General features: G+C 44.1%; 1 protein-coding gene across 1 annotated transcript; it reads left to right on the forward strand.

The window, feature by feature from the left end:
- Window positions 1-16,378: 16,378 nt before the first annotated feature.
- PPM1J (protein phosphatase, Mg2+/Mn2+ dependent 1J) lies at window positions 16,379-60,491 on the forward strand (the record flags this gene model as incomplete). The annotated part of the gene is made up of 10 exons (XM_081322181.1): window positions 16,379-16,731; window positions 28,727-28,850; window positions 29,652-29,972; window positions 35,512-35,624; window positions 38,685-38,769; window positions 42,478-42,596; window positions 43,984-44,047; window positions 54,313-54,420; window positions 56,209-56,360; window positions 58,657-60,491. 10 exons carry the CDS (start codon window positions 16,379-16,381, stop codon window positions 58,802-58,804), a joined length of 1,587 nt encoding a protein of 528 aa, XP_081178307.1. The 3' UTR covers window positions 58,805-60,491.
- Between the last annotated feature and the right edge of the window lie 8,260 nt (window positions 60,492-68,751).

The raw sequence follows: 68,751 nt of genomic DNA on the forward strand, positions 1-68,751 counted from the left end.
GCAGCCCCAGGAAAACAGCTTCAAACTAAGAAAACTGAAGAGGCTGGCCTTTAGGAATGCAGATTTGCTAATCCATTCAAGAAGACCTAGCCAATCTATTCATGAACAAAATGCCTCCAGCCACAGAAGGTGGGAGTTGATGGGTTAAGAATTTACAACCCCCCCCAACCCAATTTCTAAGGACAGGACATGACCTTTAGGACATAATAGGATTTACCCACCAGCATTAGAATAGCTCACTACATTGCACAACCCCCTGGAGCATCTCAATCAGAACCCTATAAAGATCCACCTATTCTCAACTCCATTTGACCAGCTGTCCCAAAACTGCATGCTGTTGCTGGTTCTGCTAATCAATAAACAAAAACCTTCTTTCCTAAGCAGCCTTCGTGGGGTTGTTGAACCAACGAGATGGTTCCGTCCTAGGCGCTTAATGGACCCTGAGAGGTTCCAGGCAGCGCTTGGGTGCAGGGGTCAGCAACCTGAAACAGTGAAAGAGCCACTCGGAACCGGTTCCCTCACAAAAGAAAAAACTGGAAGCCGCAAAAATTGTATGCACATGCGCGTACATGCACACATGCGCAGAACAGGGTTTGACTAAAGAGTGGAGCCAAGGCGAGATATGCACATACCCTGCATATTTGAATTGATTGGTTGAACTTTTTTAGTCCCACTTTTTTTTTTTTGGACTACACATAGCAGAAGACTGGGAGCCGCAGGAGACGGCTGAAAGAGCTGCATGCGGCTCCGGAGCTGCGGGTTGCAGACCTGTGCCCTAGTGGAAGCCTGAGAAAAGGCAGCCACGGAGGCACTCAACCGAGTTGTACCCATGCGGCCCCTGACCCGGTGCAGATCCCAGTGGGCTCCATGGTTTTCCGTGGAGCTCCGGGAGATGAAGCGTCGGAGACGGGGCCTAGAGAGCTGTTGGAGATCCAGCCGGTCTGAATCCGACCGATCGCAACTAAGGTCCTTTACAAGGTCTTATCTCGCAACGATGAGGATGGCAAGGTCTAATTACTTTGCTACCCTCATCGCGTCCGCAGATAACCGCCCAGCCGCTCTGTTTAGGGTGACCCACTCCCTCCTTAATCAGGAGGTGAGGGAAGAGCCCTTGCAGGGTCGTGCCGAGGAGTTTAGCCAACATCTGTTGGACAAAATCGCTCGGATCCGGACCGGTTTGCACTCCGACTGGGCAGAGTCTGACAATGAGGACATGGGCGGTCTTGTTGATGTTATCTGGGAGGAGTTCGATCCTGTGACTCTGGACGATGTGGACAGGATCATGGGGAAGCTGAGCTCCACCACGTGTTTATTAGACCCGTGCCCCTCCTGGCTGGTTTATGCGGCTCGGGATGGGACACGAGGCTGGCTCTAGGCAGTGATAACTGCTTCCTTGACTGAGGGTAGTTTTCCCGCCGCCTTGAAGGAGGCGGTGGTGAGACCTCTCCTCAAGAAGCCTGCCTTGGACCCAGCTGTATTAAACAACTTTCGTCCGGTCTCCAACCTTCGCTTTCATGTGAAGGTTGATGAGAGCGTGGTGGCGCATCAGCTCCCTTTGTTCCTGGAGGAAGCTGATTATCTGGACCCGTACCAATCGGGTTTCAGGCCTGGGCACAGCACGGAGATGGCATTGGTCGCTCTAGTGGGCTCAGGACAGGGGTTGTTCCTCTGTCCTAGTCCTATTAGACCTCTCAGCGGCTTTTGATACCGACCATGGTATCTTGCTGCGGCGTCTCAGGGGGTTGGGAGTGGGAGGCACGGTTCTTCAGTGGTTCTCCTCCTACCTTCTGGGATGTTCACAGTCGGTGTTGGCAGGGGGGCAGAGGTCGACCTTGAGGCCTCTCGTTTGTGGAGTTCCTCAGGGGTCGGTCCTCTCGCCTCTCCTGTTCAACATCTATATGAAGCCTCTGGGTAAGATCATTCGTGATTTTGGAGTTGGGTATCATCAGTATGCTGATGATACCCAGCTTTTAATTTTGACCCCAAACCACCCCAGTGATGCCCTCGATGTGATGTCCCGTTGCCTGGAGGCAGTCCGGGTCTGGATGGGGAGGAACAGGCTTCAGCTCAACCCTGACAAGACTGAGTGGCTGTGCGTGCCGGCATCTTGGGAAATTCAGATTATTCCACCTCTTACTATGGGGGGTGAGTTATTACCCCTCGTAGATAGGGCTCGCAACTTGGGTGTCCTCCTAGATTCACAGCTTTCCTTAGAAGATCATATAGTAACTGTGACTAGGGGGGCCTTCACCCAGGTTCGCCTGGTACACCAGTTGCGGCCCTATCTGGACCGGGATGCCTTGCGTACAGTCACTCATGTGCTCGTGACCTCTTGGTTAGACTACTGCAATGCCCTCTACATGGGGCTGCCCTTGAGGACCACTCGGAGCCTTCAACTGGTGCAGAATGCAGCCGCGCAAGTTGTGTTGGGGGTCTCCTGATACTCCCATGTTACACCTCTGCTCCGTGACCTGCATTGGCTTCCAGTTGCCCTCCGGGTGAGATTCAAGGTGCTGGTGATGACCTATAAAGCCCTACATGGCATGGGTCCGGATTACCTACGGGAGCACCTGCGGCTGGCGTCAACTTCCCTTCGTCCAGTGCGCTCCCACAGAGAGGGCCTCCTCAGGGTGCCACCAGTCAGAGAATGTTGACTGGTGACCCCCAGGGGGAGGGCGTTCTCTGTGGGCACGCCAGACCTTTGGAACCATTTACCGGTTGAGCTCCGGATGGCTCCCGAACTTCGCTCCTTCTGACGTGATCTAAAAACTTATTTATTCGAACAAGCTGGCCTGGTCTGATGGGTTTGGGGTTTTAATTATTGATTTTAACTAATTTATTGTATCGGGCACAATTGTTTAATTTGTTTTTAATTTTTGTATCTTGTACTTTTGATATTTATTGTCCTGTACACTGCCCTGAGTCCTTCGGAAGAAGGGCGGTATATAAATCAAATAAATATAAATATAAATATATATCTCCAAGAATTCTTCTAAGAGTTTCTGCTGACCTTAAAAATATTACATTAAATGACAATAATAATCCATTGTATTTAAAGAAATCAAATTTAGTGTTCATTCTGGCTTCACACATTTTTTTGGCACATCTCAAAGGTCACGCACAAGAAATCTATATCTGTTTCCAAGCTGCAGGGCACCATTACACATTGCACGTGCTGTAATACTTGTGTCAAAGACAGGTCTCTTTAAAGCGACATTTTTTCCCATTTGTGTCATATAATGAGCTTCAATTTATTTCATTTGTTTTAAATTTTTCTGAATAAAAATGTAGTGGAAACTGAAAATGGTAGCATTGAAACATGCTAAGATTAAGAAGATACTTGCTATGAGAAAGCTGAACCCTTAATGGGAAATCTCAGCAGTGAAATAAAACCAAGAAAGTAAGTTCCAGCAGTTAGTTACAGTGCTACCGTACTATATGGCTGATCATATCCTCTTTGTATATTTCTGCAGTATTTCTGGCCTTTCTGCCTTCTTTTTAAGAGAGAAAACTCCACATGCTACAGCCCCATAATAATTTTGGTTGTGTTGTGATTCAGGGCCAGCCTGTGGGTCCGGCAGCCGGCTCAGATGTCTCGGATGACTCAGATGAGGGGGAGGAGGAGGGTGTGGAAGATGAATTGGCTGATGATGGCTTGGAGGCTTCGCAGAGCCCCCAGCCGGGGCCCTCTTCTCAGCTGCGTGAGCCCGATAGTGCGGAGGATGATGACCCACAGCTGGCCCTGTTCAAGGACGCCCGACGCAGAAGGCAGTCGAGCAGGAACAAGCAAAGAAAGGCTGTGGGACTCCTCGGGAGGAGGCACAGGGAGACCACGCCCTGAACTCTAAATAAAAGGAGTGTTTGGGGAAGGGCTGGTTGCTGAAAGCAACCCTTCCGTTTGAGAATTCAAGTTCCAGTGTTTTGTTCTGTTGTTTGAGTAATAAATCTTGGCAGACGCTTTCCAGCCTTAGACGCTCTCCAGTCTCTACTGTTTGAACAGGGGTTTGCCTTATTGCAAGGCCGGTAGCAGGCTGGTTCAGAACAGTTTGATCTTTTCTGCATCTTTTTGATGCAGACGTGTACAAAAAGTGTACAAAACTTTTCAAGTATGCTCTCCCTATGGTATGACTATGTAGACATTTTTATTTTTAATATCTTCCCTAAAGATTCCTAGCATGGAATTCATCTGGCTGCAAAACACACCAGCAGTCTTCTCCTATTACCCTGACTAACCACCTTCCTTTGGACGTTTTGTAGATTTTCATGCCAAGAAAGGTGTCATCTCAGCTCATTCTGTTCTGGGAAAGTACAGCAAGGACATGAGCAGTGCAAAATGCTGAAGGGTCACAGCTTCCTGGGAAACAAAAAAAAATGTATCATCTTCCTTGCTTGCATATGATCTATACAACCTTTGCAGGGCATGTCACAAATGTCACAAATGTCAAGGGACTTGCCAAGATGGTGTGATCAAAGCTCCCCGTATTTTTTTATGTGCAGTGACTTTTAGACTATACTCAATAGACACACCTGACCATTCCTGAGGTTCACCCCAGGTGGCCAATAATCTGCTGTTGGAGGAGAGGATCAGAAGTGAGAAATTCTCCATTTGAGATGGCTTCTGTAATGATTATCTCCTTCCTTCCTTCCTTCCTTCCTTCCTTCCTTCCTTCCTTCCTTCCTTCCTTCCACAATGATAGAATATTGCTTCAGAGAGTGGATGGAGGGAGATGGCAGCAGGACAGTGGAGGGAAAGCAGCAAGAATTAGCCATGAAAATAAGACTATGCTCCGCCTCTGCATGGATTCTGATGCTGAAATGTTGCAGATGGGGCTGTCGGTTTTTCACCCAAGTCTTCATTGGGGGGACGTTTGCATGCCATATATCTTCCTCTTCTCCCTTTAAGACAATATAATTGGTTGAAGAAAAAATAGTTGCTATTATTCTAAGGTTTTATACATAGTCCAGGAGATTGTTTTTCATTATTGGCAGTTTGAAGATATGTGGACTCCAACTCCCAAAATTCATGCTGGCTGAGGAACTCTGGGTGTGGAAGTCTACACATTTTAAAGTTGCCAAGGCTGAAAACCACTGGACTAGAAGATGCAATGTTTTACCCTTTACCTTTGGCAGAAACTGTACTTTGAAGTCTTCCAATGAAATAAGTGAACATACAAGTGTGTGTGTGTGTGTGTGTGTGTGTGTGTGTGTGTTCTGTAGTCAATGGAGTGTTTTATTTTTATTTTTTTTGCATCATTTTACATTCATACTTTTGTATGTCTCCCTTCCTTGCTTCAACAATTAGAAAGATTCATGTGATGGGTATCTTTCTCTACCCTCTTCCTCAGAACTGGGGCTGTGCTAAGATCTGACATCAGCACAAAGTACACACAGAGGCTTGACTTTTTCAAAGTCGCAGTAGGGAACAGCCTGATCTCTTAAACATTTGGAATTAAGGCTTCTTAATTGCCCAGGATAGAATTTTCCAAAATTGGTAGGAATTCTCATGTCAGTTAACTGAACTGCTAAGGAAATCCTCATGTTAGCTAACTGACAAGAGATAAGATAACCTTTATTGTCATTTTTTACTGTTGGGACAACAACACACATCAAAAATGAAATTTAGTTGCCCGTTCTCAAAGTGAACACATACATGACACACACCTAAACATACTATATACAACATATATACTATATACAACATATGTATAGACATACACCCCTACATATAGATGTGAATATTATATACTGTCCATCTTGAATATATAACGGAAGGAGGAAGCTTGAGAGTTCACAAGGTTTATACTGTATTGAACAAAACTATGGCTGAATCTGGATGTTCTGCTTCGGATACCACGAAGCCTCCTCCCAGAAAGTAACAAGGAAAAGAGGCTGTGAAGAGGATGAGTAGTGTCCCAGACAATCTTACAGACCCTGCTCAAGCAATGCTTCTGTGCTATGTCCTGGATGGGAGGGAGGGAACTGCCAATGATTTTTTCAGCCATCCTCTCTACTCTCTGCACCGCCTTCCTGTCTGAAGCAGTGATGCTTCCAAACCAGACTGTGTGCTGTATGACAGGATGCTCTCAATCGTCCCCCTGTAGAAAGTGGTAAGGGCAGGAGAAGGAAGATGTGCTTTTCTCATGCGACACAGAAAAAGTAGGCGCTGCTGTGCCCGCTTCACCAGTGTCTTGCTGTTGAGTGACCAGGCCAGCCTACTTGTTAACTGCACACCCAGGAATTTGATGCTGGTAACCATCTCCACAGGTGAATCATTAATGCACAGAGAAGTGTGGTTGAGCCTGCCTTTTCTGAAATCGACAATGATCTCTTTGGTTTTTCTGGTATTTAAAACTAGGCTGTTCTCCTTACACCAGTTCACCAACCCCTCAACCTCCTTGCGGTAAGCACCCTCATTGTCATCATGAATAAGGTCCACTACTGTTGTATCAACTGCAAACTTCACAATATGGTTGGTGGCAAACCTAGCACAACAGTCATGGGTCAACAGGGTGAACAGCAGCAGACTTAGGACACAGCCCTGAGGAGAACCTATGCTCAAGAAAATGGTGTTAGAAGTATCTGTTCCAACTCGCACATATTGGGGCCTGTTGGTAAAAAAATCAAGAATCCAGTTGCACAAAGGAGTGTTTAAGCCTAAAAGGCCCATTTTGTCTACTAGATGCTGGGGAACAATTGTGTTAAATGCCGAACAGAAGTCAACAAACAACAAACACACATGAGTATTTCTTTCCTCTAAGTGCTTTAAGCTCAGATGGAGAACGGAAGAAACAGCATCCTCGGTAGATCGATTTGGTCAGTAAGCAAACTGAAGCAGGTCAAATGCTAAAGAAACTATAGGAATTTGCCATTCTGAATTCTACTGTTATTCCAGCTGACCAAGGATCCTTGTTTCTCCCAAGACCCAAATGTCCTGTGAGGAAGAACAGCAGAAACAACTGCTTGGGGACTGGGCCATCTGGCCTCAGTAGAGAAGCTCCTTTTCAGAACAGCTGGACACACTCATGAATGGCCTTTTCCTCTTTCCCTTCTACATTCTACTTTCCAGGTTTGGGGTCTGAAGGCAGAGACTGTTCCATTTATAAAGCATTCTGGCAGACTTTCTGGCTGAATAACAAATTCAGTGTTATTATATTTAAAAATGTTATTCCATGTGCTTTAACAGTAATACATATATTTACCCTCATCCTCCTTCTAAGGGCGATATTTTTTCCTCAAGGCATTCTATTGAAGAAATGTTAGGGTTTTTTTAAAAAAAAATCAAAGCATTTATTATACAATGAAGGTTTTGATCTTGAGCTGATTGATTAGTATTAAAATTTCTATTGCATAATTGTTATATATATATATATATATATATATATATATATATATATATATATATATATATATATATATATATATATATATATATATATATATATATATATATATATATATATATATATTCCTTGATAAGATTAAAAATACGAATCCCAGGCATGTTAAAATTAACAAACAAATGAACACTGGGATAGAATTAAAAACTAAAACAGTTTTTATTGCTGAAAAATCAAGCTTTCGTTGGCCAACTGCCAACGTCATCAGGATGGAGATGCTGGGGTGGGGAGATTCCGTTTATACTGTTGGTGTCTGCACTCTGCTCATGGAGCATGCTCAGATCTGTTTGTTGAGGTCTGCCGTATTTCTTTGAGTTGTCGCGCATCCGTTTTTGGGATGTATTTGTCTCTGGGTATCTGTTGTTAAAAGTGAATTGTTTATAGCTCCATGTGTTGTAGCCATAACCCTGGTCATTGTCCGTGTTCTCATGCCAGGGATCTTAAATGGTTGTTGCTCTTCTTCCTTGTGTTCGACATTGCAGAGTGGTTGTGTGCTGGTGCAACCTTGGATTTGATGCAATGAGATAATTTGTGAATTCTTGCGCTGTTTGTCTTCATGTCGCGCACGTCGTTGCTCTTCCCAATTTTTTAGTGCCTGGTATGCAGGGGGGAGGTCTATATGCCGGTTGATGGAGGAATGGTTTGAAAACCAGGCTTCCTTAAACAGGCGGCCGCCTTTAGTGTTGTCACTGGCAATAGCCTCAGTCCCTGCTAGATTAAAGGCATGGTTGTGTGTAGCCATGTGCGTCCACACCTGTGAACGTTGTTCTTGTCTTCTAATAGCAAGCTTGTGTTCATGCACCCTAGTCCTCAGTCGTTTTGCTGTCTCCCCAATGTAATTGCAATTGCAATTCTGGCATGATATCTTGTATACGACCGAGGCTTTTTCTTCATTGGGGAGTGGATCTTTAGGGCGCATGACGCAAGCTCGTAAGGTCCGATCAGGTCTGTGGGCAACACCGACTTTGTGAGGGGTTAGTATGCGCGCTGTGGCCTCGGATACACCGTGGATATAAGGCAGTGTTATCCGTGATGTTAAGGCGTTGTTACATTCATGGCGGGTAGGTTCACTTGGCCTGCTGTATTGTCTGATGAAGTTAGACGGGTACCCGTTGTTTTTGCAGACACGATAAAGGTGGCGTCTTTCTTCCCTTTTTGCCTTATTCGTGCTGCAATGCGTATCTATACGTCTAAAGAGGGTTCTGATACAGCTGGCCTTATGGGTTGTGGGGTGATTACTTTCGTAATGAAGTATCCTGTCCGTATGGGTGGATTTACGGTAGACCGATGTGTGTAACGAGCCATCAGGTTGACGCCTAACTAACACATCTAAGAAGGGCAAAGCCCCATTGGTCTCTTCTTCTGCGGTGAAGCGGATATCAGGATAGATGGAATTGAGCTTCCTCATCAGCCTGTCCTTGTCCTGCTTTTTGACAATCACAAAGGTGTCATCCACGTATCTCACCCAAAACTTGGGCCGACATGATTTGGTACACAATTTATCATCCAAGACGCTTTCTTACAAACAACTTGAACTGTTACAACGTGATGCAGGTTACAACCTAATGGATGCGCGCCCTGTGGACTTTGTGGCAGCCTTTGAATCAGCCATCCAACAAGTGAACATCAATGAAGTGACCAAGGACTCTATCAGGCACCGCATCACAAGCCTACTTATGACTCATAGACGCTGCCAAACATTATCAGTTACTGAAAGAGAAGCCCTAAAGCAATTACAAGAGGACACATCCATCGTCATCCTCCCAGCTGACAAAGGCAGAGCAACTGTTGTAATGGACCGACCTGACTACATCCACAAAGCCCTCACACTGCTCAATGACACTAGTGCTTACCGGACTGTCAAAAAAGACCCCATGACAACCCTCAAGAACCAAATTTCCAAGGTACTGGATAGATTAAAACGGCAAGGGAAAATTGGGGAGGAGGCTTTAAGAACTATGCGCCCCAAAGATGCGCCCACTGCCAGATTTTATGGACTCCCCAAGATCCATAAGGAAGGAGCTCCCCTAAGACCCATTGTGTCTTTTAGGGGAACTCCAACCTCAGGGCTGGCCAAATGGCTATGTGGCAGATTAAGATATCTAGTAATGAACAATGACACCACTGTGAACTCCTCTAGTGAATTTTTAGAGAAAATTAGATCCGTCAGCATAGAGGAGGGGGAGATCATGATTTCCTATGATGTCACCTCCCTATTCACCTCAATTCCACAAAACTTAGCACTTGCTGTAATTGGGGACTGCTTGCAACAGCAGGGAGTGGGGCAACATCAAGATTCACTTAACAACGAAGATCTGCTTCAGCTTACGTCCCTATGCCTGAAAACGTTTTTTACATTTCAAGGCACCATTTATGAACAGGTGAAGGGCACCCCTATGGGGTCCCCCATCTCGGGTGTCATTGCAGAAGCAGTCCTGCAACAGCTAGAGACCCGCGTGATGTCCACATGTCGGCCCAAGTTTTGGGTGAGATACGTGGATGACACCTTTGTGATTGTCAAAAAGCAGGACAAGGACAGGCTGATGAGGAAGCTCAATTCCATCTATCCTGATATCCGCTTCACCGCAGAAGAAGAGACCAATGGGGCTTTGCCCTTCTTAGATGTGTTAGTTAGGCGTCAACCTGATGGCTCGTTACACACATCGGTCTACCGTAAATCCACCCATACGGACAGGATACTTCATTACGAAAGTAATCACCCCACAACCCATAAGGCCAGCTGTATCAGAACCCTCTTTAGACGTATAGATACGCATTGCAGCACGAATAAGGCAAAAAGGGAAGAAAGACGCCACCTTTATCGTGTCTGCAAAAACAACGGGTACCCGTCTAACTTCATCAGACAATACAGCAGGCCAAGTGAACCTACCCGCCATGAATGTAACAACGCCTTAACATCACGGATAACACTGCCTTATATCCACGGTGTATCCGAGGCCACAGCGCGCATACTAACCCCTCACAAAGTCGGTGTTGCCCACAGACCTGATCGGACCTTACGAGCTTGCGTCATGCGCCCTAAAGATCCACTCCCCAATGAAGAAAAAGCCTCGGTCGTATACAAGATATCATGCCAGAATTGCAATTGCAACTACATTGGGGAGACAGCAAAACGACTGAGGACTAGGGTGCATGAACACAAGCTTGCTATTAGAAGACAAGAACAACGTTCACAGGTGTGGACGCACATGGCTACACACAACCATGCCTTTAATCTAGCAGGGACTGAGGCTATTGCCAGTGACAACACTAAAGGCGGCCGCCTGTTTAAGGAAGCCTGGTTTTCAAACCATTCCTCCATCAACCGGCATATAGACCTCCCCCCTGCATACCAGGCACTAAAAAATTGGGAAGAGCAACGACGTGCGCGACATGAAGACAAACAGCGCAAGAATTCACAAATTATCTCATTGCATCAAATCCAAGGTTGCACCAGCACACAACCACTCTGCAATGTCGAACACAAGGAAGAAGAGCAACAACCATTTAAGATCCCTGGCATGAGAACACGGACAATGACCAGGGTTATGGCTACAACACATGGAGCTATAAACAATTCACTTTTAACAACAGATACCCAGAGACAAATACATCCCAAAAACGGATGCGCGACAACTCAAAGAAATACGGCAGACCTCAACAAACAGATCTGAGCATGCTCCATGAGCAGAGTGCAGACACCAACAGTATAAACGGAATCTCCCCACCCCAGCATCTCCATCCTGATGACGTTGGCAGTTGGCCAACGAAAGCTTGATTTTTCAGCAATAAAAACTGTTTTAGTTTTTAATTCTATCCCAGTGTTCATTTGTTTGTTAATATATATATATATATATATATATATAAACAATTATATATATATATATATATATATATATAACAATTATATATATATATAACAATTATATATATATATATAAAACAATTATATATATATAGTGTGTGAGGGTGTCAATAAAGAAAAATATAAGCAAAACAAATTTAACAAAAACTTACAATTGCCTCTTTTAATGTGGTGCATTCCAAATATGTTAAACAGCCACAATTTCCATAGTTCCCCTGGCTGCTTGCCTATTAGCCTACTGATTGTCAGTTCTGTGAGCTGCAGTGAAGGAAGTTTCAGGAAGCCACAAGAAGGTAAGTCCTAAACAGCCCAAGAGGATTGAGGTTATTTATTGCCCATTAAGTTAATAGTCTCCATTAGAAGCACACCCTCCTCCTGTTTTCCTGGAGCAGGGGCGTCTGCAGGACATGGTTGAAATAGTCCAACAAGGTAGCTATAATGATGCAATCAAACCTTTGCACTGTTGTGGCCAACACTTCAAGTATTTTAACCACACTCTGCAGATGCCCTTGATATGGAGTTATTTCTATAAATAAAACCCTGCAATTTTTTAAAAAAGATCGATTTGCATATGCTTCATTTCCACCCCCTTCTTAGGCTATTTTGCTCTATCGTGCAGCAAGACATTCCCACTACATGGGGTGTCCTTCAAGCAGGCAGTGGCCTTTGCTTGACATCAGTGCTTCTTTTGCAACTGGGAGCTTCTTTGTGCCCCTGAGCAAAAACTCGTTTGGCTCGTTTCTCAAGCCCAGCTGCCTCCATCTGTGAAACCCTTATGGCCTTACTCCTTCAGATCCCATCTCTGTGACTGTGAATCATTCCCTCCATCTGATGTTCAGGCTCTAAGTACTACTATTGCTTACTCCAGCTGAAATGTACCACACACAGAGAAGACAAACGTGTCAGCAGATCTGGAAGAAATTCATGGTTGCAAAAGGGAGGGAGGCAAGGAAGGACTCCTCGGCACCAAGTACTGATAATATGTGGACAAGGCAGCAACAAAATGAAATAGCTGGAATCTTGACTGTCATTATTTCACCCAGCAACTTTCTTTGTAGGTCCTCCCTATGCATGTTATTCTTTCTCCACTAATTATCTCCTTGAATGCCTCATCTGTTTTTTTTTTAAAAAACCACAGCAATTAACTGTGTCAGTTTACTTGGACTCTTTTCTTTACTTAGTTGAAAATGGTCCTCTGTGTCAATGAATCAACTGAGTGGGAAGGTATCTCAGAGATAATCTAGTGTCCAACCTTTGTTCAGTGCAGGATACTCTGGTCTATTCCACTGTTAAGATAAAACGTGACTCAGCCATCCTTGACTTAGCAGAAGACCAGACCTGCATAAAAATTACTTTCTTCTCCCCATTAATGATCTTTTTCCTCTCTTTTTATAATTCTGCTGTGAACTTGGTCCTCCTGATTTGTGACTATGCAAGTAATTATGTGCAAGATGATGGGCCTTCTGCACTGTCTGCGCTGCATCTTCTTTCAGCAGGATACCAACCAGCAGGGAAAACATTCATGGCAAAATGGGAGGACTTCAGGACTTTGCTGGACTTCCCTAAGTGAATTCCTGCCCTTCTCACCCACCCCATCATCCAAGTTAAAAAAACAGAAAAATCTCAGTTTAGCAAGCATCCACTTAATGACTGTAATGTTCAGGATTTAATGGGTTTCAGAAGCAATGGAACAACTTTATACTCACTCAACTGCAAAATGACAAATCCGTTGTTTCCAAAGTCTGTATAGATAGCTGATTTTATTCACATGAATTTGTGTCCTTTCCATGATGAAGTAAGTACAGTTGATATAAATAGCAATTTACTTTATGCAGTTGATGCAAACTGATGAAGTGAAAACTTCAATTACATCACTGCATAAATTATATAAAATATGGAAATTACATACATTTAAATTTAACCAACACTTGAATTTGACAATTTAACATTTGAATCAATTTTTTCTGCCATTTGAAACAAAGAAGCATATGGAAAGATACCAAAACAAAAAAATGGCCCCAGACAGAGGAGAGACAGATGATGTCATGATTATGCAATTACAGTAGCTAGGCCCTGAAGTGAAACTGAATAGATACTTGACCTAGAAGAGAAAAGAAATGATTGGAACTAAGACACAGAAACTAAGCCTATTTCAACACCCCTGGCTGTTTTCCAGATAATACAAGAAGGAAAAGTAGGGCTTCTGCATCTCAGGATAGAGACACACTTCAGATAAAGTAGATTAGCCTAAATACCTTCCCAGGTGAAATTGGGGAGATCTGCTCTCCCTTCTTCTATTGTGCTGGAAGACTAGAGAAGCTCAGATTGAAAAGAAAAAAAAAGAGGTAACAGGTACAAAGACACTTGGGAAACGAATTGCTTATTAAATGGACAGATGTTGGCAGAAACAAGGCTGTAGTTAAGCCTAGCTTGTGACCAGAGAGTAAGAAAAATGGCTACACCTCCCAGCACGCCCATTACACACCTTGGGTCACACAAAGCACTTGTCCTCTGACTTTGTCTCCTACATCAAGGTGGCAAAGCACAGCAGACTATACACACTGTGAAGCTACTGTTGGGTCATATTGGGATAAGAAGAGAAATAATCCATCTATATAGGGACAGACATTTAAACGTCTCTCACTCCTGGGCTAGGAATAAGATGTGGGAAATATTGTAGGGCCAAGACGGAGACTGATACTGTTAGGAATGGTTCTGTTGGGGGCAATAGCACTTAGACTTATATGCTGCTTCACAGTGCTTCACAGCCCTCTCTAAGCAGTTTACAGAGTCAGAATATGGCCCCCAACGATCTGGGTTCTCAGAAGGATGGGGGGCTGAGTCAACCTTGAGCTGGTGAGACTCGAACTGCCAAACTGCTGGTAGTCGGGAATCAGCAGAAGTAGCCTGCTGTGCTGCATTCTAACCACTGAGCCACCAGGGCTCATGTGATCAGCTTTTGTGACCTTCTGACAAGCCAAGTCAATGGGGAAGACAGATTCAGTTTACAACCATGTTACTAACTTAACAACTGCAGTGATTCACTTAACAACTGTGGCAAGAAAGATTGTAAAATGGGGCAAAACTCACTTAACAATTGTCTTGCTTAGCAACAGAAATTTTGAGATCAATTGTGATTATAAGTCGAGAACTACCCATACAAACCAAACATAAGACAATAGTGGAGTAATGTATTTAGGTCTGGAGCACCCAATATGTTTGTTAAGAGCACTTGGTTGGTTGCCAAGCTTCCTGTCCACATTGATTTTGTTTGAATATAAAAATCATTGATATGGCAGGCTGCAAAATAAATGGCATCAGGCATCTTTTTTATTGGCAAAAATGCCTCTGAACTGAAGATCTATCAGGAAAGTTGAGATGTTACAGGAAATACTAGCTATGAAATACTGAATGGAAACATTTGGGGAAATGGAGCCATTTGTTTGAGGATCTGGCTTGAGATCTAAACACAATACATGAGAACAGCCACAGGACATGCCAAACTGAACAGCTGGGTCTGGCCTACATTCTTAACCCTCGTACATCTTCCCAGGATCATGCAGCTCTTTAGGCAAATTGTTTGTCTACTCTTTCTTTCACCACAGGATACACATAGGTCTCTGAAAAGAGCACACAGTAAATCTGGGTCTTGTCCCATTTTTCTGAAATCTAGAATGCCACCTGTTTGGGGGATAAACTCATCAATAAGCAATATAACTTCATTAAATATTGCTCTTGAATGGTCCCTAGCCTGCTTGCTAACTTAAGATTTGTATAGGAAGAACAGATTTAAAAAGTAAAAGCCTGAAATCAGGTGATGGTAGTAGTGGTGGGAATAGCCCCAACACATGATTAAGGCCCCACCCCACACCCACAACTGTTTTTTCTTACCAGATTTTTTTTTCTGGAACAGTAAAAGCATTAAGATAACAGAAACATATTCAGAAAACAGTGGGAGGAGTGACAGCTTATTTCTAAAGCTGCATACCTTTCTAAGGTGAACAAGATATGTTACAAAGCCAGAGCTGTAGGTACAATATGGTGAAAATCCTAAGGTGCAGGTGCTTCCAAAGAGCAATGTTTCCACAAAGAAGAGCCGGTCACATTATTCTCCAAAGCACCAGAGGGCAGGACAAGAAACTGAGAGAAGCAACCTAGAATTAAGGAAAAACTTCCTGACAGTGAGGACAATTAACCAGTGGAACAGCTTGCCTCCAGAAATCGTGGGTGTCCCATCACTGGAAGTTTTTAAGAAGAGACTAGTCAGTCATTTGTCTGAAATGGTAGGTTCTCCTGAAGGGGGAGAGGTGGAGTAGTAGAAGACCTCCAAGGTCTCTTTCAGCTGTATTGTATTCTATTCCATTCCATTCCATTCCTCCTCAGACACTTAAGCTGCGTGGACCTTAACTCTCAGAAATCCCCAGCCAGCTTAAAGTGGTTGAGGTTGAGACACTGGCTTAGAGCCGTAAGTACCTTAAACCCCAGTATATTTAGTGGGGGGAGGGTGACAAAATCATCCAGTACATAGTAGCTGAATTTGACTGGCATCAAATAATTAAGCAAGATCAGACTGGCTGCTACTATCGGTAGGATGGGAGACCACCAAGAAATTCACTGGGAAGTAAAACAACAAAACGAGTAAATCATTGCTGCGATTGCCAAGCACGGCAGGGCTCGTCCATAAGACACCGGGAACCCGGCACATTGAAAGACAACCCGACCACAAGGCCTACGGGGAGCCTTAAAAGACACTTCTCGGCAACGGCAGGCAAGGCCCCCCCCCCGAGGCACAGCCGACGGCTCCCCAAGGAAAGGAGCGTCTCCGCGGTCCCTAAAGCGCTTCGGCGGGAAGAGACAGCTGCGGGGAGGCCAGGAGGAGGTTCCGAACCCGCCTAAAACTGGCGGTGCGTCAACGAGGACGCGGTTGGGAGGAGGCTCTCGGAGATTCCCTGACGCAGCTGAATTCAGCTCCAGCCCAGGAGGGAGGAGGAAGAGGAGAGGAGGAAGAGAAGAAGGCGGGAGCAGAGCCCGCCTGCGTGCCTCCCTCGCTGGCCGCCCGGAGCTCGCAGCGCCCGGCGGCGGCGGCGGCTGCAGCAGCAGCAACAACAGCGGCAGCATGTTGGGCAGAGTTCGTTCAGCTATGGCGCAACTAGTCGGGGGTCTCGGAGGCGGAGGAAGCCCTCGCAATGCGCAGCACGCCTCGCCCGCCGCCGCCGCCGGCGCCTCAACCGCCGCGTCCCCGCCCGTTCTGTCCGAGGCTGTCGGGCCCAGCATTGCCGTCCCCGCCCCCTCCATTCCCACCAGCACGAGCAGCTCCTGCCGTGAGGCGCCCGGCGGCAGCTTCTCCAGACCGGCTTTTCTGAAGCTGACGCCAGAGGAACTTCTGCTGGCCGATGACCACACGGGCAGAGCCATCCAGAGCCCCCGCGAGAGTCGCCGTCGCCTGCCCTGGAGCACCGGCTACGCCGAGTAGGCGAGCGAGAGCGGCCGGTGGCGGCGGCGGAGGGAGGGAGGGAACCCTGTAGGCGCTTTTGGGTTGGGGTGGAAGGACGCTTTCTTTCCAGAGCGGAGGCAGGGGCTGGAGGGCTTGCTTGGGCCGAGTGAATCTGCGAGGACTAGCTTGAAAGCGGCTGACAAAACCGGCGCCTCCGAGCATGCACAGAGTGTACGCGCTTTAGCATCGAGCCCGTCCTTATTGTGTTTTTCGAATTGGAGCTAAGGAAATTCGGGGTGGGGACGGGGAAGAGAGAACCGATCGATTAGTGAAATCGGACCTGCTCTGGTTTGCCCGTTTCTATGCGACAGTGGTAGTAGTGCAGTTGATAGGAAGACGTTTGTTTTCCCCCTCCTCGTGCCCGGACTGAATGGCCGAATCCCATAGGGCAGGAGTCTTCAAACTTGGCCCTTTTATGACTTGTGGACTTCAATTCCCAGAATTCCTCAGCCAGCTTTGCTGGCTGAGGAATTCTGAGAGTTGAAGTCCACAAGTCATAAAAGGGCCAAGTTTGAAGACCCCTGCCATAGGGGATTCGGCGGAGGTTTTAATTTTATCACCGACATCGAGGGAGAGTTAAGCCTGTAGCCTCCGCTCTTGCTTTAAAAGAGGGAAGATTTCGCTTCCCTCTTTAAATAGGGCTGGGAAAAGCAAAGTAGTTGTGTGCGTGACGCGCTCGGTTTCCAGCCGCTGCTTTGGTCAGCTGGGGCCGGATTCATTCATGCGGACCGCTCCGGAGCTGCTACGAGATTTCTCTTTTAAACGGCTAGTAAATCGTTAGTCTCCAAGGACAAGGGCGGGTGTTAAACCGCACCGTTAGGTGGATGAGCTCCTAGGATAACCAATCGAATCTCCTCAATCCTTCCCTCACCTTAAGCAGCCTGAAGATAAGGCGAGGGAATTTATATGGGAAAGAAAGGTGGAGAGACCAAATCGTTGGTTTCTTTCCACTTCCAACATAGCCATTGAGCCTCTATCCACATTCTAGGGAAAAAGCTGGTGCTGTCAGATCTAGACTGCAAAAAATCCAGGCGAACTTTTTGCAGCCAAATAGAATTTATCTGGTAATGACCCTTATGGTGTTAATAACCTTTACAACCTTAAGATACGTATTCCTGCAGTTTTTAAGAGTTATCTTTCAAGTATAGGTAGAAAGTTAATATTGTAAACCACTTCAGCTATTGGGTGTTTTTCTTAAAAAAAACAACAACCCTGATTCTGGTGAGATATAAATAATAAATTTATATTTATTTATAAATATACTTTCATAAATAAATAAACCTGGCTAATTTGGTTTAGTTGCATGATTATGCAAAACAGAGGCTTAGTGTGTTATGTATATTTATTTATTTATTTATTTATTTATTTATTTGTTTTTATAAACCGCCCTTCTCCCGAGGGACTCGGGGCGGTGTACAGAGTAAGGTAGGTATACAGATTGAACAATAAAAAACAATAGTAAAAACAAACTGGGACCCCAATTAAAGCTATCAGGCCAGGCCGGACTGCTGGAACAGGAAGGTTTTTAAGTCGCGCCGGAAGGTGCGGAGGTCGGGGGCCATCCGGATTTCGGTTGGCAAGCAGTTCCAGAGGGCTGGCGCACCCACTGAGAATGCCCTCCCCCTGGGGGCCACCAGCCGACATTCCTTGAGCGGTGGCACCCTGAGGAGGCCCTCTCTGTGGGAGCGCACAGGACGGTGGGGTGCTGACATTGGCAGAAGGTGCTCCCGTAGGTAGTCCGGACCCATGCCATGTAGGGCTTTGTATGTCATTGTTAGCACCTTGAATTTCACACGGAAGGCAACCGGAAGCCAGTGCAGCGTACGGAGGAGAGGTGTGATATGGGAGTATCGGGAGGCTCCCAAGAGTGTCCGTGCCGCTGCACTTTGCACCAGTTGAAGCTTCCGAGTGGATCTCAAGGGCAGCCCCATGTAGAGAGCGTTACAGTAGTCTAGGCGAGAGGTCACAAGGGCATGGGTGACTGTACGTAAGGCATCCAGGTCCAGATAAGGCCGTAGTTGGCGAACTAGTCGAACCCGGGAGAAGGCCCCCTTGGTCACAGCTCCTATGTGATCTTCCAGGGAGAGCTGCGAGTCTAGGAGGACACCCAGGTTGCGGGCCCTATCAACAGGGGGTAGTAACTTGTCCCCGATGTTAAGGGATGGGACGTTCTGAATATCCTGGCTTGCCGGTACGTACAGCCATTCAGTCTTGTCCGGGTTCAGTTGAAGCCTGTTCCTCCCCATCCATTCCCGGACCGCTTTCAGGCAGCGGGACATCACGTCGAGGGCATCACTGATATTGTTTGGAGTTGAGATGAAAAGCTGGGTGTCATCAGCATACTGATGGTACCCTACTCCAAAGCTGCGAATGATCTCACCCAGCGGTTTCATGTAGATGTTGAACAGGAGAGGCGAGAGGACCGACCCCTGAGGGACTTATATAGCTAAGATTTTCTTTTACGTATATTCTTACTTCAGAATACTCATGAAATATGTTAAGAGAAAAAAGTATTTTCTTGCCCTTCCTATGTTAATTTTATTTATTTTTATTTATTTTATTAGATTTATATACCGCCCTCTCCAAGGACTTGGGGCGGTGTACAGGGCAAAAACACTAACAACACACAAGATATAAAAATTAAAATAAGATTAAATCAATAGCCCTAAGTAATAAATACATTCTAAAATTTAAAATTTTTAAAATATAACTCTAAAATCCAATCCCTCAGTCCAGGCCGGCCTGTTCAAACAACCAAACGTGAACAAACCAAACGTTATGCATCCCCTATGGCTATTGTTGAATTTTTTAAAAAAACAGAAGGCATTTGTCTTCATTCACCTCTATCATAGTTGTCTGCAGAGATGGTAAAAAAAAGTCACATTGGGAGTCACGACATGCAAAACTAGATGGAGTTTCTATCTTCCAGTTGCAGCCACAAACATGCAGAGGATCCAAAAATAGCAAATTACTTTTTTAAAAAATAGACATTCAAGGCAATTGTGTGCCTTCTGTGGGTGTCTGAAAATTTAATGTTTTATTGTGAGAAAGATCCCTATTTTTCATCAGCTAATTTGTGGGTAGATGTTCAGCAAATGCTTCTTTTCTTGGCAGGGAAATTTGAAAAGCTGTTATCTGGCTGGTAAAGAGGCAAAAGTCTTGCCAGAAAAATTGTAACATGTGCATTTTAATCAAGACTGCTAAATTCATGTTGTGTTCTTTTAGAAATATTGAAATGGCCATAAACAGATGTTTTTTTTTCTTTTTGGCTCTTTCTCCATTTATTTTACTTGCAAATGGTAATTAGTCTTTTACTTTCCAGTTGATTTAATATCTCACTTTTCTTATGGCTTCATGCTGTGTGCCCTGTCTTCAGCTTGCTTTTGTTTAGCAGGATAGGCTGTCTTAGTTTTAAGGTTACTAGGACTCAGTCCTGAGATAATAATATCAAGTTCTAAATATAATTTCCTTGACCTCCTAGGAGAATATCCTCTCCTCTGTTTCTTATGCTATTCCTGCAAGCTTTTTCCTTTTTTGTGGTGAGCAGATTCTCATTCCTTGTTTTTAACTGAATAATGAATAACAACAAACTGAAGTCTCTTTCCTCTTGAAGAATGTATTAACATAAATTGGTGTTATTGTTAAAATTGTAGAAATTTTTTCTACTCAGTGTTGTGTATGTAAATAGTTATGTAAATAGTTAGCAATAAGCCCTGGAAGAGATTGCAAACAGGGTGCAGATTTGCAAGGGTAAAAGCGGGAAAATTAAGGTGCACTCATTGGACGCCACAACCAAGGAGCGGGAAAAGAGACTGTTCCTATTGGTTACCGTTCAATCGCTGTCTCTATATAAGGTTGCAACATTTGACAGTTGACAGTTGACTTTGTGTATTCAATAAACTCGTTAGTGTTAACCACTCTGAGTCCTCGTCAATTCGAACTAAACAACTGGCGACGAAGGTGGGATTGACAGAAGACCAGAGATTAGTTAGAATTGTCGGAAGGCGGCAAATTCAGAGCGAGTTAGAGTCAACCGAGCGGCCGCGGCAGAATAGGGAAAAATTCTCCGAATGGCGCAAATCGGGTCACTGAAGGAATTCGACCCTAACTTCCCCGAAGATTGGGAAGAATACATCGGTCAGGTCGAAGGATTCCTGTTAGTGAACGGAATCACTGACGACCGGAAAAAAGCGGCGGCACTTTTGACAATCTGCGGCACACCGGTCTACAGAGTTGCTGTCGGGCTGTGCCAGCCACAACCAGTCTCCAGCGTGCCCTATGCCGACCTCCTCGCAAAATTAAAAGTTCACTTTACTCCCCGAAGGTCCGAACTCTTTTGGCGGCGCATCTTTGAAAAGAGGAATCAGAGACCGGGGGAGTCCATACAGAAATTCGTCGCTGCCGTCAGGGAAGCCGCAGTGCGTTGCAAATACGATAATTTAGAGATTAGAATTAGGGACAGAGTCGTGCTGGGCTTACGCGATGAACAATTACAAAATAGAATAATCGCCAAACCTACCGGCGATTTACAGGAAGTGTTAGACGAACTCCTAACGTATGAGTCAACCGGGTATCGCGACCCCCCCCGCAGTAGCATGGCGACAGCACCCGAAATTAACCAAGAGGGCTATGTGGACTGCGGGGAGGTGGATCAGCAGTGGGAGGAAGAGATCGCCGAAGTTTCCAGGCGATTCGGAAAGATGGCACCAAAACTACTCAGAAGCGAGGGGCCTGACCCTGGCCGCCGGCAACAACCCACAACACCGCAAAGACCACCGACCGGGGCACAACGACCGTGGCGGGACACAGCAACCAGACCGCGCGACAACGAAACGCAGAACCGATGTGGCAGCTGCGGCGGCAACCATCCCCGCGCTTCCTGCCGATTCCGCACCGCCAAGTGCAGGGCTTGCGGCAAGACCGGCCACATCCAGGCCATCTGCAGAAACCGCGTTCGGGACACCCGTCTGAATGAAGTCGATGTGTGGCCAGAGGGTAAGGTAACCCCCAAAGCTAGTGGCAAGGAGACCCCTAAAAACCGGGTGAAAGTTCTAAACCTAAGGGAGGTGGCCCGAGTCAACCGGAGATGGCGGGGAAGGGGTCACAATTTTCCGGACGGAAAATTAAAAATCACAGTCCTTCTGCAAGGAGTCCCTTGCAGAATGGAAATCGACTCAGGGGCTTCAGTGTCGATAATTTCCACTGAAACCCTTAAAAAAATAGAACAACTAAGTGGAAAAAGAATTCCACTTAGTCCAACAAATATTCAATTAATGGACTTCCAAAAAAGTCCAATAATCGTAAAAGGGAAGACCAGCCTTAGAGTAAACTTTAAGGGGTTTAAGGGGGTCTTAGATTTGATAGTTACGGAGGGAAATAGGACCAGCTTAATAGGGCTTAATTGGTTCCCTGCCCTGGGAATTTGGATTGGGGGAATAAATTCTGTAATTAGGAATAAGACCCTCGAATCCGTCTGCAAAGAATTTGCAGACGTATTCGATGGATCTCTAGGCAAGTACAAAGGGCCCCCCATTAACTTTAACCTAGACCCCTCAGTAAACCCGATCAGGCTAAAGGCCCGGAGAGTACCTTTTGCCTTAAAAGAAAAAATCGAGGCCGAGCTCGACCGGCTTGTAGGCCTCGGAGTTTTAGAACCTGTTGAGGGCGGTTTGTGGGAGACGCCGATTGTCACACCCCTCAAACCCAATGGGGATGTGAGAATCTGCGCCGACTATAAAGCCACCCTCAACATTGGGATGAAAAAACATGCTTACCCGGTCCCGACGGTGAAGCAGGTCCTCGCCACGATCCAGGACGCCGCCATCTTCGCCAAGCTCGACTTGGCGCATGCGTACTTACAGTTAACTGTTTCCAAGGAGGCTGCAGAGGCACAAACAATTGTTACCCACAAGGGGGCGTTCCGAGTCCACAGGCTGCAATTTGGAATTGCAGCAGCTCCAGGCATCTTCCAAGAAGTGATGGAGAGGACCTTAAAGGGCATACCTGGAGTATGCCCTTACTTTGATGATGTCCTAATAGCTGGAAAAGATGAAGGAATGTTAGTAGAGCGGCTGGAACAGGTACTGGGCAGATTTAGAAAGGCTGGGTTAAAATTAAAAAAGGAAAAATGTAGCATAGGGGTTAATTCCACTGATTTTTTGGGGTTCAGGATTGACAAAAGTGGAGTCCATCCTACCCCTGAAAAAATCAAAGCAATAAAAGGGGCTCCTGAACCAAGGAACAAGGCGGAACTACAGGCCTTCCTAGGCTTGGTAAATTTTTATCACACTTTTGTGCCACATAAGGCTGCCATTGCAGAACCTCTGCACAGACTCCTAGATAAGAAGACCCCTTGGCAATGGCAGAACAAGCACAAAGAGAGTTTCCAAACTCTAAAAGACATCCTTTCCAGTAATTCAACTGTGACTCACTTTATTGAAAACAAACCAATCTTCCTGGCGTGCGATGCTTCGCCATATGGCGTAGGGGCTGTGATCAGCCACTTAGACAACCAAGGAATACAAAGACCCATTGCATACTACTCCCGCACACTAACCAAGGCAGAGCGGAACTATGCGCAAATAGACAGGGAGGCATTAGCTATTGTGGCAGGAGTTAAGAAGTTCCACGATTACCTGTATGGTAGGAACTTTACTATACTGACTGACCACAAACCCTTGCTGGGACTGTTTACCACAGATAAACAGACTCCTCAGATTATGTCACCCAGGATGCTGAGGTGGTCCATTTTCCTCTCAGCATACTCATTTTCCCTCCAATACAGACCAGGTAAGGACATGGGTCATGCAGACGCTCTTAGCAGATTGCCCCTAAGCACAACAGAGGAGGACCCTGCCCCAGTGGGACAAATAATGTCCCTACAGGATATTCCTGATTGGCCATTAACGGCAAAAGACATTGCTGAGGCAACCAATAAGGACCTCATCTTAAGGAGAGTAATGGCCTGGGCCATGAGTGGTTGGCCCAATGCCAACCCGGACGTAAAATACAGTCCATTCTTCAGAAGGAAAGATGAACTATCAGTTCATATGGGGTGCTTACTCTGGGGAACTCGTGTAGTAATTCCGGAAATCCACAAATCAGCTATCCTATGTGAATTGCATGAGGGACACCCCGGAATAGTAAGGATGAAGGCCCTGGCTAGGAGTCACTTGTGGTGGCCAGGATTGGACCACGACATTGAGGAATGCGTTGCCAATTGCCATCTGTGCCAACGCTCCAGGCCTGAACAACAACACATCCGCACACATAAATGGGAGCTAGCTAGGAATCCTTGGTCCAGGATTCATATTGATTTCGCTGGACCTTTCCAGGGGTTAACGTTCCTTGTAGTGGTCGACAGTTACTCTAGATGGCTAGAAGTAGTACCGGTCAGTTCAGTAACGGCAGGCAGAACAATACAGGCATTAAGGGGCCTCTTTGCCACTCATGGGTTGCCAGATTTAATAGTGTCTGATAATGGGCCACAATTCACATCTATTGAATTTCAGGATTTCCTCAAGGCCAACTCGATTAAGCACAAGACTTCTGCACCCTTCCACCCCTCCACCAACGGATTGGCTGAAAGGAATGTGAGGACCACGAAGGACGCGCTTAAAAGAATCATTCGAGGTGACTGGCATCAGAGACTAGCTGAGTTCTTGTTGGCTCAACACACAACCCCCTGTTCGGCTACAGGGAAAAGCCCAGCTGAAATGAGGTGGGGCAGGAAAATATTGACCAAGTTGGACAGATTACATCCTGACAGACTCCAACCAAACATTGAATTTGACATTCCTAACAGAACATTTGAAGTGGGGGACTTGATTTGGGCCAGGAACTACGCCCAAGGGGACAAATGGATTCCAGGGGTGGTAACTGAAATCTTGGGTCCCCTATCATACATCATTGAGGGGGAAGGGAATAGGATCTGTAAAAGACACATAGACCAGCTGAGGAAAAGATCTAGTGGGTGTGTGCCTGTTGAGGGGGACCAAAGCTTAGTAAGGGGGAACAGTACAGACAATAGTAGGCCTGGAAGTGGTGTAGAGGTTGGGCACTATGACACATCCCCTGATGCCCAACAACAACAACAATTCTGTCCAATCGACTGGGAAATACCCCTGCGAAGTAGGCCAGTGACCAATGAATCCCAAACACAACCTAATACACAAGACAGCACATCTGAAGCCAGTAACCCAGAGCCCAGGTCTAGTAGTAACCAGCAGCCAAGCAGTCAACCAGGAAGAAGTATCCCTAATAGCCAAAGTAACAGATACCCATCCAGAATACATAGGCCACCAAAATACCTAAGGGATTTTGTAAAGAAATGACACCAACTGGGGGGTAAGGGGTGTTGTGTATGTAAATAGTTATGTAAATAGTTAGCAATAAGCCCTGGAAGAGATTGCAAACAGGGTGCAGATTTGCAAGGGTAAAAGCGGGAAAATTAAGGTGCACTCATTGGACGCCACAACCAAGGAGCGGGAAAAGAGACTGTTCCTATTGGTTACCGTTCAATCGCTGTCTCTATATAAGGTTGCAACATTTGACAGTTGACAGTTGACTTTGTGTATTCAATAAACTCGTTAGTGTTAACCACTCTGAGTCCTCGTCAATTCGAACTAAACACTCAGTTTAATGAAATAATTTATACAGGAAAAAACTGCCATTGGCCAAATTCATGCAACAAGGCATAGTATGTTTTGTTTGAATTTTGGCAAAGAATGCTACATAGAAGATGTTCAGGACCTGTTTCCATACTGTGGAATACTGTAATGGGTTTAAAATACAAAGGCAGATTCTGATTGAATCTTAGAAAAAGCTTTCTATCACTAAGAATAGTTGGACTGTGGAAACATGTGCCTAGAGAGATGAAGGTCTTTCTTTGGATGTGTCTGGATTCCTCTAGAGAGGAGGCAGTTGGACTGGATTACCTAAATCAGTGTTTCTCAATTTCAGCAACTTTAAGGTATCTTAAAGTTGTTGAGATTGAGATCCATTGACTTAAATGGTCACTTCCAGCTCTATAAGACTTTGATTTCCAATCCAGTCACTGAGTTAAGAAGTACTTCTAGTTCTTCCTATAGTGCCACCTCCTACTGCAGACTTATCAATGCTATTTGTAGCTTTAGTTTTACCATCTGAAACAAGGATATATTTACTTGGGCTAACCCACATGTAGAGATATTTCAACCAGGATATGGCTCATCATACAATACTACATTTCCTTTGCAGCTTTCCTTGTATAATTCATTGAGCTGATATTTCTCGTTATGTATCATCTAATCTCAGTAGAACATTTTCTTTTCTTGTTGGTATTCACACTTTCCCTGTCTTTGCCTATGCTTTGGAGGACAGCCGGCCTCATTAGGTTACGCACTAATTCTATAATCTATAAATCCACATTTCAAAGGTTTCACTTACCCTGTTTGTGATTTGGCTCCTACAAAAGAACTGGCAAGACATTACAGCATACAATCTGCCAACAAAGTTCCAATCTTAAATTCCGGCAGCAAGCTAGTTACTTATTTTTCAACAAGCTACTCTCACCTGTTCAGTCTTGCTCTTTATTTCCATGCTATGATCCCATCTGTCAGTCAGAATACAGCCTAGGTATTTATAATATCTCACCCTCTCAAGTTGTCCTGTTTGTATGATAGCTTGTTGAGGGATCAATTTTTTTTGTTCTGTTTTGTATTTAGCCTGCAAGATTTACTTGATTGGTACACTTGACTAAGTAAACTTTATAAACATTGTTCTCTATTTACTAAATAGAAAAATAATCTTAATAAAACATAACTGGGATATTAAAGTTTACACTTTCTTACTGTTCTTATAAATATTCATTGGACATAGCTTCTGAATGCACATTGAAGTGCAAGGGTGACAATGAACACTCTTGCTGAATTCCACACAATAGTTGAAATTATTTTCCTTCCAACATAAATTCTTCATAATGCATACAGCTCAGTTATCCAGTCTTATTGTTTTCAATATACCTAATAATTCCCATGCTTTCCTTAATCAAATGTGTTTTCATAATCAATAAATTTGCATAAATATCCATATTTGCATTTCAACTACTTTCTGTGTATTAAACAAGGCATTCCTGAATCCAAACCACTTGACCTGGAACACTTCTATATTGCAATAAGTCCTGGTATTTCAATTTGGAATTAGACTAAACTCTGCTTCCAACTGAATGTGTTTAGGTTTGACCATCAGCACTAAATAGCAAAAATAGCTATTGTAAACTTTCAGATTAGACACTTTAAATATGGCTACTTAAAGACAAAACTAATAGCTTTTAAAAGAAAAGAAAGACAGGAAAGTTGGTCTGTGGACAAACCTAGGATAATAAGTGTCCACATATTTGCAGTGCAAAAAGTCGTAATACACAGTTTCTGTTGATCCCACCTTGTCCCAAGCAAGTTTGCAATTGTTTCTCAACTGCTGAAATCTTTCTTCTTTCTTTCTTTCTTTCTTTCTTTCTTTCTTTCTTTCTTTCTTTCTTTCTTTCTTTCTTTCTTTCTTTCTTTTTCTTAATATAAATATACACATGCAGAACTTTAGATCAGAAAAAGTATAAATTTTCTGCTACAACAAAACCGGAAAAACTAGTAATAAACTGAACTTGGATACAATATTGTGATTATTTTTATACTGCACAATATAAAATTCTCTCCCGTGCTGTTTACTTTTCATATAAGCATGTGAAAGAGAGACCACCTGAAGAGGGCTACTTTTGCCTTTTAATTACTGCAGATCAAAACTCTCATGGAGTTTTGATATAGTTGCAGTAACTGGCTGAAAAATGGACACCTTGTAGTTTATTTGCATATTTGACATAAAAAGATGGGCTCCAACCAAACACTGAAATCAGATGTTAGAAAGCCCATAATGTAGCATGTCTGCCCATGTTAAGCTAGGCCTAAATGCTCTTTATACACATTTAATTGGTTTGAAACACATGAAAAGGAATGTGTTTGTGCACATATGCATTTGTCTAAATGTATATGTAGAGTACGGATGTGGGAGGTAATGACTTTTACATGCAAAGTTTTGCCTCCTTTTAATATGCATGACAGGCATAAAAGGAATGAGACTTTGCACAATTGTAGCTGATGCCCCCTGCAACAGACTGTAACTTACAATAGTTCTTAGCTTCTTAATGCTTTTTAAAAATTTGTTGGAAGCGTATTGAAGGTTTTCCTATCATCACATGGTGGTGGAGAAGGGAGGGGAAGTGCTTGTCAAGGTTATTTGGAAACTCTCCTGAGTTCTGTACTAACTGCATCCTCAACATCATACTGTATACTATTTGTGCTTTGCAAACTGTACTGTTACAAATTCCTGCCCGGAAAATGTTTCCTGTTTTATGTTTCTACAACTTCCTGCTGCCAAGCTATGTTTTGCAATGATGTGAAGTAGCAAAGTTGAAGAAAAACAAAGATAAAAAGTTTAAGTTCATTTTGTTTGGCAGTTTTCTGCCAGACATGATTTGCTGCTTTGAGGTCCTCTGTCAGGTTCTTTCATCAGAAACAATGGTTGCCCCCAAGGGCTTGAACAAAGCTTGAAACCATGAATTTTGTTTGGATAGCAAAGAAGGCAGTATGAGATTAATAAACTTGATGAAATAGGTTTAGAGGTGTCACTTTTCATGGTGTGTAGGTCCTATGCTGGTCAATCAGACATTAGAAGCCATTCATTGACTACAGGTAAAATGAAGCCACTTAGCTCAACAGGTCTGGGGTTTAGGTTAAAAAAACCCCAGACTTGATGGCTATGGCAGGTCCTCTTTCAAATTGCTTCTGTTTACTAAAAACAGCAGCAATGGAATCATTTGTCCCCATTTGTGGTCAATCTTTATGCAAGGTGAATCTGAGATCAAGGGAAGTTGGCCAATCAAATCAAACTCATATTGTTAAGTCCAGATTATGATGGTTTGTTTTTCTCTTTCCTGAACAGAGTGATAAATGCTGGTAAAAGCCAGCATAATGAGGATCAAGCTTGTTGTGAAGCCGTCTTTGTTGAAAAAAGAAACAGCCTGAGAAATAACCCAGGCCCCAAGGGAATCTCTGGAGAGTCAGAAGTGAGTGGTGAGCAACTGGATGACCAGAGCTTCTTCTACAGCTGTGTCTCAACCCGTAATGTAGTTTATTTGATTTTGGTTTACTATGTTGCATGAGTCCAATTGTTTTAACTTATAACTAATAGTTTTTGGCTTTGCAGTTAAAATGTAGTTTATTATGGATTATTCAGTAAATCATGGTTAAACAAGCCATTGTTTATGGGTTCATAATGATTTAACCCAGGTAATAGTTTCAACCATTGCTAAATCATAGTTTACTGCATTATGTGAACTTATTCCAGCTTAGAGCAGGACTGTTTGATTCCCAGTTGCTGCTTAATAGTAATGATCACACAAAATAGTTGTTACTTCATAGGTCTTACCTGAATTGGCAACCGTTGTTTACTTGATGAAGTGGAATTGTGAACCAGTGGCTTCCACAAACTTTCCCATCCACTATAATCACAGGAATTATTGCAGCTGGCGTTTAAAATAATACCTGTGAACTATGTGAGCACTGGGTGAATAGGATACCTATTGCATTGCTCGGAGGCAAAAATTTCATCACCTTGCTACTTCATCACCTTTTCTGTCCTTTCTTCTCCCTTTGCAGTAAAATAATCTCCAGGAATTAGGACATCCTTGAACTGGTAGCAGTTTGGTTAAATTGATAGCTGGCTGAGAAGGTGCTGAATGTTGTTTCAGTCACAAACCGCAAAGCTTGCAGAATTTCACCAAAGTGCTGCTTCATCAGTTTTACTTTTTTAAACTTGACTTTCTTTTGACATTACTTCAGAATAATTCTCTCCAATCTCTCTGCAGAGCAGCAAAGGTCTGTATTTCTACTACTGGGGTTTGTTTGATGGACATGCTGGAAGTGGAGCTGCAATTATGGCATCCAAACTGCTTCATTTCCATATTCGTGACCAACTCCGAGACTTGGTGGATATCTTACAAGATTCTTCTCCTCCACCAATTTGCCTACAAGAGGGACCCAGGACAGTTCTCACCGAACCAAACAAAGCTCCTCTGGCAGAAGACAGAGAGGTCCCAAACAATGCCTTGCCACGCTTCCATATGGAAAAGATGGTTTTCCATGAAAGTTTAGTAGTGGGAGCCATTGAAAATGCATTCAAGCAGATGGTAAGTAAGTAGAACAAAAATGGGCTGGAGAAGGCAGGCTGCTCCCATGATACAGGATTACAAACAATTTCCTGGCTTGGCACAGACTTTGGAATACATGTAAGCTGCCTGCTAGACATGTGGTTATCTTATTGAGGTAGCACTTCCTTGTAATTGATGCCTGATTCTGTATCAGAAGTGGAGTGAAATGGATACGTTGTATTCAGAGATAGGAGAGCCAGGGTAAACAAACAAACAAAATCTTGACCTTGCAAGAAGGCAGGGGGCCTTGAGTATATATGATGTAGCCTGTCTCATACTGTAGATTTAAACAGGTGAAGGATATTCAGAATCAAATAAACTCAATTAAACTACTAACAGTTTTATATTAACACACACAGCCCCCTAGCCACTGAAGGACATGTAAGTTGGAGGTCAGGGATGTGTTCCAATCCTGCCTGCCTGTCTCCCACCCAAAATATGCATTCACTTCCTTTTGCAGTTAAGGCACTGACATGGTGACCCATGACTATTTTTGGCTGACTAGATATTTGCTTACCTAGCTGCAGATCCTGAGCAGAGCCTGTTCTGTTTTTCTGTAGCACAGCTTGAGATCTTGTCTTTGATGCTGCTCAGGGGAATAAAATACACAGAAAAAGACACATTGTCAACATATAGCATTCATATACCAGTTCATTTGTCATGGCTTCCCTAGAGAATCTTGTAAACTATAATTTAGTATAGGTACTGAAATGTTATTGGTGATTCCCCACCTCTTCATAAAATTATATAGAGATATTTACTAAGGTAGGGGTTTTTTTCCTTTTTGTTTGTTTCCTCAGATATTTGAACTGTGCTTGCTAATTAGCTTTCTTTTGATTAGTATTGTCTCCCTTTCCCATACTGTATTTCAGTCCAGGTTAACTGATAAGTCCTAACAGACAAAAGATTAAGTTACCAATTAATTTAGACCTTTGGCAAACAGTGATAGTCACAGATTAACCACCATTCTAAAGGCATGACACTGAAAAATACATTACAGATGATGGCAAAACATAGCCACCCATAATATGAGGTACCGTATATACTTGAGTATAAGCCGAATTTTTCAGCCCACTTTTTGGGCTGAAAAATTCCACTTCGGCTTATACTCCAGTCAACAAAAAAAACTTACCGAGGACTTGTGCGCGGCCGAGGCTTTGGTGCTTCCGGGATCGCCCGCACCTCTCCCAAGCCACCGCCGTCCGAGACCTGCCGAAGTTTGGGGAGGTTTGGGGAGGTGCGCGCGCACCTCCCCAAACTCCGCGCCTTGCCTGCCTGCTTCTTTCCGCAGCGGAAAGAAGCAGGCAGGCAGGGCGCGGAGGAACGGAGACTTGCCGACGTTTGGGGAGGTTTGGGCGCCTCCCCAAACCTCGGCAGGTCTCCGTTCCTCCGCGCAGACCTGCCGACGTTTGGGGAGGTTTGGGCGCCTCCCCAAACCTCCCCAAACGTCGGCAGGTCTCCGTTCCTCCTGCCGACCTTTGGGGAGGTTTGGGCGCCTCCCCAAACCTCCCCAAACCTCGGCAGGTCTCCGTTCCTCCTGCCGACCTTTGGGGAGGTTTGGGCGCCTCCCCAAACCTCGGCAGGTCTCCGTTCCTCCTGCCGACCTTTGGGGAGGTTTGGGCGCCTCCCCAAACCTCGGCAGGTCTCCGTTCCTCCTGCCGACCTTTGGGGAGGTTTGGGCGCCTCCCCAAACCTCGGCAGGTCTCCGTTCCTCCTGCCGACCTTTGGGGAGGTTTGGGCGCCTCCCCAAACCTCGGCAGGTCTCCGTTCCTCCTGCCGACCTTTGGGGAGGTTTGGGCGCCTCCCCAAACCTCCCCAGGTCTCCGTTCCTCCTGCCGACCTTTGGGGAGGTTTGGGCGCCTCCCCAAACCTCGGCAGGTCTCCGTTCCTCCGCGCAGACCTGCCGACCTTTGGGGAGGTTTGGGCGCCTCCCCAAACGTCCCCAAACCTCGGCAGGTCTCCGTTCCTGTTTGGGGAGGTTTGGGCGCCTCCCCAAACCTCCCCAAACCTCGGCAGGTCTCCGTTCCTCCGCGCAGACCTGCCGACCTTTGGGGAGGTTTGGGCGCCTCCCCAAACGTCCCCAAACCTCGGCAGGTCTCCGTTCCTGTTTGGGGAGGTTTGGGCGCCTCCCCAAACCTCCCCAAACCTCGGCAGGTCTCCGTTCCTCCGCGCAGACCTGCCGACCTTTGGGGAGGTTTGGGCGCCTCCCCAAACGTCCCCAAACCTCGGCAGGTCTCCGTTCCTGTTTGGGGAGGTTTGGGCGCCTCCCCAAACGTCCCCAAACCTCGGCAGGTCTCCGTTCCTCCGCGCAGACCTGCCGACCTTTGGGGAGGTTTGGGCGCCTCCCCAAACCTCCCCAAACCTCGGCAGGTCTCCGTTCCTGTTTGGGGAGGTTTGGGCGCCTCCCCAAACCTCCCCAAACCTCGGCAGGTCTCCGTTCCTCCGCGCAGACCTGCCGACCTTTGGGGAGGTTTGGGCGCCTCCCCAAACGTCCCCAAACCTCGGCAGGTCTCCGTTCCTGTTTGGGGAGGTTTGGGCGCCTCCCCAAACCTCCCCAAACCTCGGCAGGTCTCCGTTCCTCCGCGCAGACCTGCCGACCTTTGGGGAGGTTTGGGCGCCTCCCCAAACGTCCCCAAACCTCGGCAGGTCTCCGTTCCTGTTTGGGGAGGTTTGGGCGCCTCCCCAAACGTCCCCAAACCTCGGCAGGTCTCCATTCCTCCGCGCAGACCTGCCGACCTTTGGGGAGGTTTGGGCGCCTCCCCAAACCTCCCCAAACCTCGGCAGGTCTCCGTTCTTCCTGCCGACCTTTGGGGAGGTTTGGGCGCCTCCCCAAACCTCCCCAAACGTCGGCAGGTCTGCGCGGAGGAACGGAGACCTGCCGAGGTTTGGGGAGGTTTGGGGAGGCGCCCAAACCTCCCCAAACAGGAACGGAGACCTGCCGAGGTTTGGGGAGGTTTGGGGAGGCGCCCAAACCTCCCCAAAGGTCGGCAGGTCTGCGCGGAGGAACGGAGACCTGCCGAGGTTTGGGGAGGTTTGGGGAGGCGCCCAAACCTCCCCAAACAGGAACGGAGACCTGCCGAGGTTTGGGGACGTTTGGGGAGGCGCCCAAACCTCCCCAAAGGTCGGCAGGTCTGCGCGGAGGAACGGAGACCTGCCGAGGTTTGGGGAGGTTTGGGGAGGCGCCCAAACCTCCCCAAACAGGAACGGAGACCTGCCGAGGTTTGGGGACGTTTGGGGAGGCGCCCAAACCTCCCCAAAGGTCGGCAGGTCTGCGCGGAGGAACGGAGACCTGCCGAGGTTTGGGGAGGTTTGGGGAGGCGCCCAAACCTCCCCAAACAGGAACGGAGACCTGCCGAGGTTTGGGGACGTTTGGGGAGGCGCCCAAACCTCCCCAAAGGTCGGCAGGTCTGCGCGGAGGAACGGAGACCTGCCGAGGTTTGGGGAGGTTTGGGGAGGCGCCCAAACCTCCCCAAACAGGAACGGAGACCTGCCGAGGTTTGGGGACGTTTGGGGAGGCGCCCAAACCTCCCCAAAGGTCGGCAGGTCTGCGCGGAGGAACGGAGACCTGCCGAGGTTTGGGGAGGTTTGGGGAGGCGCCCAAACCTCCCCAAACAGGAACGGAGACCTGCCGAGGTTTGGGGAGGTTTGGGGAGGCGCCCAAACCTCCCCAAACGTCGGCAGGTCTGCGCGGAGGAACGGAGACCTGCCGAGGTTTGGGGAGGTTTGGGGAGGCGCCCAAACCTCCCCAAACAGGAACGGAGACCTGCCGAGGTTTGGGGACGTTTGGGGAGGCGCCCAAACCTCCCCAAAGGTCGGCAGGTCTGCGCGGAGGAACGGAGACCTGCCGAGGTTTGGGGAGGTTTGGGGAGGCGCCCAAACCTCCCCAAACAGGAACGGAGACCTGCCGAGGTTTGGGGACGTTTGGGGAGGCGCCCAAACCTCCCCAAAGGTCGGCAGGTCTGCGCGGAGGAACGGAGACCTGCCGAGGTTTGGGGAGGTTTGGGGAGGCGCCCAAACCTCCCCAAACAGGAACGGAGACCTGCCGAGGTTTGGGGACGTTTGGGGAGGCGCCCAAACCTCCCCAAAGGTCGGCAGGTCTGCGCGGAGGAACGGAGACCTGCCGAGGTTTGGGGAGGTTTGGGGAGGCGCCCAAACCTCCCCAAACAGGAACGGAGACCTGCCGAGGTTTGGGGACGTTTGGGGAGGCGCCCAAACCTCCCCAAAGGTCGGCAGGTCTGCGCGGAGGAACGGAGACCTGCCGAGGTTTGGGGAGGTTTGGGGAGGCGCCCAAACCTCCCCAAACAGGAACGGAGACCTGCCGAGGTTTGGGGAGGTTTGGGGAGGCGCCCAAACCTCCCCAAACGTCGGCAGGTCTGCGCGGAGGAACGGAGACCTGCCGAGGTTTGGGGAGGTTTGGGGAGGCGCCCAAACCTCCCCAAACAGGAACGGAGACCTGCCGAGGTTTGGGGACGTTTGGGGAGGCGCCCAAACCTCCCCAAAGGTCGGCAGGTCTGCGCGGAGGAACGGAGACCTGCCGAGGTTTGGGGAGGCGCCCAAACCTCCCCAAAGGTCGGCAGGAGGAACGGAGACTTGCCGAGGTTTGGGGAGGTTTGGGGAGGCGCCCAAACCTCCCCAAAGGTCGGCAGGAGGAACGGAGACCTGCCGAGGTTTGGGGAGGTTTGGGGAGGCGCCCAAACCTCCCCAAAGGTCGGCAGGAGGAACGGAGACCTGCCGACGTTTGGGGAGGTTTGGGGAGGCGCCCAAACCTCCCCAAAGGTCGGCAGGAGGAACGGAGACCTGCCGACGAGCCGCGGCCACACAGGGTATTCCTGTGTATTCAGGCTTGCAGAACGGCGGATCGGCTTATACTCGAGTCAATAACTTTTTCCAGTTTTGGGGGGTGAAATTGGGGGTCTCGGCTTATACTCGAGTCGGCTTATACTCAAGTATATACGGTATATTCTTTAAAAAAAGTCTTTGTGCATCTGTGTGGATGGGGAAAAAGAAACATTGGAAATGTTGCTGCAGGAACAGTTCCTATTTATAACTGTTTTTGCTTATCATTTTATTTTCCTGGAGGATTAATGACTGCAATTGCCCACTATACTAATCATTTGTACAGTTTTGTAAATCAGATAAAGCCATAGTTGAAACTTTTGTACTGATTGTGATTAAGGGCCTCTGCTCTAACAAAGAATGAACTTGGTGTAAATGATTAAGATAAATCAGATGCTAGTATAGCATAGTGCAAATACGATGCCATTTGTCTATTTAAGATAGACTTTTGATAGATGAAATAAGAATTTGTCAAAGCATAAAGTTGTAATTGTAAAATTTGAAGGTAATGTCTAATTGACTATCTTGTTTCTGCAACTGTTGTTTACGTATCCCTGGGGACATTCTAGTTTATTAATATAGGAAGGTGGGGAAGATCTGTGATTACATATAGTATGGTTCTGCCTCCTTTTCTGATATGACAGATCGTGTTTCACCTGTACTTTTGCTTTTCTGTCTTCAGGACAATCAAATTGAGCAAGAACGGGTAACCAGGCAGGCAACAGGAGGCTGTTGTGCCCTGGCTGTGGTTTATCTTCTGGGGAAGTTTTATGTGGCTAACGCTGGTGATAGTAGGTAAGTGGGCTGGAGAATGTTTGGGCTCCCTGACAAATTAGAACTCTGTATTCATTGCAAAAAATGACATTTCTTTACTGCCTGGTAGAATTTAATCAGAGTCCTTCTGGTCAAGGTCAATTATTTTACCTATAATGTATACAAAATTTCAACAACAGTTTAAATATTTGTCTTTCTTCTGTTCATGTATCGTTAATACCACACACACCAATCCTTAAGAGAATGTGTATTAATGATAAGTATATACCTAATGAGAGCCAGTTTGGTGTAATAGTTACTGCATCAGGCTAGAAACTGAGAGACTGAGTTCTCATCCTGCCTCAGACATGAAGACAGCTGGGTGACTTTGGGCCAGTCACTTTCTCTCAGCCTTGGGAAGGAGGCACTAATAAGACACTTCCAAAAATTTTGTCAAGAAAACTGCAGGGACTAATCCAATAAGCTATAAACAGATGTATGCTGCTGTGTTTCTAGTGATACTGTGTATGATCAGAAGATCAAATTTTGCTTTCAGGAAATGGTCTGACACTATAATGTTAAAGCTAAACAGAACTAATTCTGATCAATTGTGGATAAGAAACCATTAAGGATCCAATAACTGCCTTGAATATTATAGCAAAAACGTGGGCTATGGATATAATAAATTAATAAAACTTGTGCGGAATAAAGGCAGTCACTGTCAATAGTAAGAAAAGTTGGACAGAACTCCTCAGAATCAAGGACTATACTTATTGTCAACCAAAGAGTCAGCAGACTTGTGTTCAAAAGGATAGTGTAGTGGTAGCAGTGATGGAGCTCGCTTAAGATTTGGGTATGACACAACTGTGGATCCCAAGCAAATCAAAAAACATTTTTTTGTGATCTGAATGTTAAGATGGAAAAATTACATATTGATGAATACAAATATGTTCTTGTAACATACCCTGAATGCTGCAAGAGAGAAATTGAGTTTTGAATTGCAATTATTCATTTGGAGTTCCAAATTGTGGAGCTCCTTTGTTATAACCTGAGCTAGGGGAGTCATGTCATTTCTCCTATTGTTGAGACCCCTTCAAAAGTATGGATGATTAAAGAATCATTAAAGTTATTTTAGTCTTCATTATAGATACTGTCTTGATTCACTGCCCACTGTTTTAATTGTTTTTAGTGATTCAGTCCTAAATCTAGAGTATCGCCATATTTAGGTACTCATGAAATAATAATTTAAGTGCTTGTTAAAGAATCTTTATTGATTTTAAAATGTTCATAACTTAAGTCAGTAAAATAAGTTTTACTGGAGTATTAATCAAAATGAAGTATTGATGCTGATTAAATTAAGGTTTCTGGATTACTTTTGGAATTAATTAATAGATGCTCTGTTTCCTCATTGAGTCTTCTATCTGCATCCAAATTCTTTGTTTTGGGATTCTGAATTGAAAATAACAATACCACCTTCTCTGTGCCAAAATGACAGCCTCTAGGTGTATTGTGTACATTACTATCTGGGGATGATGGGAGTTACAAGTAAAGTATCATTTGGTGAAGGCTACACAAGTGGATAACAAGACAGAGAAAAATACACTGGTGTTATTTCTCATTGTGGTAATTGAAATGAGGAGAGCTTGTGCTAATAGGAAGCAGTACACACATACTTTTGACAAGTTATTTTTCAAGAGTGAGATCAACTTTTTTTATCAAGTCAGAAAAATCAATTAGAATTTCTTTTAATTTTTGAATAAAATCAGGGTCTTAAAGATCATTATCAAATATGGAAATATTGGTAGTTTAAGATGAAGACTTCCAACCCAAGAAGCACAGTAAAATGCTGGAACAGATATTGTATAAAGCCATAATTGTGTTTAATTGTTTTTGCTTAGTCATAACATCTGAGCGATAATTGTAGTTTGTAAAGAATGGTTTATAGCTGGGCTTGGCGATCATTTTAGGTGCTACATTCCATATGTAACATTGTCAAAAGATGAAAATAAAATCCCTGTGTGCGTGTGTACATGTGTGTATGGATAATCCATATTTTACATTATATTTTGATCAGAATATCCAAGCACTTGGGTTTGGATGATGTGACCCATTATTCTGGCCATACTTTTCTTCTCACAATCCTCCTCCATCCTTTCAGCACCATTTCTGAACCCTAGTTTCTTAGACTGATTTTTCTCCTCCTTTGCTTCCTTATCTGTCTGAACAAGGAACATCTTTTCTCTCAGAGCAGGTAACTAACACTGCTTAGTAATTTGGCTTCACTGTTACTGTAGAATATAAGGACATCTAAATATGTCTTTATGGCTGCTCCTTTTCAATATGCTGTGTCAGTGTTTTCTCTGGATGTTCTTGAGTCACACCTAGGATTTGGCGTTAACCCAATAGGAATGTTAAAGAAAAAGGCTACCTAGCATTTCCTTGACCTTTATAGTTTCTAAACTAGCATATTATACCAATGTGAGCCAGAGCTTATATTATTAGATATATCTTCATGCTACATGGGGAGAATAGTCTTTAGTAACTATGTCTGAGGGTCCCATTCATCCACTTCCCATTTTCCCTGCACAAGTGCACAACTACTAGAATGATACGTTTACTTATTCATGAGTCTCATTGAAAGGACATCAGCAAATCCCTTCAGCTTACTTATAGAGTAGAGTCATTTGGATCATACAGTAATAAATATTTTAATCTGTTTTGGGTCTTTAGAATATGGTAGGGAAACTTTAAAATCTAGAAATAAAATAGAGTGAAACCATAGCAAACAATTTCACCCAGAAAAAGGGAAAGAAGGAAATTCTCATCAGAAGGTTTCTGGGCTTTCAGGAGTAACATAACATTATCCTCTTCCATCAACAAGAAACAGGCAAGGAAACCTTAAAAGTATCAGGAAACGTAGATCCCTGGCCAATATTTGCCCAGATGCCATATCCTTCCCAGAGGTTCTCTCTCTGTATGGCAGTGATGGTGCTTACCTAACCCTGCCTCTCTTTGCCCTCTTGTTTATCTGCTGCTTGCACTTCCTTTGCCATCTCTCTCTTCTCTTTCTCTCTAATGTCATCATTGCATGTTTCATTGCAGGGCCATTGTCATCCGTAATGGGGAAATCATTCCAATGTCCAGGGAGTTTACTCCAGAGACAGAGAGGCAAAGGCTACAGTTTTTAGTAAGGAAGAACTTTCTTTCTATCTGATATACTTTTAATCTATCACCACCGACAACAACCTTGGCAGGTATATCCTTGAGAAACCAATTCTGTACAAACAGGATCATCAGGTTCATAGTGGTTAACTGAAATAAGGTTTGCAAGGCAAACCTAAATTGAAAAACCAGTAAAGGCAAAATTCTTCTTTTGCTCAAGGTTATTACATTTAAGCTTTATGCAACATTATCTAGCATGCACCATGCCAATCATCTTTGGAGCTTAGGGAATTTTCAATTTCCATTTGGAATATGATGCGGGTGAATTTATTGTAAATGGTAAAGAAAGACTCTCAATATATACTGCTCAAAAAAATAAAGGGAACAGAAAATAAGACATCCTACTATTAAATACAGTACATTGTGTTGTTTAAGTGTTCCCTTTATTTTTTTGAGCAGTATACTATTAATTTGTGTTAGTATTTATTTTCCTTATTGAACAGATATTTAAGATGCATATTTTTACAACGTTATAATGTATAAGGTCTGTAATGTATAATGTATAAGAATTAGCAGCAACCGCAGCAAACTACAATGAATCCAAAATAATGACATATACAGTGACCTGATCATGTAAATACTTCAATTAGATACTTGAGTCTTGACATATGACTCAAGTGCATAAGTTGTGACATTTGTGGGATAATGTTATGTGTGTATGTTTTACATTTGCTCCTCTTTCTTCCCCATGGATGTCCATAAGATATTGTTTTGTAATAATTGATTGCAAAATAAAAACTGTTTTAAAATAGAGTTCTAGAAACTCACAATTCTGCCAATCTCAGAATACTCTGAAGAAATAGTTGAGATGTGGGAGCTGAATTGTAATTATTATAAAGTGGTGTGTCTCAGCACTGGCAACTTTTAAGATATATGGACGTTAATTCCCAGAATTCCTCAGCCAGCTGAAAATTCTGGGAGTTGACATCCATACATCTTAAATTTTCCATTGCTGAGAAATACTGTTTCTAAAACATTGATTATCTAATTAATTTAATTAATTAATTAAAGAAGGAACATTAATCAGTCTTGTTTTTTCTCCTATGTTGACAATTTGGTTGAGTCACAGCACTTAGAGAACAAATAAATATATCAAAAATAGTACTTAAAACATATAATAGCCTCTGTACTAAATTGCAATACCCCAGGACAATCTGAGAGACTTTAGACATTTTACAATCAACCGAAGATTGTACCATTTGTCCTGCTACTGCAGTTAACATATGCATGTATACTCTCATCTATCTCATTTTCACATTTCCAACTCTCTTAATGAAGGTATGACAGAGAGATGAACTCAAAACAACTTTTTTTGTAATAATACTTTTTTTCAAAAAAAAAATACAACTAGGAAAAGTGCAAGCAGCATTTCTCATACAGAATAGAGTGATGGACATTTCCCCTGCAAATATAGACACATTGCCTTGGAAGAAATCCTATTTCCCTATACATCGGGAAATTCCGTTGCTGAGATCACACAAGGAAAAACGTTAAATTCTCCTCCCATTTTTTACATTCCTAATGGCACTCACAAAGGTAGCCAGTTTGTTGTAATGCTTAAGATATCGGGTTAAAAACAGGGAGGCTCTGAGTTCTAATCACAAAGCCAATTGTATGACCTTGGGCCACTCTCTCAGCCCTAGGAATGAGGCAGTTGTAAATCACTTCCAAAATCCTGCCTGACTTGTCCAGGCAGTCAAAGGGGTCAACACTGACTTAAATTTGGAATTCATACAATTGCAAATTTCTCCTTTGGCCAGGGTGCCTGGTGGAGTGAGTTCTTACCTTTATGGAATAGTGATCTCCAAATTGCTTTAAACTCTGTTCAGTAAAAATAATGCCATACTTTGCTTATCTACATAAAATTAATAAAAACATTTAACAATATTCAAAGAGAAAGGGTAGGCTCCAGATGAAGGTTGAAGAACAATCTAGTGGTCCTCAAGTATCTGTTCTCCCTAACTTGTCTGCTGCAAACTACTTGCCCGGTCTCACTTTTAATAGCAGTTAAAAATGGAATTATGATGCATTGCATTTTAAAATCTTGTGACTGTATTTTCAAGAGAAAAGCAGCTTAGGGCTAGTCTGAAAGTGAGAAGTGATAGAGGGCAGAGGTACTAATTGTAAGAGAACACCCTTGTCATAGTCATACACACACATTTTCTTTTCTCTCTAAGGAGCAGTCTTTAAATTTTTATGCTTGTTTGAATATAACAGGAATTGCCTTGTAGTTCAGTGAGATGGACTCATTCATGCAAAACATTAGACAGTATTTACTTCCTGGGATGAAAGACAAATTTACAGTTAGACAAAATCTATGAAGCGTGAACAGCCTTAAGGTGTTGCTGGCCCACGTTTTGAGCCTTCAACTCTACCTCTTTGGCAAAACACCAGACTGAATCTTATCTGCTATTCTATTGAAATGGCTTCCAAGTGCCTTGGAAAAGAGAAAACAGTTTTGGGTAAGGGATCCTCTTTAGCTGGCTGTGTAAAGAAACTGAGCAACAGGGAGTCCATCTTGTATTTTGCCACAGGCTGAAACAGTTCATTTTATACCAAAACCCATTTATAGCTTCAGTCATTTGTTGTGCCAGGCTGACAGTCTATTATGCTTTATCAATGTGATCCAAGTTCTTGAAAGAGCAAAGCCTGTTGTAATTTTCAGTAGCAGTGTTTTTTGTAGCAGAAAATAAAAACCACACCGGTTCTGCCGATTTCTTCCCTGAATTTCTTTTCCCCAGGCCTCACTCCTCAATTGCTACTCTTCTTAGGGTGTATAGGGAATATTGTTTTTAATGTGGCCTAGCTCTTCCGTTGCACTTTTTTTGGTCAGACTCAACAGGAGAGGTGGGGTAAAATTTGCCTCCTTAAAGGTCATGTGTTTAGGATACAATTGAGCCAATGTTTCTTAAATCTTTCTATTTTTTGGCTCTGGGCTCCATTCTTGCCTGACTGTGGGATTTAATCACTTCCTGATGGCCTTCCATTGCTAGCCTGGTAAATAATTGCCTCTTTGGTGATATTGACAGGAAAGGAAGGAACCAGCTCTGAAGAATAAGACCAACCTAGGATAGCTAGAGCAAGAACAACTTCAAACCTATCTTTGAAATGCAGGGTTCCCCTTGATACCAGTAGCTAGTAGGTAGCTAGATGTCTATGTGCAGATGCACATGTTAGAGACATTCCCATAATTGGAATTTGTATTAAAATGACAGCTGTCCGAGCAGAGAACAGGATCTGGACTACTGAACTGAAATCTTGTTGCCTCCAATGTCAAATATTTGTGTGTGCCACTATTTCTTATAAAATGTGTCTTATTAGTTTCAACTTCTGTTTCTGCTTTAGTCTGGAAATGGCCTTATGATTCATTTGAGCATGAGACAGGTTCAGTTACTCATGCTTTAGCTTGTATTTAGAATGAATGCTTTGATCTTCCATTTTCAGTTAGACTTGGACAATATGTAGTAGTTCAGTACATAGAGAAAAAAGGCCCTTAAGTAAATTTTAAGATCTAAGGAATTGGTCCCTGCTTTAGTCTACATATGTTTGTTCCCTTCTGGGATTCTGTTATTTAGTGCTGACTTGTGGAATATGGGGGCAGTTTGGCTTTCTGTTACTTTGATGGAAAAGATCCAAAGATTCTGTCAGCTGAGCTTTTTCTTTTCTCTCATAGGGCTATTTGAGGCCTGAATTACTGGGAAATGAGTTTACCTACCTTGAGTTTCCTCGAAGGATCCAACAGAAGGAAGTGGGAAAAAAGATGTTATATAGGGACCAAAACATGAACGGCTGGTAACTTCTCTTTTCATTTGAAATAAAGCATGCTGATTCTCAATTATCAATCTACAAAAAGAAGATAATTTAGTTTCTATCATCATAGGCCATTCAGATGTTCAAAGGCCCTCTCTTGCTTCGTTTCTGTCATGAAATTAAGATTAGATATAAGGGAGGACTGAGGAAGATTGCCAATGATATTTTTTTTTAAAAAAAGTTTCATTAAGAAAACAGCGGGAGGAAAGCAGCGTACAGATAGTCCTTGATTTACAACCATAATCGAGCCTGAAATTATGGTCATAAGCCATGGCAATCATTAAGCAGGTCACCATGTGACCATGCCTGATTTTACAACAGTAGCTGTTCAGTGAATGATGCTGTTGTTAAGTGAATTCTGCAGTTGTTAAACAAATCCATAATGCCCAATGGACAGTTTTTGCTCGAAGTAAATGCCAGTAACTAGCAAAACTCACCAAAAAAAATCATGGCCTTGTGACCATGGACGCTGCAAAAGGTCATAAATATGAGCCAGTTACCATATGCCCAAAATGCAATCCTGTGATCACAGGAGTGGGGGGAGGGCATTATGTGTGATTGCTGGAACTTTGAAATAAGGTTGTAAGTAGCTCTGGGGAAGTCTATCATAACTTTGAACAGTTGCTAAGCAAGGACTACCTGCATGCGTGTTTACGTGCACATATATTTGTTCTATCCCAGCCTATGTGAGTCCTTGTTATGCTCACCAGGAGAAACCCCTCTTCCAAGAAACAGGCAGGAACCTCAAGAAAAAAACAACCCCTTTTATTCTCACACAGTGTCCAAGGCAAACAAACACAGTCCACAGAAACTCGATCCTCAACACAAACGGTTGCCTTTGGCAGCCAGCACTTCCCACACCTTCCCTTTTATAATTCAGCCAAGGCGTGGCTTCCTAATGCCTTCTCCTTTGCCTTTGGAGCTGCCCCATTGCATTCCTCTGTCCTACTCGCTTCTCTTGCCTGCGCTTTCATGCATCCTGGATTTGTCCCAACTGTTCTTCATCACTGTCCAACTCAGGCTCCCAGCACAGCTGTGTCTCAGCCTGAGTGGGCCAGGCTCCTCTTCTGACTGTAAGTCTTGGAGCTCCTCAGAGTCTTCCTCTGACTCTAATGTCACTCCAGGCCCCTCCTCCTCATCTGATTCCTCAGACTCAGCTGCTGGATCCACTGGCTGGCGAGGAGTGACAACACTATTGGAGATAAATGAAATACTGCTGACTTCAACCTTTTTTTCTAACTACGAGTAGAAGAGATTCACCAGGACATTTTCTCCTTCAGCAATTGGTAGTTTTATAAATCTAACATATCTGAGGTGATGATAACCTTCTGCATGACCTTACTTTGTGTATGTTTCCTTTTCTAACTAGGGCATATAAAAGGATAGAAGAAGATGACCTGAAGTTTCCACTTGTGTATGGAGAAGGGAAAAAAGTAAGTACTAAAGCTAATATGGGACTCTTCGTGCTATTCGTTTTCAGTGAATAGAGACAATGTTTAGATTAAATGAGCATGGGGGGGGGAGGGTTGGTTGAAGGATAATGAATTGAAACCAGGTTATGCACATCTGTATCACTTAAATAAATGCCAGTTTTATGTTAGAGTCAACAGGGTGTTTTTTTTAAAGGATTAATGTTTTGATACTAAATAGATGCATCTCGCATTTGGACTGTGCATTTTTTTACTGAAGAAAGAAAACGAGGGAAAACTAGCAACTTTAAAAAAATATTAAGAAAAATACCGTAATTGGGAAAACTAAAAGGAAAGTGTACACTTGAAGACATATATAGTTTTGTCTTTAAGAATTAATATGAAATTTTAAATATCCATTTCTAATATTGCTTTTCAAAATGACTTTTGTACATCTGAAAGTAGTTACTTAAGAAAAACATTGTTGATAAAGTAAATATATGGTGACCAAATCTAAAAACATTTTTTCTTCTGTTGAGTTTCTTAATGCTTTTTGATGCTTTGATTTTTTTTAGATAGAGCAACTTTTCAGACTTTTAAATACCACTAATTCAGTGAAAGATATCTAGTCTTCCAAAGTTTTGCACTAACAAATCTTGTTTCTAACAATGTGGAATTGAATAAATTTATTTTATTTTATTTTAATTCCATTTATATCCCACCCTTCTCCGAAGACTCAGGGCGGCTTACAAGCTTAGCAGTAGCCTTCATTCTATGTATATGCCTGCTTATTAGGGCTTTCACACACACCCCAGCGGCATTATTACAATGTCAGCTTATTGCCCCCAACAATCTGGGTCCTCATTTTACCTACCTCGGAAGGATGGAAGGCTGAGTCAACCTTGAGCCTGGTGGGGCTTCCGGTGGCGACGCGGCGCCGAAGACAGCCGTCTCCGGGCTGTCCGCTCCGCAGCTGTGTTTATCCATCTAAAACAGCGCCGATCAGCTGTTTAGGTGGATTTGAAGCCCCCTCCTCGGGAGAAGAGGAGGGGGTGAGGCCCCAGGTAGGGGTTGAGCTCTCCGGGGCCGCCTGAGCTGAAAGTTTGGGCGGCTGAAGGATTGAGCCCCCCCGAAGCCTGGGTTAGCTCCGAGCTGCGCAGCGTCTCTGCTCCGTGATTTTTGGAGCAGAGCCAGGCGTTAGCAACCACCCCTGCCAGAAGGAAAGACTCTCGAGTATTAAGGTGCAGGCAGAGCGGTACAGGAGGTCAAGGTGAAGTGGACTTTTATCTTTACTCCCTAGCTCAATGGATTTTATAGCTTTAAAGTGAAAGTACGCAACAAGTGAAAGTGGGGAAAGATGGCGGCTAAATCTTCTAAAGTTCTTCGGAGTGCAGGAACTTCCCCGGTGCAACAGACTTCGTTGCAAGCTTTGCTTCCTCCTGCACCTCCTCTGGCATTGACGCTTAAGGATTTACAAGATGCCTTTGAAAAGCATTCACAATTAATGTCAGATATGATGGATGATAATATGGCAAAGCTGGAAGAGAAATTGGAGGAGAAGATGGAAGAGAAGTTTAGTGCAATGAGGGTAGACATTTTGTCTACAATTGAAAGTGTGGCTGAATGTGTGCAACGTTTGGATGAAAAAGTGGAGGATCTTAGTCAAAAGAACTATATTAGAAGTAAAGGTACTAGAGAATGAAAATATAAGGGACAAAATGGACGGAGAATTGAGCCTTGTCCAGTACCATCAGATGCAGTATGCTATTAGAATCAGGGGCTTAAAAGAGAATCCTAAAGAAGACTTAAAGCAGCTGATCTCTGAGGCTTTGGAAGCAGTACTGTGTTGTGACTCAGGGCCAGCCTGTGGGTCCGACAGCCGGCTCCGATGTATCGGAGGACTCAGATGTGGGGGAGGAGGGAAACGAACCGGCTGATGATGATTTGGAGGCTTTGCAGAGTCCTCAGCCGGGGACCTCTTCTCAGCTGCGTGAGCCCGAGAGTGCGGAGGAAGATGACCCACAGCTGACCCTGTTCAAGGACGCCCGACGCAGGAGGCAGTCGAGCAGGAACAAACAAAGAAAGGCTGTGAGACTCCTCGGGAGGAGGCACAGGGAGACCACGCCCTGAGCTCTCTATAAAAGGAGTGTTTGGGGAGGGGCTGGTTGCTGAAAGCAACTTTTCCGCTTGAGAAGACAAGCTCTAGTGTTTTTGTTAACTGCGTAATTAAATCTTGGCAGAAGCCTTTTAGCCTTGGACGCTCTCCAGTCTCTTCTTTTGAATAGGGGTTTGTTAGAAGAGGGCTGGTTCAGAACAGTTTGCTTTCAGCCACCCACCCCTTATTACTACAATGGAGCAGCTTCTTGCCGAGAATGCCCAGCTCAACCAGCAACTCACCTTGCTGGCCACTCAGGTGGCACAACTGCAGGCTCAGGTACATGCTGCCCCCCCACCCAGGAGGAAATGTCAGATAGCTATGCCGGATAAATTTGCTGGTAATCCAGAACTGTTTCCTGCCTTCCTGGGACAATGCCAGCTTTTTATCAGCGTGAGGGCGGCTGATTTCCCCACTGACCGAGATAAGGTGGGATTCGTGTTGAGCCTTCTGTCGGGAGATGCAGCTCGTTGGGGCACGCCTCTGTTGGCACAGCCTAGCCCTTTGTTGGATAACTTTGGGGGGTTTTGTGACCATATGCGCCTCATGTATGAGGACCCAATTAAGGCGCAGACTGCCACCCGACGCCTGAAAGCTTTGAGGCAGGGTCAGCGCCCCCTACAGGCCTACATCAGCGATTTCCGGCTGCTTAGCCAGGATTCCGCCTGGAATGAGGCTGCGCTCGTGGATGCCTTCCAGGATGGCTTGTCGGAGGAGATGTTGGATGAGCTGGCCCGCGTGGACATTCCCTCAGATCTGAATGGGCTGATCCATCTTTGTCTGCGGATCGATGCCCGGCTGCAGCAGCGAAAGAGTCGCCGTGCCACCCCACAGACCCCTGCCGCCCCTGTTGTGCGTGAGCCCCCAGTCCAGAGGGAGGAGCCAATGGAGCTAGGTGCCGCCAGGTCCCGTCTATCGGTGACGGAAATGGACAGACGACGATCGGAGGGGTTGTGTTTTTACTGTGGGGACCCTGGACATTTGGCTGCTTCTTGTCCAAAGAAGCGTCAGCGGGCATCAGTGACCAAGCCGGCCCTGAGAAAGTCCCCTGCTTTGCTGTCGGGAAACGGCCCGAGCCCGATCTAGACGGTGTGAAAGATCGGGCGACCCACAACGACCACGCCGAGCGATGCCGTTCCGACGGTGCCTGTGAACCTTCACGGCATTTGATTTTGGAGGCACGTCTGATCCTTCCTGGCAAGCCAGAGGGGATTCCGGTCCATGCCTTAATTGACTCTGGGGCTACCACTAACTTTATGGATTCGGCCTTTGTGGCCAAATGGGCTGTTCCCCAGTGTCCAGTGGATCCGCCCATGCTTGTGGAGACCATCGATGGTCGAGTGCTCCTGTCCGGGCCTATTACGGCCGCCACGCAACCCGTGTGTATGGCCATCAGTACCCATGTGGAGGCCATTCAGTTCTACGTCACTTCGGAACTGCACTTCCCCGTGGTCTTGGGACTGGCGTGGCTCCGGGCGCATGATCCACAGATCTATTGGTCTCAGAACTTGGTCACCTTCCCAAGTTTGCAGTGCGTGGACCACACCCGCCATATCTGTGCCGGCCAGGTGGAGGGTTCCCCAGGGGTTTCCTTGCCTCCCGAACTGTCCGACTTTGCTGACGTGTTCAGCGAGTCAGAGGCGGACCAATTACCCCCGCACAGGCCCTACGACTGCTCCATTGACCTAGTCCCTGATGCGCCTCTCCCAGTGGGGCGTTTGTACTCCATGTCGGAGCCCGAGTTGGCTGCATTGCGGGACTTCCTGACAAAGAACTTGGCTCGTGGTTTCATCCGGCCCTCGTCCTCGCCAGTGTCTGCGCCCGTGCTCTTCGTCAAAAAGAAGTCGGGCGAGTTACGGCTTTGCTGTGACTACCGGAAACTCAACGCTATCACGGTGCGTAACCGCTACCCGCTGCCCCTCATCCCCGAGCTCTTGGACCGACTCCGGGAGGCTAAGATCTTCACGAAACTGGACCTGCGTGGAGCTTACAACCTCGTCAGGGTTCGGCCGGGTGATGAGTGGAAGACGGCGTTTGGTACTCGCTATGGACATTTCGAGTACACGGTGATGCCGTTTGGCCTGACCAACGCCCCCGCTGTGTTTCAGCATTTTATGAATGACATCTTTCGGGATCTGTTGGACCAGTTTGTTGTGATTTACCTGGACGACATCCTGATTTACTCCCCGTCGCGTGAAGCGCATCATCAGCATCTCCGTCAGGTCCTGCAGCGCCTCCGGAAACATCGGCTGTTTGCCAAGTTGGAGAAGTGCCAGTTCTACCAGGTGACCATTGATTTCTTGGGCCACCGCATTTCTCCTGAGGGCATCGCCATGGAACCGAGTAAAGTTGAGTCGTTGCAGAGTTGGCAACCCCCGCGTCGCGTGAAGGATGTTCAGCGACTTCTTGGATTTGCCAACTACTATCGGACATTCATCCCTGGCTTTGCTGCCTTGACAGCCCCCCTCACCCGGCTCCTGCAGAAGAAGACTCGGTTCCAGTGGAACGCCCCCGAACAACAGGCGTTCCAAGCTTTGAAGGACGCCTTCATGAAGGAGCCCATCTTGAAGCATCCTGACCCGCAACGGCCGTTTGTCGTGGAGGCGGACGCCTCCGACATTGCCATTGGGGCCGTGTTACTCCAGGCAGCGACGCCCAACGGTACCCTTTTCCCTTGCGCGTATCACTCTCGGAAATTGAATCCCTCGGAGCGCAACTATACCATCTGGGAGAAGGAGCTGCTGGCCATCAAGGCGGCGTTCGAGGCTTGGAGGCATCATCTGGAGGGGGCGCGGCATCAAATCGAGGTCCGGACGGACCACAAGAATCTGGAAAGCCTGCAGACCGCTCGGAATTTGAACCAACGCCAGATCCGGTGGTCCCTCTTCTTTGCGAGGTTTGACTTCCGGGTGCGGTACATACCAAGCGGGCACAACCAGAGAGCGGATGCTCTGTCCAGGAAGCCCGAGTACACCCGAGTGGAAGACAAGCTTCCGCCCAGGACAGTGATCCCCGTCGAGTCTTTTGCTGCGGTGCGGGAGCCGGTGGATATACGGGCTCGGATCCGGGAGGCGCAGCAGCAGGAGGCGTGGGTGGCTCAGCGGAAGGAAGAGGTGGGGCCAGATTCGCCTTGGTCGGTCACGGATGGACTCCTGTATTATCGTGACCGGCTCTATGTTCCAGGAGGGCCACTCAGGGGACTCGTCCTCAGCCAATGTCATGATAACCCGGCTGCGGGGCATTTTGGCCTGTTCAAGACTCTGAACCTGGTCTCCCGTACATTCTGGTGGCCCCGAGTCCGACACGATGTCCAGTCTTATGTCACCTCCTGCGTCCCATGCAGGCAGGCCAAGTCAGCGACAGGGGCCCCGCCTGGTTTACTGCAGCCTTTGCCAACGCCCAAGAGACCCTGGGGGGCTGTGTCCATGGACTTTCTGACGGATCTACCCCCATCCTCCGGCTTCACGACAGTGTTTGTGGTGGTGGACATGTTGACCAAGATGGCGCACTTCATCCCCTGTCGCGGCTTACCGTCAGCTCGCGCCACTAGTCGCATGTTCATCCAACAGGTGTTCCGGCTGCACGACCTTCCCGATAGAGTCGTCTCCGATAGGGGGGCCCAGTTTACAGCCCGCTTCTGGCAGGAGTTGATGCGGGCGTTGGACATTAAGGTTTGCCTCTCGTCCGCGCATCATCCTCAGACCGACGGGGGTACCGAGAAGGTCATCGGCATCTTAGAGCAGTATCTGCGCTGCTACGTTAACCTGCAGCAGGACAATTGGGTGGACTATTTGGCCATAGCCGAGTTTGCCTTTAACAACTCGCAGCACACCTCCACGCAGATGACACCGTTCTTGGCCAACGTGGGTTATCACCCCCGGTTTTTCCCCCTTTCTCCCGTGGACTCACCGGAGCCGGCAGCGAACGAATTCATGGCGGAGTTACAGGCGATCCATCGGTTGGTGCGACGGCAGCTGGAGAAGGCCAAGGCCGACTACAAGAGGTTCGCCGATCGGTCGAGAAGGGATACGCCTCCATTATCGGTGGGGGATCGGGTCTGGCTGTCCACCAGGAACCTACCATCCACTCGGCCGGCGAGGAAGCTGGACCACCGTTACCTTGGACCGTTCCCAGTCGAGGCCGTCATCAACCCGGTCGCCTATCGTTTAACTCTGCCACGTTCCCTGCGCGTGCACCCCGTCTTCCATCGGTCCTTGTTGGTCCCCGAACAACCGGCTTGTCCACTTCGCCAAGCGGAACCTCCCCCATCAGGACCTCGTGATGGCGACAGCACCCCCGAGTACGAGGTCGCCAGCATCAGGGATTCCCGCTGGCTGAAAGGTCGCTTCCAGTACCTGATCGAGTGGAAAGGGTACGGGCCGGAGGACTTCACATGGGAAGACGCGACCGCCGTTCATGCCCCTGCGTTGGTGACTGCTTTTCACGAACAGTTCCCATCCCGACCGCATCCGGATCGGCAGACCCGGGGGAAGGGCCCTGCGGTGCGGGATAGTGTTGTGACTCAGGGCCAGCCTGTGGGTCCGACAGCCGGCTCCGATGTATCGGAGGACTCAGATGTGGGGGAGGAGGGAAACGAACCGGCTGATGATGATTTGGAGGCTTTGCAGAGTCCTCAGCCGGGGACCTCTTCTCAGCTGCGTGAGCCCGAGAGTGCGGAGGAAGATGACCCACAGCTGGCCCTGTTCAAGGACGCCCGACGCAGGAGGCAGTCGAGCAGGAACAAACAAAGAAAGGCTGTGAGACTCCTCGGGAGGAGGCACAGGGAGACCATGCCCTGAGCTCTCTATAAAAGGAGTGTTTGGGGAGGGGCTGGTTGCTGAAAGCAACTTTTCCGCTTGAGAAGACAAGCTCTAGTGTTTTTGTTAACTGCGTAATTAAATCTTGGCAGAAGCCTTTTAGCCTTGGACGCTCTCCAGTCTCTTCTTTTGAATAGGGGTTTGTTAGAAGAGGGCTGGTTCAGAACATACTGGGCCAGCCAGCATCTGAAATAGAGGGAAGTATGGATAAAATCTTTCGTGTAAATTCATGGATTGCAAGACAGAGGAAGTTACCTAGAGATGTGGTGGTCTATTTTACAAAGAGAGCAACTAGAGATGAAGTTATTCAAGCTGCTTATGATACTAAATTTGTGGTTGCTGAGCAAGAAGTCCTGGTTCTAAAAGAGATTCCTCCAAAGATTTTAAGGAGAAGGAAAGATTTTGCATTTCTTGCACAGGAACTTAAGAAATGTGATATCAAGAGATTCCAGTCGGAATGGTGGTGATGTATGAAGGTAAAAGATATCGTCTGGTTACCGTGACTCAGGCACTTGATTTTTACAGCAATGTGTTAAAAGCAACCCCTTTATCACTTCTGGAAGCTGCAAAGGGATTCGGAGAGGGAAAGCTTCAAGTTGCTGAAGGTAGACAGATAGAGGAGAATGGTGCTGGAGGGGATCAAGTTACAGTTTCATCAGCTGCTGCTGGAGAGCAGAGGATGACGCGTGCCGCCTTAAGACGAGCGAGACAAGAAGAGCAAGACCAGCAGAAAGTTATGGAACTTCCAAAGCGTACTTACAGTGAAGCTGTGGGAGGGGCGCGGCCCAAGGAAACTACAGGGGCCATTGCAGATGTGCTCCAAAAGCTTTGGGACGCCAAGCATGGCAACTAAATTTTTAACTTGGAATGTTAATGGATTAAACTCACCACAGAAGAGAAAGAAAGTTTTTCAATATTTAAAACAATTTAAGACTGATGTTATCTGTCTGCACGAAACGCATATTAGGGTTATGGACCAAAAGTACTTATCGAACTCAAGGTTGGGTACGCAATTTGTTGCTTCTGCGATCAACAAGAAAAATGGAGTGGTTGTCTACGTTAAAAGTACTCTAACAGCAGAACTAATTGAAGTAGATAAGCAAGGAAGATATGTCATGATAGATTTGCTGTTAGAAGGTAAAAAGACGCTTCTAGTTGGACTGTATGCTCCTAATCAACAACAAGCTGACTTTTTTAACTTACTTCACACAAAGGTTACCCAATTGGATTATAAATCTTTTATTTTTATGGGAGACTGGAATGGTGTCTTAGACGTACAGATGGACAAAGCTGGTTCTTTTAAGCGTGTTCCGAGCCATGCTAGATTGCCTAAATCTTTTTTTGAAATGAAGGACGATTTGGAACTGCGAGATATTTGGCGTGATACACATCTACATGAAAAGGATTATACTTTTTTTTCTGATAGACATCAATCTTTTTCCAGGATTGATTTTATTTTGCTGACTAATTACTTTTTTTCTAGGATTAAGAAGGTAAAGATCTGTGCAAGAACTATTTCTGACCATCGCCCAGTTTGGTTAGAGATCAATAGGGACAATAGGGATAGGCGCTCTTGGCGCGTAAATGAGAATTTGTTTAGAAATCAGAGAAATGTGGAAGAATGTAAACAGCAGATGAAGGATTTCTTTGAAATTAATATGAATAAGGATACCTCTACGGACATGGTTTGGGATGCTAGCAAGGCCTACATGAGAGGGGTGTTGATATATATGAATAATAAATACAGACGTACCTTGGAAGTTAGAAGGAAAGAACTGGAGAATGAAATTAGGGAAAAAGAAAAGGCCCTAATTTTGAACCCATTGGATGTGAAGATTAAGGAGGTTATTAACCTATTAAGAGGACAATTTGATAAGTTGATGGCTGATCAAGTGGCAACCAATTTACGGTTTGCTAGGCATAATACTTTTTGCAATGCTAATAAGCCAGGTAGATGGCTAGCTTACAGGTTAAGGAAAAAGCAAAGGGCTTCTAATATAGATAAAATTGAATATAAGGGAAAGGTTGTGTTTCAACAGGATCTTATTAAGGAAGCCTTTGTGGATTTTTATTCTAAATTATATGCTAAGGAGAAGATTAATGAAAAAGATATTGATGTATATTTGAAGAATGCTAGCATCCCGGTTCTTACGCAAGCACAAAAGGAGGAGATTAATCAATTGATAACAGAAGAAGAAATTCTTATAGCAATTAAGGAACTGAAGGTGGATAAAGCGCCAGGCACGAATGGTTTGACTGCGGCTTACTACAAAAATTTACAATTGGAGCTGATAAAGCCGTTAAAGGAACTGTTCCAGACAATTCAGAGAGGGGGAAAGGTGACTCCGTCTTGGAGAACTGCTTTTATTTCTTTGATTCCGAAGGAAGATCAAGATGCTACTCAAGTAAAAAACTATAGACCGATATCACTTTTAAATACAGATTACAAGATATTTGCCAAGGTGTTAGCTAACAGATTGATGAGGGTTCTGCAACAGGTGATTCATGGGGATCAAACTGGGTTTATAAGTGGTAGACAAATGAAAAATAATGTGAGGCATATAGTTGATGTGGTGGAGTTTTTGGAAAGGAACAACCAGATCCCTGCGGCGCTAATCTTTCTAGATGCTGAAAAAGCTTTTGATCAATTGAATTGGCAATTTTTGATGAAAGTTTTAGATAAAATGAATTTCGGGGATAAATTTTTGCAACCAATTAGGGCATTATATCAAAAACAAACTGCCCGAATAATAGTTAACAATAGTTTGACTGAAGTATGTAATATTGAGAAGGGCACAAGACAAGGGTGTCCGTTATCACCTTTATTTGTTTTAACATTGGAGATATTATTGGTAAAAATACGGAATTCGGAAAGAATTAAGGGTATACAAATTAGAGATCAGGATTATAGACTGAGAGCGTTCGCAGATGATCTGGTTGTTACGGTGACCCGGCCAGAAAACTCTGTTGTGGACCTGATGGAGATAATAATGCAATATGGGAAGGTTTCTGGATTTAAAGTTAATGCACAAAAAACTAAAATTTTGGCCAAAAATATGACAGTATCGCAAAAGGCCCTTTTAGAAGGATTAACTGGATTTGAGATTGTTAAAAGGGTCAAATATTTGGGGGTGTTTTTGTCATCCTCTAATACAAAGTTATATAAAAATAACTAACCTTGAGCCTGGTGGGATGCGAACCTGCACTAATTGCAGGCAGCTGGTGTTACTTAAGGAGGCATTAGCCCACTGCTCCACCAAGGCTAAATGTCTTCGTAGTGCATCAAGTCTTTATCAGCTACTTGTTTTTCTGATTAGGCTCGAATGATGGCAACCATTGGGGTAACTCGAGGCTTAGGAGACCATGATCTCAAAGTTTACAACTCCAACATCCACATTAAGCCTTTCTTATCTTGCGTTCCCGAGGTGAGCACAACAAAACTAATGTTCTGGACCTTAAGATATACAGGTAGTCCTCAACTTACAACAGTTCATTTAGTGACCGTTTGAAGTTACAACGGCACTGAAAAAAGTGACTTATGACCAGTTTTCAGACTTACGACCATTGTAGGATCCTCATGGTCACATGATCAAAATTCAGATGCTTGGCCACTGATTCATATTTATGACTGTTGCAGTGTCCTGAGGTCATGTGATCACCTTTTATGACCTTCTGATAAGCCAAGTCAATGGGGAAGCCAGATTCACTTAATAACCATGTTACTAACTTAACAACTACAATGATTCACTTAACAACTGTGGCAAGAAAGGTTGTAAAATGGAGCAAAACTCACTTAACAAATGTTTTGGTTAGCAACAGAAATTTTGGGCTCAGTTGTGGTTGTAAGTGGAGGAGTACCTGTATTTACATTGCGTCTATGTATCTGTATCTAGGTGCATGTGTGTGTATACTTGGAGGTGGGCATGATTTGAAAACTGGAACTCGATTAATGCAACTCTTCACACAAATATCACCTTCCAAATTTACATATTTTAGCCTCCAGACCTTCTCAAATAGGCAGGGACAAAAAAAAATGAAGGCTTAATGGTGGAAGAAATTTAAGTCCATAAATAGATAATCTGGTTGAAAACTGTGGTCGCCAGTAAGTCTGGTGATACCATGACATGTCCCCTTGTAGACCCCTGGTGTGAGAGGCAGGTCTAAAAAGGTTGCCTTCCCTGGCCTTAAAAATAAGCTTTCCCTTTATTTGTTTTAAGGACAGTATATCAGAATATTTGTGTTCTCTTTCTGTTACAAAGTGCATTCCTTAATTACCTCAGGATTCCTTTGAATAGGAAGCGGTATAGAAATGTTGAAAATAAATACAGCAGTACCTTAATACTCAACTGCTTTGAAACTTATTGAATTTGGTACGCAATGTATTTTGATGAGAAATTTTTGTTCCGTTTGCTACTCAACATGCAAGCTAGAACTTGTTGGTGTCACTTGCCTCGTGTCCAGTTACCCTTTCAGCTGAAACAAAGCGCCAGCATTAGTCATATGGTAGCTTTTCGCCCTGGGCAAATCCACTTGCAGTCTTATCTTAATTTCTGTGGTCATTTTGTGTATTGTTGCACTCTTTTTTCTCATCAGTATAGGTAAAGTGAAGTTTTTATTTTATTTAATCTTAGTATTTATTAACTTTATTAACTTTTAGATTTATTTCTGTAATGCTATACAACTCTATCTTTTTACTTATTGCCTTAAAAATGTGCATTGTCTTTAGTTTGGGAATTTATTTTAATTTCTATTATTCCTTATGGAAAAAATTTGTTTGATACTCATTTTCGTACTAGTTGTGCCTCCCAGAACCAATTAACGATGAATTCCGAGGTTTGTATTGTAAAGATATTTTATGGGGCATTCATGACCTCTGGAAAGTGTTGGACATTTCCTTTTGGAGAAATTTAGAAGAATCAATGTTCCGTTAGGGATTTTCAAAGAAAGTTAAAATTAAAATGTCTTTTTCCCATTTTTACTAATCAGCCAATACTGTATGTCTGGACAAATCTGTTCCATTTTCTCCAATATTTGGCTTTTAAAAGCCAGTAGTCTCAAGTGCTTTCTGCCCATTCATGTTTTTGGTAAGTTCAAACCTCTGAGAATTCCTACCATTTCTAATTGGCAGGTTCATAATGATAGTGATCCCTTAGGTACCTTTTTCGCAATGCAAATTCATAGCAACAAAGTTGTATCTTCGTGTTTATCTGCAGGTGCACATTTATGATCTCACACAGTATGAGCACTGCCCTGATGATGTGCTGGTGCTGGGCACTGATGGCCTCTGGGATGTCACCAGTGATCAAGAGGTGGCCACTGTGGTCATTGATGTATTGATGGGCTATGAGCCCAATGATCCTTGCAGGTGAGTAGAGTTCTATTTTCTTTCTTTCAAGTGATGGGGACGACACTGGGCACTGACTAGAATGGTCCTTTCTGAAACACTTACTGTTAATCTTAGTTTGTACTCTTTGTTTTGCTTACTGTCAGGGCACCATGTTGAATTAATTTTATGTAACTTGGATGCAATTACATTTTGTATATAAATAGAGCACTAACTGAAAACTGCAGATGATACCACTCTAATGGCAGAAAGTGAAGAGGAACTAAAGAGCCTCTTCTTGCGAGTGAAGAAGGAGAGTGCAAAACTTGGGTTGAAACTAAACATTAAGAAAACCAAGATCATGGCATCTGGCCCTCTCAATTCCTGGCAAATAGATGGGGAAGAAATGGAGGTAGTGACAGATTTTATTTTCCTGGGCTCCAAGATCACTGCAGATGGGGACTGTAGCCAAGAAATTAAAAGACGCTTGCTCCTTGGGAGGAAAGCCATGGCAAATCTAGACAGCACACTAAAAAGCAGAGACATCACCCTGTCAACAAAAGTGCGTATAGTCAAGGCTATGGTCTTCCCAGTTGCAATGTATGGCAGTGAAAGTTGGACCATAAGAAAGGCTGAGCGCCAAAGAATTGAAGCCTTTGAACTATGGTGCTGGAGAAGACTCCTGCGAGTCCCTTGGACTGCAAGGCGATCAAACCGGTCAGTCCTAGAGGAGATCAACCCTGACTGCTCTTTAGAAGGCCAGATCCTGAAGCTAAAACTCAAATACTTTGGCCACCTAATGAGAAGAAAGAACTCACTGGAGAAGAGCCTAATGCTGGGAAAGATTGAGGGCAATAGAAGAAGGGGATGACAGAGAATGAGGTGGCTGGATGGAGTCACTGAAGCAGTAGGCGTGAGCTTAAATGGACTCCAGAAGATGGTAGAGGACAGGAAGGCCTGGAGGAACGTTGTCCATAGGGTCGCGATGGGTCGGACACGACTTCGCAACTAACAACAACAACAAACTGAAAACTGGGAGGGAGAGAGGGCTTCTAGAGTCCGCAGTGTTCCACAGGAGAGAGAATCATGACTTATGATCAGTCACTTAGCAACAGTTAGAAGTAATTACATTCATAAGTTGAGGATTACCTGTATTCAAAATTCTGTTCAGTACTATTTTCAGGGCTAGTCACATGTTTAGGACCTCATGAATATAATTGCAACTTTTTGGAAATGCATTTTTGAGAAGAAAAATAGGCAGATTTTTCTCCCAATCTTCCATTCATGATGGCAACCTTCCATGACTTTTTTTTCCATCTTGAAGTTTCTTTCCAGCTTTTTATGTATAAACAGATTAATAAATGGATAGTCTTTCAAATATGGGATAGGAGTATGGAATGGAAACACTTCTTACTGTTTATTTTTAATTATTTATTTGCTTATAAGCCTTTGATTCTGCTTTTTGTAAAAATACAGAGGCAATTCACTACAGAGGCAATTGATGATGATGATAACTTTATTGTCACTTTGAATGTACACCAATCGGCATACATCAAAATGAAATTTCGTTGCATATAGCTCTCAAAGGGTCACCACCTCCGATATACACTCCTTGTTCGGGGCCCGCTCAAATTTCACATTGTCCATTTTAGTCTCTAGGGAGTGAACGATGGCAAACAGGACAGATGGAAATGGGGCTCCATGTGGATTAGCCCTCAAATTCGCTTGTATTCTGACAACCTCGCCTTCTTTCCTTTTTCTGATCCTGACTCTTCCACCTTTTCCTTAAAGAGGCCTTGCTTCTTTTCGCCCCTGGAGCACGCTGCTGCCGCCGCCACCAACTCCTCCAAAAGCCTCTCTCTCTCTTCCTCTGGGCCTGCTGACAGCCTCATCCAGTTCCTTTGCTCCATAAGCTCCATAATTCATGGCTGCTTTTAATAGCTCACATTTCTGCCAAGCTTATGCTATACATGGAGTTCCCTCTGTTACCACCTTGCCATGTCCTTTGCTGAAATGAATGAAGTATTTTGTTTCATGATATTATAGAGATTTGGATTCTGGTACCCCTGAATGAAGTCCAAATAGTTCAATTCATTTTACTGTAAGTGTTTCTATTATGTCTATTATTCCTAACAGCTTTCTGGCTGAATCTACAACCAGCTTGTATTAAAATCTCAAGAGGGTAACTTTAAGCCATTCTGTTTTCCCCTTCCTCTTCACAATCAAGCAATTAAAATGATGAGGTGGTTATAGTGCACCTACGAATACTTACTTCATAACAATATGTTAGATTTCTTTCCATTTCAATGTGAATAGTAATTAGTTAATTCTCTTCCAGGTATACCATGGCAGCCCAGGAGTTGGTAATGAGATCCAGAGGGGTTCTGAAGGATCGTGGCTGGAGGCTGGCCAATGACAAACTGGGCTCTGGAGATGATATCTCTGTTTTTGTTATTCCCTTGGGTGGTCCAGGAAACTACTCCTGAACTCTGAGCCTCCAGTGTACAGAGTTCTTGATTTAAAGCGGTAAAAAATGCAACTTAACTGAAGATGGTAGATTCCCTTGCTGTTGAGATATTTTTGTTCCACAAGTCTTCAGAAGTGGATTATAAAACCCAATCATAAAGACTTCAGTTTGCATCAGTTTTCATCTTTTTCAAGCAAGTGAGAGCCATGACACATAGCCAAAATCAAAGCCTTTCAAGAATTGCTACCATAAGTTCTTGAAGTCCTCTGGAAATCTTTAATTCTCAGGGCTGTGTGAAATCTGGGGTGTGGTGCCAGAGAAAGAAAACTGACTGTGGGTTCCACTGGCATGGAAATGATCTTCATACTGATTGTTAGTCCTGGAGTATCCTTGATCCATTACAGTACTGAATCATTTGTAAATATTTATTTTGTCCCATAACTATAAATGGACAACTCAAAATGCCAAGGACCACCTTATTCTGATTCACAATGGCAATTGTGCCTACTTGTCTAGAAAATACTGTCTTACTTGGCAATTAATTATATGTGAATTGCTAAAAAATAATGTCAAGTAGGTGATGTTGACTGGTAGTTATTTCTCAGATTTCTCCCAGGCAGAATATGCAGTTTTTCCCTCCAAAAGTTGGATTTCAGGTTGAATACTAAGTAAGAACTCATTTTAAAAGTATCTCTTATTTAGCAGGGATTTTTCTGTATCATATTAAATACTGTACATCATTTAACAAAATTTGCTAATTTTATAGGAGTCTCTCCTGTGAATGGCAGTAGGTGGGTACAACTGATTTTTACCCTAGAAAATATTGCCAAACAAGATCTTATCTTTGTATTTCTTCCTCCACGAAGTGGTGGAACATTGGTGATCTAAATCAACAACTGAGCCTTAAATAACAATATAGAGAAATTTTCTGCAGGATAGGGCATTGCAAATATGTACCTAAGGCAACTACATCTATAGTTAACATCGTAGAAAAGATTTTATTTCTAGTCAGGTCACCTGTGTTTTTTTATGAAACATTCAAAAATTTCTGCATCTCAGCTCTACCTCTACAGCCCAGAGCCCTGAGTTCTTGGCTTAATGAATAAAACATATTCTGTACTGATTTAAATCTGTCTGGCAATAGTAGTTACACTTTATAACTTGGTAACTATTTCAGTTCAAGGGACCTAGCAAGTCACAATCTGCAATTTACAATACAGGTGTGAGCAATTGAGTGATAAAACACAACAAAGGGAGGATTGAAGACTCATATTTATTAAAAACATTCATGGATCACCTCTAATTCATGAGAAGTATGTGCAACGACAAACTTGTGCATCTTTAGAAAACTCCTTTGGTTTTTTTTCCTCCTCCTCTTTTGCTTAGCCTTTATCTTACTTCCTTAAAAATAAGTTATAGGTGTTAAAGAAAATATTTCTAATCTTATTTATATTTTTGTTATAAAATATTTCATTTAGACCAGGGGTGTCAACTGCCGGCCCGCAGGCCGGATGCATCGTACGGAAGCCACGCCCACCCTATTGCTGCCAATGGCAAAACCGTCCCGATACGTTGCACGAACTCATGTGACGTCGCAAGTTTGACATGTCTGATTTAGACCATAATTTGTCTCATTTTGCTAGGAAATAAAGTCCATTGCATTATTTGAGTCTTCTGAATAAATAAACTTTGACACTTCCCCATTATGTAAAGGCTGAGCTTGAAAGCTTTGATTTATTTGTTAACAATGTGAGGTTTTAATGTCTGATGACAGATTAAAACATAAACTGAAAGGCTATGGGTATTCATTGGCATAAAACAAAAACTAGTCAAGAAATAATCTTACTCGAAAGCACTTCAGTATTGATTTCATTTCTTCCTTTGACCTATGACTTTATGGTGATTGATGTGTATCATGTCACTTGTGAAAGATGAAATAAAGTGAATGCACCTCTTGGGAACCACAGAGGTGTAATCAGAAGATTTGATCATTAGACTCCTGTTAAATATCTGTGACTGAGTCAAAGTTATGGCATACTAAAGGCTGCATCCAAACATACCTTACACTGATAGTTGACTTCAAGTGTTAATTCTAAGACTATGTCAGAATTCACACTCTGTTTACTGGCTGTATCCTCAAGAGTACTGAGTCTATTGCAGTGGTGAATTTACATGCATTCAAGCAAACTCAAGGGGACCTTTTATCGCATGCAAATAAATAAAAAGTTAAATTTCAGCCCAGATTTTCCACTTAGTCACTCAGGTTCACATAACCTGCTAATTTGTTGTTAATTCATACCCAGTTTACTTCATTTGTGGGCTGCCAAGGCATCCTGGATCATATACTGACCAGATGGATCATGTTCATATAACATGCTAAAATGTCATTTTAGTTTTTAGTTCAGTGTGACTCACAAATTACATTGGAAGAATATATCTTCAAAACCTGTAGTCCTGTTCCTCAATAATTTAAACTTCCCTGAAAATTCTTTTGAACACATATACTTTGTATGTCACTTTTTAAAGAAACCTAGTTATTATACTATTACAATTAGGACAGAATAAGGAATACTGTAAGGACAACTTTACAATGAAAATATGAGTTAAGTGAAAATCTGATTTAAAAAGCAAAATATTTCACAATGTTTAGAACAGGGCTTTTCTACCACCTGTGGTACGTTGGTACCTGGCAGGTGGTACGCGACCATCCTAGAAAGGTCGGGGAGGGGAATGAGCTGAACCGGTGGCAGCACCGCACAAGCCTGAGCGAGAGATGGCTGGAGCTGCAGGGCTGTCAGGGCTCTGCAGAAGCGCCAGGCTCCAGCTGGAGTTCAGCGCTTATCCTGGCACTTCTGCTGAGCAGTGCCGATCAGCTGGAATGTTGCAGCATCTCCAGGGTCTTGTGATTTACATTCAGATGTTTGGCAACTGATTCATATTTATGACGGTCACAGTGTCCCAGGGTCATGTGAAGTGACCAAAATGCTGCAACCACCCATCAGACGGGGGAAATAAAAACCAAACATCCACCCCACCCCCGCTGCCAATCCTCAACAGAAATGCTCACAATGAAAACTTGGACAGGAGGAAGAGCGCCGTCAGGTGGGCAGGCAGGTGTCTTGCTCGGCTGTGGCTTGGGCACTTTTTTCAGTGCCATTGTAACTTCAAACAGTCACTAAGCTAGCTGTTGTATGTCGAGAACTACCTGTACTTCATCACTTTTTTCCTTTTTTTTTTTTGGTCTTCAAGTTTTTGACACCTTGCTAGGCAACTGGTGGTACTCTGATGTTGCCATATCCTAAAAGTGGTACAATGGGTGAAAAGGTTGAAAAGCCCTGGTTTAGAAGACACTGTACTGAACAAATAAAATGAGTGTTGGGTGACTGCTGCTTGAATGGAGACAACCATGGGTTTGTCAGTTGCCTGAAAAGTGTCTCTTTTCACTATATGCCTTGAAAGGAATCACAACTTCAGTGGATCCCAATTATATGAATAACGTAAAAAATCTTAATCTTATGTCTCAGTTTATTAGAAAAAAATAAGGTTATTAAATATTAAGAGTAAATGTGTTATATATGTGTACACTTTGAGAGCAAGCAACTAAATTTCATTTTAATGTGTGCCATTGTGCCTACAGTAAAAAATAACAATAAAGGTCTATCTCTCTCTCTCTATCTCTATCTATCTAAAGATTATTTTAAAAATCATGTTTCCTACCTTAAACATTTCTATCTCCTCAGCTATTTTTACTGAATTTCTTTATTTCTTATGTAGAAATTTCATTAAAAATGAAAGTTCAGAAGAACAATCTTGTATATAGTTGGAAAAAAATTTCCAGAAATTGGGAATGGCCAATAGAGGGCAGCAGTGTTACTTGGTTGCATTGCGTTTGGCCTGTACAGACTTACCAAGTTTAATTTTGTGAATTCTCTTAACCTTGGTGGGAAAGTTTGTATGAAATTTTGCTAGTCCCTCTTCAGAACCATGGGTCACTGTAAAACACTTTTTTTTAGTTGTTCCATAACATTCTTCCAGCCTGCACAAGTTAGGAGTACTGTACTTTTTCTGTACAGGAAAAATTGATAAGGGAAAGTGATTAATCTTAATACATAGGTTAATGAATCACAAACTAGCCAATTACCTTTTGCTTGTTAGGTTATATTAATGAAGTTAATAATTCACTATATTATATAAATCGAGAACATGCAGTTATCTAAAGTTTTGTCAAGCAAAGCTTTTTACTAGACCACCTATCTCCATTTGGTCATAATTTCAGAGATATTTCATGACAAGATTCCTTGAACTGTTGAACTGTTATAGCAGTCAAACAGCACAGAAAAGTGTTATGACATTTTGTATTATGTCATAAACTGCTTTAATATTTATGCCGTAAAATGTTCTACAAAATTTGCCAAAGTTTGAGTCAAGGGCCCCAAATTTTGGATGCATTCTTTTAAGTTAGTCCATCTGAGGTAACTCGTTCAAGATATTTTGCCCTATGGTACACCATTTTGCATTTAAGGATTACAGAAATCAATTTTAGTGGTATATGGATAGATGAAAACACAACTAATTTCTGGATAAATTTTGTTATTTTCATTGGGGTATCCACATTAATGTCTAAAGATTCCCTAAAAGAAAAGCAAGTAGAAATATTTTTTTTCTTTCAGACTTTGTTATGAAGTGGATTATTTCTTCACTTTAAGATGTGTGGACTTCAACTCCCAGAATTCCTCACCCAACCTCACTGCTGGGGAGATTCTGGGAGTTGAAGTCTATGCATCTTAAAAGTTGCCAAAGTTGAGAAAACATATTGTTCTAGATCAGGGGTCCTCAACAGGCACTAGACATAAACAACATCTACATACCATTCAAAGGAGATAATCAAAAAGACAAAAAGGAGACAAAAAGACCCAAACACCTCCTCACCGGCAATCAACATTCAAATGAGCAGCAATTAACATCAGGTTTAACATTTGACCAACAATCAAGAAGTAAACAATAACCCAGTCAAAGAACTACAAACAAGCTAATTAAGGAACTACCAAGACCACCCCCAGTAACATTGATGATGTTACCTAGTTTGATAATAAAACATTTGCAAGGAAATAACCAAGCTCAGAGAGCATCAAGGACCCCAGGATTATTCCTATCTGTTCTGCAGTGGGGCACAGCAAAAAGATTTTGTGAATTTATTTGGTTCTTAGCACTAGGAGTTGCTACTTGTCACCCTAACCTGACTCTATTCTCCAAGAATTGCTGAAATCTCCCACAACACAACTAATGACTTATCTTTCTCTTTTAGAGTATCACATGTTATCCAACGGAGGATGTCCACAAAACGGTAAAGCAACCATTTCGCTTGCTACCAACTCTCAAACTGCAGCAAACTCCGTCTGTTGTCAGGGATCTAAGAAAAGTTAGGGACGTTTTCGTCTCCATCAAACTTCCCGGATAACCGCGGCACGGCCATTCCCTCCTCTTCTCCTGCAAAGTTGCCACGAGAACAAATTGAAAGTAACTACTTAAGAAAGAAAGTCTGCGCAAGGTCGCGGTGCCGGTATTACTCAGAGGTGCCTGGAAACGCCCATGCCCTTAAGGAGTTCCCCGTGTGAGATACGTCGTTGGAGAAGCATGACACAAGCTGAGTCCGGCGACAGGTCCCACGCCCCTTTCGCCCCCGAGGAGTGACCCGATCCTAGCTCCTCCTCCCAGGCGGGGCAGGAGGCGGCCGGAGCGGCTCTGACAATCCCAAGAAGCCAGTCCACTTCTGCTCATCTCTTGCCCCAACCGAGGAGGCGAGCATCCGGGCTGCCGGAAGTAGACCTTCGTGCTAAGTGTAGCCTCCCGCCCTGGGCCGGGTAAGAGGAGCACCTGGTAGATGCGACTAGGGCTGGAGCAGCTACGAGCGACCCTGGAGTAACTTGGCTTGTTGGCTTGGAAGGAGGTGGAGGAGGAGGAGGAGGGTGGCGTTGCGGTCGAGGATTGCCTGGGCGCACACGAGAGATTGGGCAGGGCTATCGTGACTGTCCTAAGAAACGAGGTGGTCAAGTCGCTTTTAAATGGGGAGTGGTGTCAGAAGCCCCCCCCCCCCCGATGACTTGCAAACCCCTCTTATGTAGTTGCTCTGGACTGCGGCAAAACTTGCCGAGATTCGCGTCGAATCCCACACTGTTCTTGCGTTAGCTTTTGCTGGGCTGCTTTCCACTCCCACGCGAGGAGATCGAAGAGTGCAGAGACCCCCGCCGGCTGACTTAGGATGAACTGCGTTTAAAGTGGTGGCACGCCCTACCTAGTATTTAACTGCGTTGTAACAATCTGTGGTTAGACTGGGCAAAGAGCAGCAGCTCTCCCGTTTCTGCTTTTGGAACAATTTATAGAACCGGGATTTCCTAACGTTTGGTTATTTCAGGTTAATGCACACTCTTGGATATACGTATCAGGTGAGACTGGAGGTTGTAAAAAAAATTTTCATACATTTCCTTCTGGCTTCCAGATGAAGTTTGGAACAAAGTAGGGGGATGGGGGTGTGTGTGAACTGAACCTGTTGATGGGCTGTTTGTTGTTCCCTGGGGAGAGAGGCTGGTAAGTTATAAAGTACTGACTCCTATCACTTCTTATACCTAGTGGCTTCTGAGAAAAACAGTCTGCTAAAGACTGGTGTAGTAGTAAAGACATCAGACTGAAAACTGGAAGGCTGTGAGTTTTGGTTCCACCCTCCAAGCTGGGTGACCTCGAGTCAGTCAGTCTCATCCTAAGGAAGCAGGCAGTGGTAAAACACTTAACAAAAAAGAAAAAAACACTTTGCAAGAACATGGTAGAGCAGAGCTGTCAAACTCACTGCATCACGTGATGTGTCCTGACTCCCCCCCCCCTTTGCTGGAGCTGGGTGGGTGTGGCTTCCACATGATGCATCCGGCCAGTAGTTTGAAACCCCTGCTGTAGAGACAAGTCCAGGTGTCACCAGGAGTCAACACTGACAAAGGGCACACCAGGACCTTAAAGGCTTTAATTTGATTCTCTCAAAGGTGATGGTTGGCAAAGTACAGGTGTTGCATTAAGCCATAATGAAGCTTACTTGGTTTTGGGTGAATGTTGTACAACCTTGCCATTGTTTGTATATCATGGTTTAGGACTTTTTCTCATATGTATAGCCTACCACTGCAGCATATTTAAAGAGGCTTAGTTAGAACAAACTATTACTTGGTATTTATTCCTCAGCCTTTGCTGAGAGATGTCTCTCCTTGACCTCTGAAAAGCCATTCCTATCCCAAGAGGCGGGAGATACAGGTATCTGTGAGTAACATGCTTGAAGGCATTTCCTTCTTTGTCTCTAATTAATACCTGCAGTCAGCTGAAGCCTAGCTCTTTTTTAAATTATATATATTGCCTTTCAAGGCTGAAGTACAAATACTTTGGCCACCAAATGAGAAGAGAGGTCTCATTGGAAAAGGCCCTGATGTTGGGAAAGATTGAAGGCAGAAGCAGAAGGGGATGTCAGAAAATGAGATGGTTAAATAATGTGCCATTGAGTTTGAGTTTGAGCAAACAGGGAGATAGTGGAGTGTGTGTGACCATGATAGGGTCCATGGCAGGGGTCTTCAAACGTGGCCCTTTTATGACTTGTGGACTTCAACTCCCAGAATTCCTCAGCCAGCGTTTGCATATTCTGGGAGTTGAAGTCCACAAGTCATAAAAGGACCAAGTTTGAAGACCCCTGGCCTAAGCTTTAAATTGTTTGAAGGTCCTCCATGGTTTTTTGTTCCATATGAATAGGTAAGAATAGTGGGGGGAGGGGGAAGAGTAGCATGTTTACTCCACCTCCTATGTAAACTCAACCTGGGTGGGAAATGTTCAGAGAGGACTTTAGTTTATATCCACTTCTAATAGCATGTTGAAATCATTCCTTTCATCTTTTAATCTCTGGTTTCTCCCTCTTTGGACAAAAATGGGGATGTGATAAATCTTTGGGGAGGTGTTGCAAAAATATGCTGTCTTGGAGTAAGAAGAATGTGGAGCTCTGACAGAAGTACTTTGTGTGGCAGGATAGTTACTTTTTCCAGCTATTCCTTGTTTTCCTTGAAACGGGATTCTTGAAAATCTGGTTTGCCATGTTCAATGGATAGTGACTTCCAGAGACATTTTTGTAAAAAAAAAAAAGGCATTTTGGCTTCTTTAATTCACTCTCATCTAGTGGTAGTCCTAGGGTGGAGGGGGAGGGGAGAGGCTGTGCTAATCACTTAGGAACAAGGAAGCATTCCAGACCCATGACTGCATTTTCTCTTTCTCTCTGGGCCTGGAATTGAGCTGCCAAGTCTTTTCAGTGTAGGCCTGGCCCCTTAAATTGTGATCTAGCTTCTTTTAAAAAAAAGCATTCACTTTTTTATACTGGTTCACGAAAATATTTGTGACTGGCAGATGCTTTGTTTCTATTGTGGAAGTTCAGCATATCTGTTAGTTAATAGATTTTAAAAAGCAGTATTACATTCCAAGGTAAAGATTTATTTTCTCAAAAAAACAAACTAACTCCAAAACAAATGCTATTAAATAGACTGTTGGTAGACGAGTATTTTATATTAAACAGCTCTCACTTTTAGCTGTCAAAAGACATTTGGAGATTTGCATATCTTCCTCTTTGACTTTGGTACAACCAGAAGAGTTCCATACCAGACAGTGACAAATATTTCAATGTTTAAGAATGCAGGACAGAATTTTAACAGTAATGAAATTTGCTTGTTAGGAGAAACTTCGATGTTTGTCTTGTTTTAAAAACAAGCTACTATTAGCAATAGTAGTAGCATTTAAATTTATATAACACATGCCGTAGCTCTTTACAGCACTCTCTGGGCGGTTTCAGTGTTGAAGCATTAGTTGCATATTGCCCCAAACCATCTGGGTCCTCATTTTACTGATCTTTGAAGGATGGAAGGTGGAGTCAACCTTGAGCCAAACAAGATCGAACTCCAGGCTGTGGACAGTTTGCCTGTAACCACTGTATCACCAGGACTCATAACTTAGAAGTCCAGTTCACTTCTTGGGCTTAAGTATATATGTTAATTTGATGCTTATATATCTTTGAATGGAACCAAATATCGTTAGAAATACAACAACACAACTGCCTTTTTGTGGTGATCATGATTTTTTTGATGCTTCAGAAAAAAATTATGGGTGTTAGCAACATCCTTAAAACTGAAGTATATATAAAAATCCCTTCCAAAACCACTGTTTACTGTTATACCTTACATAGTATTCTTTCCTATTCTTTCTTCCAAATGGTTCAATGAAATGTGCCTACCATTGGTGCCAACTATATAATCACAGGCTGACTTGACTTAAAAACTCAGATTTCATTGACTGACATTAAAATACCTTGACAAAGTTTAGTGTTCAAGGATTTCTTCAAAACTGAAACATTTTCCCTACAATAAGTCCATTGCAGAACTGCAGTTCTGACATTCAGATCTGCTTATGTAAAAGCAATTCGTAACATATATTGCTTTGCCAAAAGAAATGAATACTATCTAATGAAAAAGAAAATTATCCAACAGTATTTCTCAACCTTAGCAACTTTAAGATGTGTGGACTTCAACTCCCAGAATTCACCAGCAATTCACCACACATCTTAAAGTTGCTAAGGTTGAAATACACTGAATGAAAGTATAAATCTGGGGAGAAAAAAGAGTGTATATGCCAACATTTTTATGGCTTGGCTGTTATTCAAAAGAGGTGTTTAAGTCATCTCACAGGGTTGTTCTTTGTTTTCTTGTGACACTTAACAGCCTAGTGTTATGGTCAGTACAATGAGGCAAACAAAGCAGGATCCTGTCACCCTTTTCCATGTGCAAAAGCCAAATGTACCATATCCCTCACCTCTTTTAAAGGCTGGCTTGACAAGTACAGGGAAATTCAGGAGGCATCTTATCATTTTGATCATCAATCATTTTGTCTATACATTGTTTCCTGTTC

This window comes from Vipera berus (genome assembly GCF_964194415.1).
Source record: "Vipera berus genome assembly, chromosome: 3".
NCBI classification, from domain to species: Eukaryota; Metazoa; Chordata; class Lepidosauria; order Squamata; family Viperidae; genus Vipera; species Vipera berus.